Consider the following 70,346-nt stretch of genomic DNA (forward strand, 5'->3'; position numbering starts at 1 on the left):
CCACATTTGCAGCTTGCAGAGGAGGAAACCGAGGGAGCCAAGGTGGTGGCACGTGTACCAGGTTGGACAACAGTATCTGACCTCAACTAAGTCAGTTCTCTATAATACCCATACTAAATAATCCAAACCCAGGCTATCAGAAGAGAAAGGCAGGGAGCGGAAAGGTGGGTGGGGGGCTGGATACTACAGGTCTATCTTACTAAGACACCGACATTGGTCCCACCCCTATGACTTGTTCAAACCTACTTTCCTCCTTAAAAGTCTTGTCTTCTAACAGTTTGCGGCGGGGGGGGGGGGGGGGGGGGGGGGAGGAGCATAAATTAGGGCATCAGCACAACTCAGTCCTGGATAAACACTAGGTTTTTCTAGAATGTTTTAACTGCCCTAAACAGAACCATGAGCCTGTGAAGCATTCATCTTTCCATTCTCCTCCCCCGTGCCTGCCAATCAGAAATCTGCTGTCTTTCTGGATTTATCTGATCTAGATGCCTCACACAGCATCATATAATCATGTAGTGCATGCAGTATATGGCCTTCTCTGTCTGGCATTGTTCACACAGCTCAAGGTTCACACAGCCAAATTGGTTTCTTCCATGCTAGGGATTGAACCCAGGACTCTGGGCATGCTAGGCCCAACGAGCTACATCTTCGGTCCTCACACCCATTGTACTGACACCCCCATCTCCTGCCCTCTCCCTTTCCCTCCCCCCCCCTCATAATTGGGGTCGCAAAGAACCAGGACCCCTGGGACCTTGTGCAAGGTCAGACTTCTGCTATTGTGTGGAGTGCTCTCCTGCAAGTGTCCATTGACCAAGTAAGTACGGAACATCCGACTGAAAGTGTCCATTGGCCAAGTAAGTATGGAGCATCCGAAGTGCCAGGCACATTCCCAGTCTGAGTTGTCTATGAGGGAATCCCCAGTGTGGATTCTAGACCCAATAAGCTTGAAAAATAACTGAGCAAGTGATTTCCCTTTCGGGGTGAGAGCAGGAGTGGTATCTCCCCACAAACTTGCAAGAGGGCTTGAGGAGGCTAAGGTATGAATGTGCTTGGGTTTTTTTGGGGGGGAGAGAACCACCAAGGATGCCACAGAGCCCTGACAGTACAGCCACCCATAAGCCTTAGCACTTGCTACCAGGCCAGGCCATGTTTCTGAGGTTGAGTGGTCATGCTGCCATCTGCTGGCAAATGAAAACCTGCACAAAGTAGCAAGGGCAGAGGATAGGACCATCAAGCTGAAAGGACATTGGATCAAGGTGTTACACAGGCATTCAGGGCGCTGGTGCCAAGAGACGTTTTTGATTCATTTTTCATAGTTCATTTTTTTCTAGATTCATTTACACATCATAAAACTTACACATGGCAGGTATACAATTAGTGATTTTTAAAAATAAATGTATAATTTTGCAGTGATGGCAAAGAGAGTATGGTATACCCCCAAGTCTCACCTCTGGCACACATGTCCTTTCACAGATGTTTTTGATAAGGGACAATGTCAGTGAAAATTTATGACAGAATAAGGTCATTGTGTACCACTTAGAAAAACATGTCTAAGTGCATTTGCATCTGAGCAAAGTATCTGGAAGGAGCTAAACCCATGAACAGAAACAGTGCTGCCTTGCTGGGCGTGTTGGAGGAGTTGATGAGATGATACAGGGCACAGCAGAGGATCTTGCCAAGTCTTACCTACTGTTTGTTTTGTTTTGTTTTGTTTTTTGAGACAGGGTTTCTCTATGCAGCCCTGGAACTCACAGAGATCTGCCTGCCTCTGTCTCCCAAGTGCTGGGATTAAAGGTGTGCGCCACTGCCAACCTACTACTGCTCTTTTACTGAACTTAAGTTTTCTATATTATCTGTATGTATGCAAGTGAGTGCAGTGCCTGTGGAGGCCAGAAGAGGGTGGTAGACACCACTTGGAGCTAGAGGTAACAGGTGTTTTTTAGCATCCCAATACAGAACTGAGCTGAACTGGGGTCCTCTGCAAGAGCAGCAAGCATTCATATAACTCTAGAGGTCTGAGAGGTCCAGGTAAGAGGTCTTATGCTTACTGAGTTGTGGTCCGAAGTCTTGAGATCTAGAGAGTGGGCAGGGAAAAAGGGGTGGGGGGCGGGGAATCCAGGGCCTAGGCTCTGGGACACTTGATGTTCAGATGTGGACTGGAGTGAGCAAGGATAGATTCTGAGACTGAGCTGGTCACTGGAGAAAGGAGTATCCCTAGAAATAAAGGTAGACGTACTGCTCAGGTCTACCTGAGAGCCACCTGAGCTGGAGGGTTGAGAATCCATTTGTGAATTGCAATGAAGAGGCCACTGGTCACCTGAGGGAAAGCATCTCAGCAGAATAATGGCTAGGGCTCATGGGAAAGTCAGATGGTCAATCTAGGGGCAATATTCCAATGAAAAAGTCTTCTAAAGTATGCACTGGCCAAGTTAAGTACTGGGTGTCTGAAGGGCTAGGCACTTCATGGAACATTCTCCAGGCTTATGAACCCTGCAGGGAAACCAAAGGCCTGCACAGGGGCTTACTGCATTCTACAGTGATGAAGTGGGCTGGGGAGGGGGCTGCTGATCACCTCGGTATAGTCAATAGGTGTAGACACAGGGTAGTAGGAGTTGGAAGAAAGTTCCTGTTTGCTTCTGCATTCTCAGAACCATAGCAAGGCCACAGGTGGGATGCACAAATAGGTGTCAGAGCCCAAGGAGCTGGAGGAGACTGCAAATGATGGCTGTGAAAAAAATGGGTTAATGGCTCAGTGCAAGTGCTTCTAGAAAGCAAAGGGTCACTTCTTACCAGCTGGGTACACAGAAGGCAGAGATGGATTGTCCCATCAGTGTGATGGATGACCTGGTTGGAGAGCTGTGAGGACTATGGCGTGTAGCCTGGCTAAGAGGGATATGTAAGGATGAGGTGAGGGACCAAGGTGAGAGCTACTGGAGTGAGAAGCAGTGGGAGATGGGAGAAAAGGGAAGGGTGTAAGGGGCGAATATTCGCCAACAACCATCACATTCCAAGTTCAACCCAGACACGGGCTATTCAAGGCACCCACACTCAGGCATGCTCTTGGGCAGGATGCTCAACCCCCACGAAGCTCTGGTTCTGCCTTCTGTGCCAGTCTTAGGGGACCATGGTGTAGTAAGTGGCTAGGAAATTCGGAGGGGAACTGGATGTCACTCAGAGCTGACAGTTCTCTGGGCCTAGCTGTTCTCTGTGGAATCCTCCTGTCCTTGGCAGGCTGTCAGGTACATCGCTTTTCTGAGCTGGAGTTGCCAGAGGTTGTTCTCAAAGATTCTGGTAGGCAATCCACAGTGATACAAGGAAGCCATTCCCATGTCTGCTTACACATCCCTGAGACAGTAGTGTGGACATGTCAATCACAGAGGCCCTCGGGCCTGAGGGATGGAGAAAACTCAGGGCCAGGGAGTTTCATTAGGACAGAAGCTGACGGGAACTTCCACGTGGGTGCTAGACTACTTCAGCCTATCAAAAGCTTATCTCACCCTGAAGCCAGCCAGTCTAAAGAAGACCCTGCTCAGTTCTACCCAGAAGTGGCTGCTGGGTCAGGCTGTTCAGAGGACTCTGAGGCCCCTGCGCCATGCTGGTAACACCATTCAACTCAGGGCTTACAGCCAAGTAAGTCAGTAACACTTACTTCATTTTTGGGTGGTGCTGAGGTTCAAAGCCAGGATCTTTGGCATTGATATGTAATTTTATAGTACTAAGGCCTTCAGGTTAACACAAAGGCTTGAGAACTGGGCATGGTGGCAAATTCCTTTAATTCCAGCACTTGAGAGGTGCACAAAGAGGTGGATCTCTGTGAGTTCAAGGTCAGACTAGTCAGGTAGACAGTTCAAAGCTAGCTAGAGATACATGGTGAGACTTTGAATTAAAAAAAAAAAAATAAATACTGGAAAAATTGGAAAATATAAAACATTATATAGAAAAGCAAGTTCATTTATTCAAATTAAATTACAAGTTCCATATACAAATAGAATCTGTATAAATATTTAAAAATATAAGATACTAAAATCTTCTATCATAAAAACGTAAAAATATCTGTACTTTTATGTATACACATGTCACTTAACAGGACGAAAATGTACAGTTGCTGATGAGAGGTACACTGTCACTGTGATATGCATCAACTGTTCTCATGCCTTAGGCTGCCCTGGAAATAGGCCTAGGTGGTCAGTCTGCCTTCCTGGAACCAGAGGGGGCGAGCAGGCCTTTCTCCCAATTCCTGGACTCAAAGTGCTAGAGCTCCCAGCAATCACTGCGAGGGAAATTATCTGTTTTCCAGAGCTGAAAGGGAGCAAACCTGGCCAAGAAGGATGCTTCCCTCCAACGCTGAGACGGCACATCACTGCTCCAGCTCATGCTCATTCTGCAGCGTCTTCATTGCCAACCCCCACAGAGTCATGCTGGAGAAAAACTGTCCCTCAGAGCTCCTGTAAGTCACTGAAGGTGTTCTGCTGCCTAGTGGCTCACTGCAGTGGTTGTCCAAAGTGGCCAGGGAAGAGCGGGACACAGCCATGCTATCAGTCTGTGGCTGCTCAGTACCTACTGAGGTGTCCACATCTGAGTAAGCATAGGCCTGTGGCTGGCTCTGCAGCACCTGAGGCTTGGCCAGCTTAGCAGGATCCAGGTCCAGTTTGTCCTGGTCACTCATGCTGGGAGGATGGAGCATGGAGCGCACCTTACTGTAGGAGCCACTACAGTGACCATCAAATCCTGCCACAGAACTTTCCACCGGGTGCACAGGGAGCTTGACAGACACAGGCATCATCGTGACGGACACATCCTGGGAGAAGGAGTCAGAGCTCTGGGACCTGTCCAGGTCAGAGGTCTCCATGGCCTGGCTCAGCTCATCCAGCTCGGCTGGGCTCCTGGCATCAGCTCTGCCATGCATCTTCTTGTGCCGCCGCAGCACTGCAGACCGTGTGAAACACTTGCTGCAGATCTCACAGCTATACGGCTTCTCCCCAGTGTGAGTGCGGACATGCCTGCGCAGGTCTCCTGAGCCCCCAAAGCACTTCCCTGCAGAGAAGGCGTACTTCAGAATGGGAAGGATCCCCTCCTTCTGAACAACTGATCTACGGGAAGCTGGTGGGCCATGGCACCCTCACTTTGGATGAGGTCCCTCTCCGATGGGCCCTTGCAGTTTGAGGCTCAGCACAAGTCCTCTAGGCCTCGGGACTACTGCCCAGGCAGCCATGGCCGCTCCCACACTGGGCTGAAAAAGGCCCTCCTCAGAAGTGTTCCTCCTGTGCAGCAGTGCTGTCATTTGAGCCTGCAGTGTCCTTGATGCTTCCCAAGTGAGGATGCTACTTAGGGAGGATGAGGAAGCTTTATGAGAGGGGCCCAGCTAGTTAAAGTGAGTCACTCGAGCTAGACCTCTGAAGGGAGCCTTGAGCCATGGTGGCAGCAGGCAGGCAGGAGCAGCTGCTACTACAGTAATGCAGTAAGGCCAGCCTGGGCCCTAGCAACAGCCCTTTCCTGACGTCTGTGCAGGCGGCTTGTCATTCGGCCTGCTTCCTTGTGAGAAGTGGGACCTCAGTAGGTAACTGCAAAGGCCCTGATGTGTATGTACAGAGCTCCTTAGCTCCTTGAACTGGACAGACTGAGACCTTCTCCCTTAGTGAATGCGAATGCCACTGTCTTTGATTCCTCACTGTGTAGGCCTTATAAAGCAACAGCAGCATGTGGGGTGGGGTACAAAGCAGAATGCCCTTGAAAAATCAAACTAGATAGGACTCTCCAGGCAAGAAAACCCTGAATACCTCCATAAAAACCTGAATCAGCACACACCAATAGCTCACCATGTTTTGCCTAGTGCCAGGTTCACAGTTTTCACATAACATCAGGCATCTTCGCAGCTTTACACGTGTTGTCCTGGTAATGTTTGTGGTAGTCTACAGCTTGGCAGTTTCCTGGCTCTTCCTTTACTACTGTGTGTCCTAGCTGCTTTTTGCTCCCTGCCATCTCTGGCCATAAAGCAGATGCTTTGCCTTTTGTTGACCCACTACCTTAACTAGGAAGTTGCCGCCACCACCCGTAGGGTACCTAGTATGTGAGTTAGCATGAAGAGTGGAGTAACCCTGACCTCACAGTTATTAGGGCACAATAGAGAGTTGGCTACATCTGTCAAAACAAAGACAGGAATGAAACCCTGGCTGCATTCCCAAAGCTCTGTGCTGTCAGATGCCAACTGCAGCCCCAGCCCTCTGGAACCTAATCCAGGTGCACTCTGAGCAAACCCCAACTGCTCTGAACAGACCATTATATGGATCGGTCACTCAGTCACCACAGCTCCATCAGCATTGTCAATCTGACACATACAACGCTACATGGGCACATGGCCTCCTCGGGTGCTTGGGGGTGTATGAGTCTAGATTCCATGCAGTGGTCACAAGCTACAGGGGCAGCTGTTGTCTTAATCTGTGCAGCAAGGCAGCTGAGGTGGAGAGCTACCTGCTCTCCATCTATTATCAATACCCACAATACCCAAAGGGCCTAGACAGGCCCTTTGCCTTCTAATTTGTGACTCCAAGAAGCAAGCTCTTTGCTCCCAGACTCCATTCCTTCCCATTAGGGCTGCCAGCTCTTGGAGCTGCTTTATATCTGGAGCATCAGGGTCAGTTCCTGATGCTTTAAAGATGCAGAGTCTGGTATGTGGCATCATTCCTGTGAGGAGGCAAAGGAACTACCACTTTCACACTCTATGAGAACAGCGACTTGCGGCAGCCACCTTACTATGCAGGGTGGGCAACTCCACCTCACATAGGATGAGGCCAGCTTTCCGGATGGCCAGTATCACTCACCGCAGGCAGGGCAGCTGTAGGGCCGCTCTCCCGTGTGCCGCACACGATGCTTAACCAGCTTCCTCTGCATGTTGAAGGACTTCCCACACTCATCACAGGTGAACACCTTGTCAGCCGTGTGTGTCTTTTTGTGTTCCTTCAAATTGCTGAAATTGCTGAACCCTAGGCAGACCACAACAAGGGTTAGGCTGATAGACAGGAACCCGCAGCAGTGACCCTGAGCACCAAGGGACTCGCTCACTCAGCAATACCTCGGCCACATGTGTCACACAAGTGTGGCTTCTCTCCAGAGTGAATGATGATGTGGCGCTGGACATCACCAGAGGCCGCAAACCTGCAAGGAAGTGCAAAGTCCTATGAGAAGCCTGGTGACACCAGTGATGAGCCGCTGACAACTGGGGCCATTCAGAGGAGATAGGCTGCGCCACCAGCTTTGAATAGCGTGGGATATGGCCTGCCTTGTGTATAAAACATTTCCATTTCTCTGCTTCAGGGGAAGCAGAAAATGATGCCAGCATTTTGGTTTTAGGATACTTCCTGTTTGCTTCATCACACTTTCCAGTTTCCAACAGCACAAGACCAGAAAGCCAACAGTTAAATGAAACAGAGTCTCACAGTTCATTTTCTTACTTTAAAAAAAAAAATTGCATTTATTTATTTAGTGTATTTACACTGCAGCATGCAAGTGGAGGCTGGGGGTAATTAGTGCTCTCCTTCCACTGATGGATCCTTGGAACTAATTCAGGTCACCAGGCTAGGTTGCAAGAGCCTTCATTCTCTGAGCCATCTTGCTGGCAAGTCTCACGGTTCAAATGAACATGAAACCCTGTGGTGCTGACATCCTGGTGGGATTATTGGGCTTATGGGAAAACACCCCTTGTGGTGTGCCAGCTCAAGGCACACGTTGAGGAGCACAGGGTGAGCTCTGCATGGTCTTGGCCATGAAACCATCTCTGCTCATTCTAGAGTGAAACAAGACTTCAGGTTTCAGGCCAGGGACAGTTTGGCTCCCCTGCACCCATCCTACAAAATGAACTTGCTTACCTTGAGCCCAAACTGGAGACTCAGACACACTCATCCTAAGACAGAGCGGCAGAGATGGGGATGAAGAAGGAAGCTACCCCCAGCCCAGGACATGCTGAGTGCCTGAGGGTCCATTATTGTCTCCACACACAGGAAGCCCTTTCACCCTACCATAACCTGTGTTTCGGGATGGGAAACAGGGAGCACAGTTGCTCACTCTCTTCGGCAGGCAGCAAGTACCTCCTCACCCATGAGGTTAAGTCTACTCTTTCCTGGTTGGCCCCCACCCCCACCTGTGATAGCTGGTGGGTTGTTCCAAGGCAGGTGAAGCACAGAGAAGATTTTACATAGAATTCCCAAGATCCTAATTTTCAACACTTCAAAATACACTCAGGAGCCTATAGGAAGCAACAGTACATGAGGCAGTTCTGTCTGTGCTGCTGGCTACCTGCCTTGACCAGATGATTGCCACCCAGAGCTTGGCTTTATGTTCAGGCGGCTGCAACAGAAGGGAGCTGTGGTCAGCCAGGCAGCCTTTGCTCTATTCCATTTTCCTCCAGTGCAGAGGTAGGCCATGTTCCCAAAACCCATTTGAGGCTGACTTCTCCGTCTGCTGTGCTCAGTGTGTGCTGTGGGGTATGTTGGAGGGCTCTGGCTTCTGAATGATACTGTGTCCATCTCTAAGCTCCAGACATTGCAAGGGAGACTTGTGAAGGGCACAGAACATGAGCTACTGACGTTTATGCTACCCTACAGCACAGAACAGATGGTGGGAGTAACAGACGCTGGGCAAATGAGTTACCCAGACATGGAGCAGTGGGGATGCCTTGGCTTGCGAGACTTCTGGTTGAGGCCTGATGTTCTAGCACAGTTGCAGGAGAGAGGAGTAAAAAGCCCCTGGCCTACTATCAAGCAAAGGGATGGAGGGCTGAGGCTGTGATCTCCATACAGGAGGGATGGGCAAGCTCTTCATTTACCCTATGCCTTGTGAAAGGAGTCACTGCAAAGGTGTCAACCCACTCAAAAAGGACGATTCTTTGTTGCTATGCCAACACTCAGTTTTCAGGTCAAAACTCACCTGCTAAGGCTGAGTGTTATTGATTCTGTCCTAAAGCCAAGAGCTTAGTTTGATAGCACAGCTTAGGTGCCGTCTTTTATCTTCTCTCTGGAGGTCTAGTCTCAGGCTGCAGACACTGTTTCCCCTGACTAGACAGTCTCCTCTTTCGGGATGTTTTCAGAATGATCATTTCAGCATAAACTAGTTCGTTTCCTGTAGAGCTGCATCCTTCCTGAGGCCCTGGCCTAGATTTTCATGCTTTCTTCTTATTCTCCCCTGTGTTGAAGAGTGAATGCACTTGTGCTCTGCCATGGCTGTGTGGCTGTGTGTGAGCCCTGGTGACCAATGACGTGCACTGGACAAAGACACTTGGACCACCCACAGTCCCTTACATGTGGCACCTTGAGCCCAGCACTGACCTCTTTCCACAGATTTCACAGATGTATGGCTTCTCCCCAGAGTGCCGGCGTAAGTGAGTCTGAAGATTGCCTGCCTATAAGAGGACAAGAAACACACCAATAATGAAGGACCAAAAAAGTTACACAAGCTCAAAAGGGAACTGACAGATTTAGCAGATCCTACCACACTTCTAATAGAGGGCAGCCAGGAAGCTGTGCGCAAGGCCAAGGGCAGCTACCTGCTGCACAAGGAGCCCCAGCTGTGGCCTCAACACTGGTGTCCACTTTGTGATGCTTCCTGTGTAAAAGGGGAGGAACTTGGGCTCCCAGGACTAATTTTAGGCAGACCTTGATATACTTAATTAGGACCACCCATGTGCAGGGTCATCTGGAGATTTAGCAATCAGGGGGCTTATCTCAATGCTCATGACTTCTTTCTAAAACCCAGGCATTTGTTTGAAAGAATCAAATGACCTTTCCAGAAAGTGTGTCTTCTCACAATAAGACTGGCTCTGCCTGGCTGGCTTTGCATTTTTCACCTCTATGTGAGAGTGCATCTCAGGAGAACGTAGCAGCACTGGGGCTCTTTGCATCCCTAGTGAAGCTGGCAGGGTTTTGCACATAGATTTCCATACACTCATCAGAGTGAAATCAGAAAATTACCTAATAAGAGAGAGCAAAACTGCAAATGCTTCCCGTGTCACAAATGACCCCTGGAAATGTTCCAAATTAGGGTTGAGAGGCAAAGCCTTCCCTTTCTTTACCTGAACAGCTTAAGCTGTGCCCTGCTGACAAACAAGCCCACAATGACAAAGATGCCTGTGGGCCATACTGCAGTGCACAACAGAGCCAGAAGGGAGAGTGCGCAAAAGCCAGCTGATAAGTTCTCTCTTTACCTCTGCAAGCAGCCTCCAGCAAAATGTAAGGACAGTTCTGGTTACAGTCCATCTGTGAGTCAAAGCTCACAGATACAAAAGATGCTGCCTGAACAATGTCATGGGAAGCCCCAGTTAGACACGACACTCAAGACCGATAAACACAGCTGAGAGAAAACAATAACCAGAGGGGTTTTGGCAGAACATTGGTAAACAGACTGTTTTTAATATAGGGACTATTAATAACAAGACCATGGCAAACGTCAACAGCAAAACCCTCACGCTGAAATCCTAACTACGCTTTTATACCCACTGGCAACTGGTATTCTATTTTCCAGCTGAGAAGCTGACATTAGGCAAATAGAACAGCTGCTCAGAGCCATGGCTGGGCTGGTTAGTACTGGTCTTAAGAGTGCAAGTCTTCTCTGCTTTTGCAAATCACAAGAAACTGACATGTCCTGAACAGTCAACAAGACACCCACTTTGCACCTGGGACACTGCCTCTTGGAGAGCGGGATTTCAAATACTAATTGCTTTAGCCAGCAGCATGCAAACTTCAGAAAAACCAATGTCATGCACTAACACAACCACCAACACAGCATCTGCTCCACTGCCGGGCGGAACCCTCTGTCTCACTCAAGTTCTTCAGTAAGTATGTATTGTGATGAAACACAGTCTGAGCCATTTATAGCAAGAACACCACACACACACAACACTGTACAAGCTCAGAGGATGACTTTTTTCAAAGCAACTATACCCCAACACTCTTCTTATGTACAGTGTGACAAGCAGTAGTAGATGAATGTAGTAATATAGGCCTGTAGTCCCAGCACTCAGAAGGCTGAGGCAGGAAGACTACCATGAGTTTGAGGTGAGCCAGTGATACCATCAAGTACCAGGACAGCCAGGACGACATAAAGAGACTGTCTCAACAAAACAAAAACAAAACAAAACCCAAAAAAACAAAAACAAAAAACAAACAAACAAAAAACCCACAAAAGCCAAACCAAACAAAACCCACAAAAAACCCAAGCAAATTAAAACAAACAACAAAAGAAAGCATCAGCAACAAAAACCTTCACATAGCACATGGAAATACATACCAAAATCAGCATCTTTCCCTAGATACAGTAGCACATAACTAGGGTGACAAACTATACAAACACATATTAAATAAAACTGATATAATGACTTGGGAAAATAACCCTCCCCCAAAAAAAACCAACAACCAATCTATAGTGCACTTAGGTAATTTGTACAGATGACCCAGGAGACCTGGCCCTGTTATTTTAGGCATTAATCCATACTTTTTCTTTTTAGTAGACTGTAGCCATGCTATTGGTATCCAAAGTGCACAGAGTACATCTTAAAAACAAACAAACAAAACAAAACAAACAAAAAACAACTCATCTGCAGTTGTGTTTACAGAAACTGTGCCACAGTGATAACTATGTTATGAACAGAGAGCTCTGCTCAGTAGCTGCACGCATCGCTAGACTCAAGGCTCATAAAGCTGTACTGTATTTTACAGACAGGTCAGCTGAAGCTCTTGAGAGGCCTTGGGTCACAACACTGGAGCTGGGAGAGCTAATTCCCCTGGTCTTCATGCTGTTGTTTGTCTCCTGAGACTGGGTCTCACTATGTTACCCTGGCTGGACTGGAACTTATTATGTAGACCAAGCTGGCCTCAAACTCACAGAGATCTGCCTGCTTTGAGAGCTGGGATTAAAGATGTGCATCACCACGCTTGGCTACTTTTGATTTATCTGCTGACTCTAAATGAGAGACGCATGGGAGAACAGCAAAATAAAAGGATCCAGAGGGTCCTAGAAATCTACAAGTAGAACAATATGATAGGCAGATTTGGGCCCAGGGGTCCCGCTCAAACTAAGGCACCAGCCAAGACAATACAGGAGGTAACTTTAAACCCCTTCCCAGATCTAGCCAATGGTCAGAATATTCTCCACAGTTGAGTGGAGAGTGTGATACGACTTTCTCACATACTCTGGTGCCTCACATTTGACCATGTCCCCTGGAGGGGGAGACCTGGTGGCACTCAGAGGAAGGACAGCAAGTAGCCAAGAAGAGACTTGATACCCTATGAGAATATATAGGGGGACGTAATCCCCCTCAGGAACAGTCATAGGGGAGGGGAATAATGGGAAAAGGGGGGGGGAGGAATGGGAGGATACAAGGGATGGGATAAACATTGAGATGTAACAAGAATAAATTAATAAAAAAAAATAAAAATAAAAAAAAAAAAAAAAAAAAAAAAAAAAAAAAAAGCTGAAGATATTAGCAAAAAAGAATTTTCTTTTTAATAACGTGTAAGTTAAGACAGAGTAAATAACAGAAAAAATCCCACCAGAAAAAAAGAAGTAACGTCCAAGCGCATGAGTTGGCTCAGCAGGTAGATACTTGCCTCCAAGACAGATGTACTCAATTCAATCCCCAGGACCCACATTCATGCTGGATGTATTCAACCATAAAGAAACCTGGCCTCACTTTCCCATAGCTGGTAGCTGAGTAAGAGTGAGGGGCTCACAAACTCAGATGGAAAACATCTCAGACATTAGCCATCTAGCTGAGTTCCAAGTCTTTAGGATTTCAGAAAATGCTAACATTAAAAAGACACTAAGGACAAACATACACTCCCCTGTTAATGTTATGAAATGATGTGATTAGACCCACAGAAGCCCCAGATGAGCGCTGCAGGACATGGTCATTAAGGTGTCCCTGTTTCTTGCACTTTCACCAAGGATGGGGTGAATGGTTGCTCTGAAGTCAGCCCAGCACTCAGGACCCTGCCTCTGAACTGTCCCAGAAGGCTTCCTTGACATACTATGTTTGACAAGGGAAGGCACCCCCATCTAGATAGCACTACAAGAAAACATGGACTCTCACCCAAGACTGCCCTCGGCCTCTTGGAATGTGGTACCAGCTGATCAAAGCTTTTCTTCCTGCCTCCCTGGGGAGAAAGAACAGCTCTGATTTTCTCCAAAGATAGGCTTTTCCTCTCCCGAACTGTCTTGGAAGTACTGGTATCCTTGTGTACCACACAGGAAGCACAGAACACAAGACATAGCCATTCTCTAAGAGCATGGGATGCTATGAACAGCTGAGTGTATCACCACCACAATCCAAGATGATGCTGGCTAATATGCCACAGTGCCTGCTGGCTCATAAGCAAAGCTGTGGTTAAGGGCAGGCAGGCTAACTCTTCTAGACAGCCAATCATTAGGAAACAGGATCAGAGATTCTTACTAGTAAATGCTTTCAAACTTTCCAATTCTCTGAAGAAAAAGCTCTTAGGACCTCAGTACTCCAGCACATCCTGGCGGACCAAAAGGGGTATCCCAAGGAATGGTGACCGCCACTGTTCACTCTAGTCCTTTCCAGAAGAATGTATAGTGGAGATGGGATGGCAGGGCGTTATCTTCTGGGTATCTTAGGCAACAGCACCCTGTCCCCCACCCCGAGTCCTAGCTGTCTCCAAGGCTCATCCAAAGACAGCCAAGTGCTGCCCTTAGCCTTCCACGCATGCCACGCCTGTCAGGCAGCCATGACTGCTCTCTTCTCTCTGTCTGCACTGCTTCTACATGTATTCTGGCATCGCTGTCCCGAGTCTCCTTGTCATTGACAGTCTGAACACTTATTTCTTTCTTTGAACAGCAAGCTCTGTAGTCTTGCTCGTGTCTGTAGCATCCTAGCATGTGGCAGAGCTAGGGATAGCTTAGTGACAAATAACTCTTACTAAATCAGGCTTTTAAAACAGTCCTTTTTCAAAAGTTTCATCCCTGTGCTATGAAAATAAAGCAGCAAGACTCATCTGAAAACTACAGCCAGAGACACTCATAAAAACCTGACAGAGCAGACACAATCCAGAAGAAAGGGGCTTTCCAGACAGCCGTCCTGGGTAGCATGCAGAAGTTGGACCCAGATCAATGTCTAAAGCATGGTTCTTACACTTGGCTGTACATCAAAATCACTCTTTAAAAAGATGACAGAGACCCACTCAAAGCAAGAACAGGGTGTTTCTGAGGGACAGTATAGCAGCAGTGCTGGGGGAGGGGGAGCATGTAAAAACTACATTTGAAGACCAAAGGACAACTTGCAGTAGCTGCCTCTTTTCCTTCCACTGTGTGGAAGAAAAAGTTGTCAGGCTTGGCAGCAACACTCCTACCTGCTAAGCTATCTCACTGGCCCTAGTCCTATGCAGCTATGATGAAAATGGTGGTGCGGAGGACCACAGAAGAACCGAGTGCAGAGCCATGAGGGAGGGTACATGTTGTTTTAGGAACCTCTTCTCATCAACGTCTTACTCCTGCACATGCTCTAGGGCAGGTGTTCCTTCATTCTTGTCTAACAGATCAAGACAGTGTCTCACCGAAGGTCACAAGTGAGTAACTCTGACAGAGGAAGGTTCAACTCCAGACCCTTAAGCTTCAGAGGCCAAGCTCTGCACTCCAGTGCCCAGGCGAAAGGCAGCGAATGCCTCGGGGATGGTGATAGAGGGATGATAATAGAGGGACGACTCAACACCTGTCCAAAGCTGGGGAACTCATGATGACACGCGACATGATATTATCCTCAAGTCATCACCCTGGGAAGGCAGGGCCAACCACAAGAAGATGCAGGGAGTCATGGAGAGGTAAGAGTGAACTGTGCAGACTAGCCAGGTGCATAGGAATGGGGAAGCAACCCCTCAAAGGATGCTGGAAGAGGCAGGAAGGGTGTGTAACAAAATGGCACTGCATCCATGCTCCATGGGCCTTCCTTCCCAATCCCTGCCACATCACAGTCTGCCGCCCTATGGTAGAACCAGCCCAAAGCCACTTTGTGGCTGAGCAGAATTTCACACAGCAGCACTATGGAGCTACTACACTGAATGGGACAGCAGTGCTGGCTATTCCCCCTGCAGAGTCCCACTCTGGATGCCTGGAGCCCTAAATGTGACCACAAACAGAAGGACACTCTATTTCAGAGAGAAAAGCAGCTGCCCTGAGCCAGACTATGACACTGGACACTTTCTGTGGAGGGGAAATCTCTGAATGCCTTTGAGTCCAGCCCCAACCCAGTACTTGCCATAGCAAGGCACAGTAAGTTTGTACAAAATTTCACCACGCCCAAATGACCTTCCTAGAGGTCAGCTCAAAAGCCTCAGTCAAAGTAGGGAATAAAATGGCTTGGTCTATTCTTGCCCAATATTCTGCCTATAAGTCCAGTGAGACCTAGCCCAGCACATTGTACAGCTCCAGGGAAGTTTAATGTGGACCACTGGAAACTTCAAGACACCCCAGAGCAGGACTCATCATCAGTGGAGAAAAAGAAAAGGTGTGGTGAGGGCTCTCACAACTGTGGTACCTTCCAATGCACGGGAAATGTGTGTTCTGACCCAGCCCCAAGTCTCTAAGCTACAGCTACCACCACAGGTTTCTCTTCCAAGGACAAAAGTGAGTCTTATGGGTAATGAAATAAGCAATGGGGTTTAGGCTTCCAATTATCAACAGTAAAATAAGAGTATTCCCACCTGAGAGAAGTGTTTCCCACAAATGTTACATTCAAAAGGTTTCTCACCTAAAACAAAGCAAAACACAACAATTTGTTGTCAGTACAAGATTTGTACAATAATTTTTGTTCAAAATATTTGATCTCCTGCGCAGCCCCTTTCCAAGCAAGCATTACATTCTTCTGTGTTTTATTTTAGAACAAAACCTCCCTCTGTAGCTCAGGCTGACCTGGAACTCTCAGCAGTTCCTGCCTCTGCCTCCTGAGTGCTAGGATTACAGGTGAGAGCCACCACAACTGGCCCATGACATTCTTTACTCCCGAAGTGCGGCACAGGGCATCTCTACTTCCAAATACTTAACTCTCACTCTGAGATACTCCAGAAAGATGATAAAATCAAATCTATATACCTTCATCTAAAAGGCAAAATAAACTAACAGGCAAACCTATGGTGAAATAAAAAGACTGCCCAGTTTCCTATCAGCACAAAACCAAATAAGAGCTTTGTTATTGCATGTCTTTATTTGACCTCTGACTCCTAACAGAGTGGACAATCCCTTTATACCAGGGGGGGCTATGGACATAGGAGCCCAAAGAGTTGGGCACAGGTGGCCTGAGGCCCTCTGCATTACCTCCCTCCCTTTGCTGAGACACAGAGGTGGTCCTCCACAGCAGAGAGGGGTGTGGCCTGCTGCATTTTTCACTCTGGGTGCAGTCACTCAATTACTGCTTTCTGGGACACAATAGCCTGGAGGACACAGCACTGCTACAAGAAGCTGCAGCTGTTCTGGATGAAGGTCTGCTGGGAGGCGTACTTTAGTATGCATGAATATAATAAATGGACCTTGAACCCCCAAGAGCTGTCATTTCCCCCTCTCCCCAATTCAAGTGGCTACATTAAGATCCTCTTAAAAGTAACAACACTGGTTCCTGCATACAGGGCATGTGACCTTGGCAGTGCCAACTTGCAGCTTTCTGGGCTTGTACTGAGCTTGTCTTCAGCACTGGATGATCATGACCATGTAGGCCTGTGTTCTGCACTCTTTCTGTAATTACTAGTGTAACAGATAACAGCAAGGTCAGGCCCCCAAAAAGAGATAAATCTGAAAAAAGAGAAGTCATCAGTCACAAGAATTTTAGCAACTCTATTCCAGTGGGTCTTGGGAGCCCTTTCTACTGTTAAAATTGAGGATCTATAGAGCTTTAGTCCTACTGGCTGTGACTATTAACACATACACATTGGAAATGAAACAGGAGGCATTCTGAAGAGAGAGAAACACACATCTCATTGGCCACGAGTGGGACACCATCACACACCATGTGGCCACTGGCATCTTCCATGGCACACCGAGAGGAAGGAAGTGGCATCTGCACCATTCTGAAACAGCTCTGGCCTCACAGATCCCTGGCGTCCAGGCCACGCTCTGCTGCCTTCTCAATGCAGCACTTATGTCCAAGGAAGTGTCTCTGCCCTATGGACTGTATCACAGGTGCTCTCCAGCATTAGTGATTTAATTTTGCTTCTTTAAAGCTACAACAGGTAAGTTTCTAAAAGAAAAATGAAATAAAACTGACAGTATTCCTCAAGCTGTAGGAAATTAACCACACAGAATGACTTTAATCAAGTTGTTTTCACAGCAAGACTGAGTGAGGGTTGCCTTTACCTGGTCTCATTTTGAACTACTAGTAATGAAATAATGACAGCCTTTACATTCAATACACTGACATTTATAAAGGACTTCTATAAATAGTGAAGATGTCTCCATTGAGGCATGAAGTGGAAATCACCTGAGCAAACCAGAAGCCCAAAGTGCTAAGAGAACAGCCTGTCAGGGAAGGCAGCTGGCAGCTTACAAGCAGGGCAATCTGGAAGCCTGCTGCTGTGTGTCGCTGCTGTTCATGGCTATGCTTTTGGAGAGGAGAGGCATATTCTTAGGACAAGGTCTCACTCTGTAGCTCTGGCTGTCCTGGAATTCACTATGTAGACCAGGCTGTCCTCAGACTCCCAAGGGGTCTGCCTTCCTGCCTGCCAAGCGCTGGGATTAAAGGTGTGCACCACTACCCCCGGCTCATGGTATGACTTAGCTGTTACTAATTCATGATGACTAATAATTCTTCTCAGTTATCCAGAGGGGAGTGAGGCGTAGCTATTACACAGTGTGATGTTTATTATATAATACCTTTAAAAACTTGTGGGAAAGACAATGGGATGAATTAAGATAATAAACATTTGGAAGTTCAATATCTCAGGTGGCAAGATTTTCATTTGAAAGCATTAGGTGGGGAGTGGGGCTGGGGGCCAGACATAGCTCAGTGGCAGAGTAGCTGCCCAGCAAGCATCCTTGTACCACTAAAACAACAAACAAACAAACAAAAATCAAGGAGTTAACGTTTCTTATTTAGTTTATTTCTTGCCTCCAAAATCCTAAGTTTTCAAAATTAAAATTACTTCTGAGAGAAGTTTGAGAATGGTTCAAATCTAATCACTACAGTTCACTATCCGACTACACTCTGCTGAGAAAAGACACTTAAGAGCCCTAAAGAGACAACTGACTACCAGCGTGTCTGTTTTACAGTTAGAAACCAGTGCATCAAAGCAGCTGACTGCAGCAGGCCGAGGGAACGGATCGTGAAAGGCCGCCATCTTTTTACAGCAGCTTCATGATGCTCTGCACAGAACATATGCACACGTCATCAAGAAGTGCAGCAGATGGTAACCAGCACCCTGGAGCCTCACTGCAGACATCAGTGGCTCCACCGAGGAGTCAGGTGTCCTATAGACAAGGCCTGGCAGGGGGATGGGCACGCTGCTTCCTTCTCCGTGCCTGGGGCTCAGGGCAGTGTACCTGTATGAGACCGTTTGTGCAGCTCCAGATTGCTTGGGTGTTTAAAAGGCTTCCCACACAATTCACACGCATATTGTCTCTGGGACTGCAGGGCCTGGGATGGGTCTTCCCATGTGGCTGGGGCTTCCGGGATCTCCACCTCGTGGCTGCTCTCTGGACCCAGCTCTTCCTTCCCTTTTTCTACAGTGGTTTGACTTCTGTCTCTCTCGCCTGCATCTTCCTTAGCAGCAGATTCCTCCCTCCTGACCAACCCATTATCTGACTCGGGATGCGGAGTTTGCTCAGCTGACTGCTGTGACTTGAGGAAGTTTAGTTTTTTCAGGTGCATGGCCTTCTTCAGCCTCATCTGTTTGGCAGGTGGCTGGCAAAGGGAGTCTGCCTCAGAGTCAGTGCCTGAGTTCCTGATGGGTGGACCCAGGAAGGTGGAAGGCAAGTGCTCTGGAGACTCTAGAACAGCTGGACGGCTCTCCACAGAAGGCTGTGAGTCTGCTGCAGCGAGGTCTGAGGAGGAACTGGGAGTGAGCACCTGCTCTGAAGCAGGCTCCCGGCTGGGGCAGGCAGTTTGCTTGTAGTACTGCTTGCTGTACAACGCTCTGAATTTGTAATAGTAGTTCGGCTGTTTGCAGGGAAGCTCTGGGCAGCTGCCACCTACAACATCTGGTTTCGACCCTTCTGTGGGCCGACTGAAACCTGCTGATGGAGCATGAGGATTCAGTTCAGCCAGGACTTTAGAATGCGGGCCTTCTGAAGAGCACTCCTGCAAGGAGGGAGGGTAGTGCTCACTTACCGCACAGGGGCTATTGAGAGGCACGCTCTGCAGGGAGAAGGCACCTGTACAGGGCACGCCTGGCAGCTGCACTGCAGAGGCCGACTTCAGAAATGTGTGGCACAGATTCAGAACATTCTGCACTTGCAAACACTGCGCTGTGTCCAGCATCACCTGAATGTTGTCCTGGTTAAGGTCGAGGTGTGACGTGTACATGAAGTCCAGGATCTGCCCTATGCCGCTGACGTTTTTAACGTCCAGGTGAAAAACGTCGTTCTTCTGGCTTGAAGAGCTCTGAAAGAGGCTTCTAACAAAAGAAAGTGTTAGCTACTTTCACATTCTGCTAGCTTGTTCTCTTAAAGTTTTTACATAAATATTAAAAATATTACGTCTATGAATACTAATGCTTTTGTCACAACTATTTTTAATGTTCTATTTCTAAAGTATTTCATGTCTATTGATTTTGTTCTAGGGTTTTTGTGTTTAAGTGTGCTGTGTGTGCACACATACATGTGCGCATAAGTGAAGGCCAGAGAAGCTTTAGGTGCTGTTCCTCAAGCACCACCACCCTGTTTTAGAGGAACAGAGTCTCTAAGTGTCCTGGAGCTTACAAAGAAGCCTTGGCTGGCTGGCCACTGAGCCCCAGGGATTCACTCGTCTCTGTCTCCCCAGTTCTAGAATTACAAGCATGTACCACCATGCCTGGATTTTCTCATGTGGGTCTTGGAGATCAAACTCAGGTCTTCCTGCAGTAACTCTATGGAACATGATCCATTCTGCTCAAAATACAATTAACTACATGCAGCAATTACACACTGACATAGAACTGGAAAAAAAATTACATACTTCAGTATTTGAAGTTTAGTTTAACATGAAACACTTCACACAATATAACATACATGCATGTGTGTGTGTGTGTGTGTGTGTGCGCGCGCGCGCGCGCGCCTTAAAACTTCTAAAGATAAAGACAGACACCATAACCAAGTCTCAGTATATACTCACTATGTAACCTGTAATTTGTCTGTTGGTTTGGTTTGGTTTTTATTTCTTTGAAACAGGTCTTACTAGGTAGACTTAGGTGGCCTGGGACTTGCTGTATAGACCAGACTGGCCTAGAACCCACAGAGACTCCTGCCTCTGCTTCCCCAGTGTTGGTGTGCCCGCCACCAGGCCTTTTTGGCTGCTTTGCAGAGACTCAAAGGTCCATAAGTCAACAGGATGAACTGCACCTTGACTTAATGGGGGAAAAGAAAGAAAGAAAGAAAGAAAGAGAGAGAGAGAGAGAGAGAAAGAAAGAAAGAAAGAAAGAAAGAAAGAAAGAAAGAAAAGGCGCACGAAGCCCAGGCGCCTTGTTCCAGAGTGGGCTGAGTTCACAGGGAGGGACCTGGCATCAAGTACAACCTCAGAAGGTAATTTGAGAAAGCTAGCTGTCTCACAGACCTGCTGTGGACATTTTTCGACAGTCACCTGCTTCCTCAGCAGCCTTCGGTTTCTATGCTAGCTCAGAACAGTCAACATAGCACACCTGCAAGAGATAACTATCTTGGGAAAACAAAAGAAACTGTAGACAGCAAAGCACAAGAATATGAGATCATTCTGCACAGGGACAAAAACTGCCACCCACCCTACTGCGCACAAGGCTTAATGCCACCATAGGGTTATTAGGGCAACAGGAGGCCACTTTCCACACACTGCTGACCAGAGCAGGTAGATGTGCACTAAAGAGTAGCGTCTGAAGAGAGAGACTTACTAACCAGAGAATTCACTTCTAAAGAACAGGCAACTGTACAAAGGTTTAGCTACACTGAAACACAACTGCTTGGTGTTATTCAGTACATATAAATCACATAAGCCAAAACTATGGCAGGAGTAACTAAGCTGAAGTTAAACCAAAGATTTTCTTACAACATCCACATAGAGACATAAACTGAGCTGCTTTAATTTGGGAAAGGAGGGAGGTAGGAAGGAGGGAGGAGAGAGAGGAGGAAAGCATACAGAACCCTTTCCCCACGCTGATTTCTTTCTTTTTCTGGACAGAATTACCCCTCTGCGGCCTTGGCTGGCCTGGCACTCTATCCTCTTGCCATGGTCTCCCATGTGCTGGGATGACAGACGTACACGACAGGCAACATTCTTTACCCTCATTTCTTACTGTAGTGAGATTCCTACCGCAGATTCAATTCCTTACTCATTTAATTCAGAAAGGAAGTGAAACACAGAGAGAATTCTGAAATTAATTCTTTTCAATCATCCCCAATATACTTGAGAGTCTCTTTTCTTTTCGGGTTATTCTAAATACAAAATGATACTAATTCAAGAAATAAGAAAACCCAAAACTCTCCTTTTGTTTAAACTCCAAAGACAAAGAGAAAATCCCGAAGAAGGTGAAATGTAGCCCCAGTACTTTCCTGCCAGAGTCTCCTTGGCAGTGGAGGGCACAGTGTGGGGCACTCACCTGAAATACTGGCTGAAGGCTGCCAGCACGTTCTTGTGGGCTTTGAAGCAGACTCCCCTCACCACCAGCATGCAGTCACAGAGCAGGCCTTGGATCCGCTGCTCTCGCAGCTGCTGGAGAAGGTGGCAGCTGTGAACAGCAGCAGGGTCCATACTAGATCCTGAGACCTACAGCAAAGAATGTAGGTGAGAGACTCTCAAGGACACCACTGGGACAAGGAGCCCCAAACGCACAAACTGCCCTTGGCTTTCATCACGTGCATCAAGGTTGCCCACTGAACTGTTTGGGCAACATCTAGCTCAGAGCTGTTCAGCCCAACTCTCTGCAATATGGAAATGCCTCCCCTCAGTGGTTCATTATGGGAGCCATTAGCTATGTGAAACCCAAAGCATGTGAGTGTGCTAATCTAGAACATGGCTATGATAATACTGTATGCATTTCTTTTATGGCCAACTGTGAACATGCTACATTAAAAAAAAATAATAATACATATACACAAACAATCATAAAAAAAGTCAACCAGCTAAGATCAAACCGTATTTATTAAACACCTGGTGATGCTTAATCTTGACCTTCAACTTAATGGGATCAAGTACCCAGGAACGCATCTCTCTCAGTGTCTGAGGGCACTTACAGAAAGGCTAAAATGAGCAGGAAGACCCACTGGAATGTAGGTGACATCATCCCATGACTGGGGTGCCACACTGAATAAGCAGTATGCACCTCCCAGCTTCCTGGCTGCAGCAGATGTACTGGGACCCCCTGCTTCTTGCTCCTGCCACCAAGCCTCCCCTGCCATGATGGACTGCACCCTCAGATTGTGAGCCAAATTCAACTCCTCCTTAAGTTGCCAGTGTCAGACATTTTGTTATAGCAGCAGTGAAAGTGACAAATATACACCTACACAAAGGTCAGTGAAGTCAAAGCTGGAGAAAATCAGGAGCCCCTTTGGGAAGGTAAGGTGCAAGTTAAGATAACTACCATCACCAGACAGAGAGTAAAGCATATCACAAAGCACTGCGACGGTCTAGGTGTCCAGGAAGCTTCGATTCTAGTGAGGGCAGCACACACACACCCAATTAAAGAATCATAGCTAGACATGGGGGCACACAGCTGAGTCAGGTGCAGCCTCTGGGATCCAAACTAGTGAAAGAGGAAAGGAAGAACACTGAGGATCTAAATAGCAATCTGGTACACTAAACTACAGAGGACAAAAAGGGCCTTATGCACAGTTAAGCACTGGAGGCTAGGAGTTAAACACACGGCTTGTCTCTTCAATGGAATGAGGTGCTTAGCTGTTTTTCTGGAATGCTGGAGGAAATGTAGTTTATAACCTGGTGATCCTTTGCTACCTGTTGAGCCAGGCCCTGCCCAGAATTGATGTATTACTTATCTTAAACCCTTTCCCCTTAAAACTTTGAGCATTAGGCCATGAAACTCATCCTTCTGAGAGATGTCATTTGCACAATGGCCTAAGTGACTTCTCTGTTATCTTAAGGCTAGGACAATCCTGACACCCACAGGCCCTAGACCCTAAATCTTGGGCACTACCTCAAGTCAACAGTACCCACTCTTGTGAAAGAAGCCACAAGTACTCTGTAAAGAATCTCAATGTAAACTTGTCTTTAAATTGTTGTGCACTTGGGACTGAGTTAAATGTTATCAGAAAACCCTTTTTTCACCCCAAAATGGTGCTGTGCTTAAAGCAAAACGATCTGGGTCAGACTCTAGAAGTCCTGGCCTGGCCTAGCACCAGCTACAAAAATTGGGCTGATGGAATTTCATTCCTACCTCACCCTGATCATTTTTTTCCCTCCCTACTGTAAAGCCTACAGGGACCCTCTCACACTAAACTGTAATTTGGTTATGAACTATTTCCCAAAGATGGTAGTTAACTCTGAGTCCTCAGTGCAGCAGAGTTCACATGGGAGGTGGCTGGACCATGAGGGTGTGCATTTCCTCAGTGGGCTGATCCACTGATAAGTTCACAGCTGAGCAGACTATTGGGGGTGTGTGTGATCTAGCTGAGAGAAGCAACAGTCTCAATGAGGCAAAGACATGGCCCACATCATTGTAGCTCTGACACCTGCAGGTGTCTGGGACTTCACAGCTATTCAGTGTGTAGGCTGAGAAGGGAGTGACCCCCCCCCCCCCCCCCCCCCCCCCGTGGAACTAGAGAACCATCCGGTTCCTTCTAGTTCAGCAAACTAAAATCTAAGCCAAGAAGATGACAGCAGAAAGATCAGTGCGAAAGACATAAAACAATAGAAATACCAAGGAGGGAAAGCAAGGAGAAGGAGAAGAGCAAGCTTGGATGCTGTGAACGAAGAGGAGTGTCTTAAAGGAAGAGGAGTCTTCATGGAATTTTAACCTAGGAGGCTCCCACAGTAAAGGGCCTTGTTTGGTCAGGTGATTCTGCCAAGCAGTGAACAACACCAGAGGAATGATCTGTGGAAAGTTTTCCCTGGGGCTGTTTATATCAAGCTTTAGAGGAATCCTTAGTTAACTAACGTGCTCATCGTTTTTTCTCTTTCTGTCTGTATGTGCATGTTCTGTGTCATTGCTCCTTGGCAGCTGACCACATTGGGTATTTTTTAAGGCAGGGTCTCTGAGATGAGAGGCTCCAGGGATCCACCTATTTCCACCTCCCCAATGCTGGCATTACAAGTGCATGCCACCAAAATGGCCTCTTTATGCATTCTGTTGCATTCTCTAGAACTTCAGAATTTGATTACCTGCAGGGACCAGACCTTAACTAAGGCAACTGGGTTTAAAAAAAAAAAAAAAAAAAAGAGCCCATTAGGATGAGTCCTGTTCAATATATCTGATGACCTTACTTAAGGAGACGTGGATACAAGCAGAAATACCAGTGCTGCAGTAACACAGGGGGAAATGAAAGCTTGTGTGGGGATACAGCAACAGGGTGACCACAGTGGGTGGCCCTCTAAAGCAAACCAGATGACACCACGTTCATGACCGCCCATCCTCCAAAACTGTGAGAAAGTAAATCTCTCTCCATTCTGAACCACCCCACTGTTACCGACCAATGCCCACCCCAGGGTTGATGTTTCTCACAATATTGCTCATAGCCTGTTTGACTGTCATTTATTCATTCATTTAAACAACAGTGACCACAATCGTTTTCCAGATGCTATCTTACGGGCTGGGATGCCCGGGCTGGGATGCCCGCCCAGCACCTGACATGAACCAACTCATTTAGTCCTTCAAGGTCCCGAGGAGTAACGCTTAAGTAATAGCACTCTACAGATGGGACACCAAGGCACAGATGGTCACGGGGTGAATGAGGCCGGAAGTGGCTATGAGGCCTGGGGTCATAGGCGCCTTTCCTATCTTGGGGAGACGTAGTCACCAAGAGCCACGCAGACCGAAGCAAGGGTGAAGGCAGGGAGGTAAGGCTCCTACGCCCGGAGCCTAGCTTTGTGTTCAGCTGGGCCCGGCGACACTAAGCTGTCAACAGACCCGCGTGCACCCCAGCAACGCCGACTTGCAGCCTGCGCGAGGCCAGCGTTCCGGGCCGCCTTACCCACGGTGACCGCTGCCGCCCGGCCGCCTCCTTTTCACTAGTCCCCGTAAGACCCTTGTCGTCAACTGCAGAACTCCAACCGCTTCGGAACCATTCCGACAACGCCCCTCCACAGCTCGTCGGCGACTTCCGGCACCGTCACTTCCGTCCGGGGGTGTGACCACGCTGCGCGTGCGCATTGGAGCGCGCCGATCGGGTGCGAGTTCTACGCGGGGAAGCTGGGCGAGTCTGTGTCGGCTCCTCGCTGGGCGGCTACAGCTCCACGTGCTCCCAGCGGCCGGTTGAGACCGTTGGTGGAGTCGACTGAGAGGTAAGGGCAGCTTGGAGTCCTGGGCCTGGAGGGCGGGCGATGGCGGCATTGGCCACCTTCCTTGCTGACCCGCTCGCGGGCAAAACCTGGAGTTCTGAGCTCCGAGAGACATTCCGTCCGGATCTTTAGTTAGAGAGGCTCTGGGGGCCGTCCAGGATGGCGTGGTTGGTCCCCACCACACGGGGCTTTAGACCTTGTGCCTGATGGGGGCGCGGGGGGAGGGGGGGAGCTTTTCTCTGAGTCTCGTGAACTAGGTCCTGAGGAGAGGTCTGAGGTCTCCTGGAGCTCAGACACTAAAGACCTAAGAACTGAGTGCTAATCCCCAAATCTCCAACTAGGTGCAAGCTACTTAACTCTTGTACCCGGCTTTACGCCTGTCCAAAAGGGGTACTAGAAAACCTAACTTGGTGTGTATGTGAAGATCACAGGGGTAAAGGGGTTGTTGGCACATAGTAGTTGCTCAGCAAATGCCAGCATTTTCCTGCAGCACCTACCTCTTAGGAGATAATGTTAAGAGAGATGAGAGTAAGATGTGTACTTGCAAGCCTAGCTTCTGGCCATTGAGGGCCTAGGGCACCGGGCCTGCTCAAATTGTGTCAGGCGTCTAGTGTCTACCATAGTGCCTAACACATTTAGGTATTCAGGTGAGGCTGTGGTGGGGAGGCTCCGAATGCATGGCTTGGATTCTTTGAGCTTCAATGGAAACAGGTCCCCGGCTCATGGTCTTTTCCCAGGCCCCAAGAGGGTGGGGATGTGGGCTTGTCTTTTCCTCTCTTGCACTGCACCTGTGATTTTTCTGGGAATTCTCCTGGAAGGTGCTTGTGTCTAGTTTTGATGAGCTGACTCCTTATTTCATAGATGAGGAGAACGTGAAGTTTAAAGAAAACAGTGGTTTGTTCACTTGGGTCTCATGCTGGAGTTGCCGGCCTGGCCTTTAACATGTGCTGTTTTTAGGGCAGCCATAGTCAGTGTGCTAAGAATAGGGAGATAGTCCGGTCTGTAAAGTGCTTGCCACACAAGCATGCGGATCTGAATTCTCATGTCCAGAGTCCATTCAAAAGCAAGGGGTGCTGATGGATCCCTGCCACTCACTAGCCAGCTAGCCTGGTCTAATTAGCAAGCCCTCCAGCTCCCAGTGAGAGAGAAGGGAGGGGGTGGAGACATGGATCACCAATTAAAGAGTACTTGCTGGTCTTCCAGAGGACCCGAGTTCAATTCCCAGCCCCCAGAATCCAAGAGACCCAGTAACACCTTCTGACCTCTGTGAGTACTAGGCACATACATACATAGAGGCAAAGCACTTCAGACATAATAAATAAATCTCTAGAAAAGAGGAGGCGGGCGAGGCGAGGCGACTCCTGAGGTTGACCTCCGGCCTTCCCATGTCGCTCTTGGTTGTATGTAGTGTTTATCACGGCAATGGAAGCCTAACAGGGCATTGCTTGTCTTCACTTAGCCCAAGATTCTGTCTCGTAGTTTGTGGCCTTCACATTTGTGATGCTGGTAAGCCTGGACTAAGACTTGGACCCTGATGGATGGTCGTCAGTTGAGCTGGCTTTTGTGATTCTGAGCCTTACTGTTGTTTGTAGTATGTACTTACAAATGAAACGTATTTTCCCCAGGTTGGATGTGCTGCCCAGCCAAGGTGACCCTGGGGCTGGATTGTCCCTCCCTGGATCTGAATGAGCGCCTTACAAATCTTATCTCATTAGCCAAGCAGGTGGATACACCGTCCCATTTCATATCCAATAAGTAGATAGAAAGCCAGTTGAGCACGGCCCTAGACTGATGTTTCCGATTGCAACCTTCTCCTGGGTTGGTGTTCACACTGTGCCATGACCAGGGGGCCTGTTTTTCATAGATGCTGTGTGCATATTTTTGCCATACTACATCTGTCACTTCCTGTGTCGTATTTCCAATGACCTTTGGGGGCTTTAATTCTGGTCTTTCCCAACAACAGATCTATGGAGTACAAGGTTTGCTGAAGCCTGCCCTCCCCTCTGCTTGAGCAGAAACAGGGTGAAAGGCTCTAAGTCACGTCTAAGCTGAGGGTGTTTTCTTCATCATCTTCATTGTGGAAATGCTTTCTGTTGTGTCAATGGATCCTTCCACTAATCATAGCACTGTTGGCCGTGCTATGGTGGCAGCCCATTTCTTGGTATCTAACCAGTGACTTTTCTCTTGTTCTTACATAAATGTGTAAAGTGGCCAGACTAGGTAGTAGTTGGCTCTTGTTCCCGCCTTTCCTCATTTGGGCGGCAGAACTGCTGCCCTTGCTGCGTGGTGTTTATTTACCTCCACCTGCTTTGTGCAGAATGATAACATGTCGGAAGCCGGGCTGTGGTAAACATTAAGCATGGTCCCAGCTCCCTGAGGTGTGACATGTGTCTTTAAAAATAACACTGGGCTAGATGGCAGTACTTGCATGGCCTACACTGGTCCTGTCTGCCTCAGTCTCCCTTTGGTGCCAGGCTGTAGCTGCCCACACGCCTTCCCTTGCTAATGAGCTCTGTTCGCACGGACACTGGTGTCGGGGACCTGTGCTTTGTATCTAACACTGCCCAGCAGTGTCCCCACAGGCCAGGAGGCCTTTGTACACCAGAATGGACATTTCCATTCAGAGCCCTGTGGAAGAATACAGATCTTGCTTTGGCATGACCTCACTGGCATGTGTCAGGGAGAAATGGTGATTTATGCTCGAATTCACTGTAAACCAAGTGCAGCTCATCGGTGCTGAGGAGTTCTTACATGAAGCAGAGAAGCAAGTTCTGTGTGTTTCCTTGGTCCTCATCCTTCATACTGAGGAGGAGGAGGGTGCTGGGTTAAGCAGCTCTCAGTATTTGGGCTGAATGAAGCCCATTTTATAAGAACAGCACTGCTCTCTTGGAGTCTGGTGATTAAAAGGCCATGTTAGCATGGAAAGTTACCATGGTATTTGTAACACTTTAGGAATCTGTTTGCAGAGTACAGGTGCTCGCATGCAATGCGAAGTGGCTATGTGTGTGCAGATGCCCCTCCATGCTGGGTGCACCTGGGGAGGCTGGCACACCTGGGGAGGCTGGTACACCTGGGGAGGCTGGCACACCTGGGGAGGCTGGCACTCTCGGGTTTGCAAGCTCCTGTGATAGGTTCCTTCTCTTCCTCCCTGTTGTGCATAAGCCCTACTGAAACATTTATTTGCCCTTGTCCACTAAGGCCAAGGGATGTCTTTATCTTAACACTTGTGACTCCATCATTGTGCATGTAGGAATAGGGTTGTTTGTTTGCTTGCTTGTTTTTCTTCATTGGAATTGTTCTTTGGCTTTTCCTTGCTAAGCTCCGCTGCCTGTCCCCTTGCTTTGTGACTCTTGCAGTCACAGTAAGTCCGCAAAGCACACCTTCACTGTGATGCTGGTTACCACTTTGATTTTGTACATTTATGTGGGGGGTGGGGGGCATGCATGAGGGCATTAGGGAAAGTTTTATCAGTGCTGCCCATTTGTCAGGTTTAAATCCTTTCATACTGTCCTGGCTAAGTTCTCATTCTCTGTGCCTCTGTGCCTCATAGTAAAGGCAAATGACATTCTTCCTGAAAAAGCTCATTACAAGGGCTCAATAGGTTTTCATCTGAACATAGTTCCTGGCTTGTGCTAAGACCTCAGCCCGCTTTTCTGCCACTGGTGTTACGTTATTTCTCAGAGATTACTGATATGCTTGGAGCCTGCTCTTTTATTATGGAATTCATTTATTGGGAGGAGTTTCAGCTTCTTATAATTATCTTGTTTTGTTTTTTAGGGTAAGAGTTCAAACCTATCTCAGGGAATATTTAATCATTTAACCAAAAATGGTATTTTTTACATGCAATGCATGTGGTGAATCAGTGAAGAAAATACAGGTGGAAAAGCATGTGTCTGTCTGCAGAAACTGTGAATGTCTTTCCTGCATTGACTGTGGGAAAGATTTCTGGTAAGTTGTGATAATTCGTGAAGATCCAGGCACAGACGCCCTTACCCCCAAAGCTTGGGAAAATAGAGGAGCGAAATGAGGATAGAGACTAAGGCAGAACCTTATGGTCTGTTGACGGGACTTGGTGTAGCTCTTCAGGAGGTGCCATTTCATTTTAAGTACTTGTTAAAAGAGATGACCAGAGGGACGGGATCCTGTTGGTTAGAGAATTTGGAACCAGTGAGGTGGCTCAGTGGGTTTAAAGCATATGCCCATACTAGTGTGACCATCAAGTTCCATCCCCAGGACCCAAGGTGGAAGAGTGAACTGATGCCCCCAAATTATCCTTGGACCTCCATATGCATTCTCTGGGACTTAGCTCAAGTGCGTGCACGCGCGCGTGCGCGCGCACACACACACACACACACACACACACACAATTTTGGGGGGCTTGTAGTTGAAGAGAATATGGTTCAGTGGCAGAGCTCTTACCTGGTATGCATGAGGCCATAGGTTTAATTCCTAGTACCATCAAGAAATTTTTTTTCTTTTATAGAAAATTTGATCCTTCAGCTTCCTAGTTGGTATTTGCTCCCACTGTTATACGGTGCAAGGAAGTAAGCAGTCAGAGTAAGGGGGTGGGTACATTGTTACGGGTTTGTCAGAGCCCATTTCCTGAAGAAAGCAACAAAGAAACAGGAAAAAATAGGTTAAGAGTTAGGGTGTGTGCCCCGGTGGCCAGGTGTGGAGAGTCACAAACAGTAATCGGTGGGCTGTCTTTGAGAGGCACTAGTATGGTGTCAGCCCAGTGTTGAACCACGGGTCCCTCTGCAGGGGCGATGACTACAAAAGCCACGTGAAGTGCATCAGTGAAGGTCAGAAGTACGGGGGCAAAGACTATGAAGCCAAGACACACAAAGGTGACGCAAAACAGCAGGCGTGGATTCAGGTAAGGGTCTTTCTCATCCTGTTCCTCCCATGCCACTTTCCTTCTGGGGCTTCAGTGGTTAAGTGTGTCACCTTTGCACACCTTAGGATGGAGCAGAAGTATCAGAATATCTTGAGAAAGACAATTGTCTACATTTATCTTTGGCTCATGATTTTTACAGATTGAGGGTTCCTGCTAACTCTATTTTGCCTATAAAACAAAATCGAAGCGTGTATAGGTCCCAGTGGTAGAGGTCTTATAGCTAAAGCTGGCTCAGTCTGTCACATCTCAACAAAGTAGACATTTTCACAAATGTAAGGAATTTTCTAGTGAAGATCTGTACAACAGCAGTGAGCTCTGGTTTGAAAGAAGGTGAGCTGAGCGGACAGATGCCACCCTTGTGGAGACTGCATTTTCCTGAAAATCAGATTAGTTCCCAACTGAATGGCAGAGTGTGGGTGTGAATTTGGGGTGTTGTCTCTCTGAAGGTGCACATTCCTGGCACGGCCCTCAGGAAGGACTTGAGAAGCTATAGAAACCGTTATCTTTAAGATATGTGTGGCGCTGGTGAGACAGCTGGGCTAGGGTACAGTACTCTCACCTCCCCGCTGAGCCATCTCGCCAAACCTTAATGTTGTCTGACTGGTATGTAAGAAACCATTCCCAGATTAGATATCTTAAAGTTTTGTTCCCCCTGAGCTTTTATAGTTTAACTTTTTAAATTTAGATAGTTGATTAATTTTGAAGTATTTTTGGGGTAACATACAGTTGGGGTCCAGTTTTGTGTGAGGATCCACTATTCCTAGCATTATTTCTTGAACAGGGGGTCCATTCTTCTATGGACTGTTGATATCCTGGTCAAAAAGCCTTTGGCCATATTCTCGGGCCTTATTCCTCCATTTTTTGTTCTTTCCCAGTGATTTTTGTGACATTACCACACTCTGGATCATTGTAGCTTTGTAGTAAGTTTTGAAATAAAAGAAACTATTATTTTTCAAGATTGTTTCCTTGTTTGGAGTCCCTTAGGGGTCCATGCGCACTAGACCACTCCTACTGCTGGGCTTTGCCAGGGCTGTGAGGTTGACATCGTGGTGTTGCCTCAGTCCATGGGATTAATGTCCTCTCATTCTTGTGGCAGTGTTTAGTGCACAGCTCTTTCACCTCTTGGGTTATGGTTCCTTCTGTTGTTTTGCAAATGGGATGCTCCTAATGTTCATGTTGTGCCTTGCTTTTTAAGAGTTGATTGTGCATTCTGCCCCTTAATCAGTTGTTAGTTCTGTCAGCACTCTATGGAGCTTTCCACCTGTGAGGTCATGTTCCCTCAAAGCCTGCTTGTACACCTGTGGCCTGATTTTGTCCCTTCTGTTAAGGAGACTTTGGCTTCTTTTTCTTGCTTAACTGCTTTGGCCAGGACTTCAGTGCTGTGTTGAATAGGAGACTATTTCTCATTACACACAGCTGTGAATATAGAATCTTGGCTTAGAATGTAATTATGTCATTTATTTTTCTTCTTCTTTTAATAGAAAATTAATGAATTAATAAAGAAACCCAACATCAGCCCCAAGGTGCGAGAACTTTTACAGCAAATTAGTGCTTTTGACAATGTTCCCAGAAAAAAGGCAAAGTTTCAGGTATGGATTTAAATGACAAATCAGGGTTAAGTCCCAAATCAGGGGTGGTCCATCAGTGACCTATCAGAGGGAACAGTGGCTCTTTCTCTTGTGTCTGCAGAACTGGATGAAGAACAGCCTGAAAGTGCACAGCGACTCTGTTCTGGAGCAGGTGTGGAACATCTTCTCTGAAGCATCCAGCAGTGTGAGTCCACTCCACTTTGCGATTGCAGCGTGACAGTCAACTGGGAATAACAAAGTGGGGGTCGTGTATGAAGGTCAAAGGCATTATCAGAGAACCTCTGTGCTCTCTCCTTAATGGGCAGGAATGAGCTGGGAGCACCCGGTGTGCAGACTCGGTCACTCATCTGACATCCGTGGCAATAGAACCAGTTTTTGTAGCATGATTGGCACAGCAGTCAGGCTGAGTGCATGAGAGTGGTCTAGGATTTGATGCCTGGCTGGCCTCCTTCTGCTCCCTGTTGTACCTTGTGTGTGTTTGATCATGGCCACATTAGCTTGTCTCTGAGCCTCCGCCTCCTAGGCTAAAACATCTACTATACACTTGGTATTATTCCTTACTTATTGCAGACCTTAAGTATCTCAGGAGTGGCTTGGTGTTATGAAGAATGTTTAAACAGGCTTGGGGCATCGTAGCTTAGTGGTCTCCCAGCCAATAGTGAGGGTCCCCAGACCCCCTGCGTATTGTAGCGATGTGTGGATTTAGTGGTGCTCAGTCGGCCTGAATCTGCCCCCTGGGGTAGACCGGGAGCAGGACCCGGCTTGCTAGTCTTTACTCGAATTGTTGGCTCTGTTGTTAATGTACAACTATCCACTTAACGTCCTGTTGGGAACTTTGTTCATCCCTGTGAGGACAGAAGGATGTTCTGGCTGGTCTGAACCTAGTCAACATTCTAGAACTTACTGCTAATATGAAGCGCTTGCTGCATAAGCATGGGAACCTGAGTTTGGATCCCCAGTGCTCACATACAAGCTTGGCATGGCTGCGCTTTCTGTAACTGCAGCTGTGAGGAGGCCGAGACAAGTGGATCCTGGGGGCTTGTGAGCCAACCTGTCTGGCTTGAGTGAAAGCCCTAGGTTCTGTGAGAGACCCTGTCTCAAAAAATAAGGTGGAAAGCAACTGAAAAGACTCCTGATGTTGACTTCTGGCTTCCACACATGTACACACGAGCAAGTGTACCTATATACTTGCACACACAAAAAAGAAACCCAAAGTGAGATCAGGTATATCTTGTACTTGTCTCTCCACAATACACAGATTGGACTGTTGAACTCTTAAAACCATTTATCATTTAATTGACGTGACTGTTAAATATAATTTTAAGAGGAGATTTCTCTTATTTTCACAAAAATTCAAAGATTTGAAATTGCTTAGTTCAACTTCAGGATTTTGATTTTTGTATAGTTCTTTTGAATTTATGAACTCATTAAAACTAGAGGAAAATGAGCAGTCAGTAAAGAATAAATAAAAAGTGTATAGTAGCAGCCCCGGTGCCTCTGCCCAGGCACATCTACAGAGCAAACTGGCCTTTGGCTTGGGCATGTCATCCTGTAACTACAGGCATGGAGGGGCGAGGTGCTTTTCTATTTCTGATGTACAGCTTCTCCCCATGTCAGTCAGCAGGGGCACCATAGCTGTAGCCATCATCAGGTGATGCAGCTGAGTGTGGTGGGAACAGACAGGAGCGGATAAGGGGTTACATACGTGCCAGGTCTTACTGCTATGACGAACAAATGGCAGTGGACAGAGAGGAAAGGGGTTGCGCTGCTCCACAGGGCACGAGTCAGGCGAGGCACCACTTGGGAGCAGGGGAGGAGTGGGATGGAGGTGGGAAGAACTGATCCATCCTGCAGCCATGAGCCAGCTGGACACCAGTTAGAGACTGTGTCTGTGCCTAGAAGGGAAGTTAAAGGCTGGCTCTCAGTGGTCATGTGTTACTCTTAAGTATTAAATGTTCTCAAGGGCCCATGTATTGAAGGCTCATCATCAGCTTCTGGCACCTTTGGGAAGTGTGGAGCTACTAACAAGTGAGGCCTGGTCAGAGGATGTTCCCTTGAGGGGGCATTGAGACCTCAGCCCCTTCCTTGTTTGTTCTCTTTGTTTCTGATTCATGACATGAGTGTTTACTCTGCCACACCCTTGCCTGAGACCCAAAGCATGGGAACCTTCAGAAGCATCAGCCGAGATCAGTGTTCTCTAATCTAGTCACCTCGTGTATTCATCACAGCAATGGGAACTGGCTAGTAGTGGTAATAACTACCAGAAAAAGCTAGTCATAGGAAAAGGGTGAAGGGTGCCTCCCACTTAGCGTCCTTGGCCTGTTTCTGGATTTGCACCTCTTCCCCGGGAGCCTTGTCAGCTTCTCAGAAATCCTCAGCAGTTTGCCTGCTCCTCAGTGCTGCTCTCTGGGTACTGAGCGGTAAGGGCTGAGTGAGTGTGCCAAGTGAAGGCTGCTTTGTATTCATTTGACATTGCAGAGAGGAACACTTGTTCCATGTCTTCTGGAAACCAAGGAGTGGAACTTGCTGTCAAGCTTGTGGATGCCTCAACCCAGGCTTCCCAGGACCTGGGCTGCCTCATTGCTCCCTCTGCAGAGGCCCATGACTCACAGGCAGTTCAGTACCCTGTTCTGACATGTTGAGAAATCAGTACAGTAAGAACATAGCAGAGAGGGGAACTGTCTGCATGGGGCCTGGGGCCCATGTCACTAAGTACAGAAGTAGGCAGAAAGAAAGCTTCAGCACAGTGTATGCTGTGGGGGCCCCCTCCCCCCCTCCCATTTTCTGTGGCTACAACAATCTCAGGCTGAGTACTTTCTAAAAGGCTTGGGTGGCTCATGCCTTCGAGGGTGGAAAGTCTAAGATCAGGTGGTCACATTTGTTCAGCTTCTGCCGGACACAGGTAATGTGATGGCAGCATTTTGGGAAGTGGTAACATGGCTGTCAGGAAGCTAACAAGGTTTGGGATGGGTTTGGTCTCAACTCACCAGGGGCAGCATCCCTGATGATGTAACCCTCACAGGCCTTCCATCATGGAGGTTCTGCCACTTCTGGACCCTTCTCATCGGGAGCCATCCTGCTGCGCCTGCCCTGAGGGAGGCACTCAACCTATCAGATTCTCCTGCCCATTCTTTACACTGGCAGCTGTCCATCACTGTTCTGAGGGTGGCCATCCTATCCAGACACTGGCAGCTGTCCGTCACTGTTTGAGGGCGGCCATCTCATCTGGAGAAGGACCATGTGACAGTCCCTTTGTCTGCACTCAGTCATCTACATCATCTGCACCGTGTCCACTGTCCTACCCAGAGGGCATACTTTCTCATGTTGCCATATGTCAGCTGTGCATGGAGGTTGCACATGCCTTGTCCTACAGAGGAAGCGCTAGCTCCCAAGTACCTGCCTGCAGTGGAACTGGACCTTGAGCCCAGCTCTGCAGACCCGCAGCTTCCTGGCTTACCCACACCTGGCTGCTCTTTCCTCATCCAGATTAAGGATGACTAGGAGCCAGCTTCATTTCACCCTTTAATACCATGAAAACAGGTTCTAAAATGGGGTATGAGCTTGGGGGTGTTTTCGTTGTTGCTGGTGGTGTTTTGCATGTGTAATGCTAAACTTTAGCTGTGAGGTATCACGATCATAACCAGTGTAGTGTAGACAATAGGTGTGGCCAGACCAAGTGCTTAGATGATTCTTGTTTACTTCATAAGGAGCAAGATCAGCAGCCACCCAGCAATATGGCCAAGCCGCATGTAGAAATCCCCTCTAAGGTTCCGTCTGCAAAAACAAATGGCACCACAGAGGAGCAAACAGAGGCAAAGAAGAATAAAAGAGAAAGGAAGGAAGAGCGGCAGAAGAGCAGGAAGAAAGAGAAGAAAGAGCTGAAATTAGAAAACCACCAGGAAAACCTGAAGGGCCAGAAGCCAAAGAAGCGCAGAAAGGGCCGGGAGGCTGGACATGAGGCTGCCGGGGAGGAGACCACCGAGGCCGACGGCCCGCCGCCGCAGAGGAAGAGAGCCCGGGATGGGCCTGCCTCAGAAGACGGAGCAGACCAAAACGGGGGCCCCGGGGAGGATGTTGATGAGGGGCAGACCAAGACGGCAGCAGGAAAACGGAAGCGCCAGAAGCACTTGGAAGGTGTGTGCCCAGCCTGAGCATTGGGTTCTTATTGGGGCTGTGCATTTCAGGTACAGGGAAATGTGTTAGGCCTCACATGATGGACCAAACAGGGAGAAGCGCAGAAGCTCGGGGGGGGGGGGGGGGGGGGGGGGGAGTGGGGGGTCCAGCTGACCTCACCTCTTAGCTTTCTGCTGCTCATCGTCAGCAAGCACGATACCAGCTCCTTCAGTGAGGTGTGGGAGGGAGCTGGTGTGCTGACGAAGCCTGGCTTCTGTGAGTGGTAGCCCCTAAACCTTCTTGCTTCTCTAACAGTTGAGTCCGATTCCAAGAAGAAAAAGATGAAGGTGTCAGGACAGCCTGAGGAGGGAGAGCCCGAGGACCGTGAGGCTCCATCCAAAGGTACCACTGCCTGTGTTTACTCCAAATGGGTAGGGAAGAGATACTCCTTGCCAGAGATGGGCCAGGTACTTCCTTGCAGAGTCATGCCCATCAGAGACACAGCTAAGAATTTTAAAGTTAATCCAGTGCTCAAGGCCTGTGAGTTGGTGCCACAATGCCTTTATTCTCTTAAGGAAAAGCGGGAGGGGCTCTGGATTGAAAGTACATAGAGATGTTAGCTAGCATTTCACTACTAAGAGGATCAAACTATAAACTGATTTTGGCTCATGGTCATTGGGCCCTGTTGATCTTGGGCCTGTGGTAAGGCCCTGCTATTCAGAGGCCAGGAAGAAAGAGAAGAGACCCAAGTCCCACAGCCTCATAGAGGTCATATCTGCAATGATTCGAATACCTACTGGTGTTACACATTGTCAAGGTTTCTATGCTTCTTAAGTGGCACTGTCCCCTTTCTGTCTCTGGGTCTGTTCCTAGAATCTCCTTGCATGAAGCCCCATGGCCACCTCCCAACCCCGTAAGGCATACGTACTGTCAGACTCCAAGACCTTGGGGCAGGAGGCTCTTCTTAAATACCGCCTCTCACACGGCTCCTATGTCAAGAAGCTGCAAGTTCTCTTGTGAAGTGGCAGACCCGGACTCTGTGGACTCCCACCCTGTCCTGCCAGCAGAAATAAGCCAAGATGGCAGTTATGGCCATGGGTGAAGGCTCAGTGACTGGCCAAGCTTAGTCAGATCTCCTGAAGCCTCTCTCCGACTCTGTAGACCAAAGGGTTCTACAGATTAAGTTGTTTTCTTGGCCCTTTGTCCCTTTTCTGGTTGGATTTGGGGTTTTTGTTTTCTCGTTGTGATTTGAGACTCCTCTCTCTCTCTCTCTCTCTCTCTCTCTCTCTCTCTCTCTCTCTCTCTCTCTCTCTCTCTCTCCCCCTCCCTCTCTCTCTCTCCCCCTCCCTCTCTCTCTCCCTCTCTCTCTCTCTCTCTCTCTCTCTCTGTGTATGTTATACATAAAATTTTTAAAACATTTAAAAAATATTTATTTCTATGAGTGTTCTATTTGCGTGTGTGAAAGAAGAGGCCATCAAATCCCACTCCAGATGGTCATGAGCCACCATGTGATTGCTGTGAATTGAACTCAGGACCTCTGGAAGAATAGACAGTGCTCTTAACCACTGAGCCATCTCTCCAGTCCATACATACATTTTTTAATTTTCAAGAGTTTCTCTGTGTATCCCTGGCTGTCTAGGACTCTGTAGACTAGGCTAGCCTTGAATTTGGAGACCCACCTACCTCTGCCTTCTGAATGCAGGATTAAAAGTGTGTGCCATCACATATAGCTACTTCGCTCCCCACCCCCCAGTAAGGATTGAAAGGAGCCTTGCCTGTGCTAAGCGAATAATCCATCACCGAGCTTTGTCCACAGCCTCTTTTACTATTTTGTGGCAAAAGTATCACTAAGGTTGTCTGGGTTGGCGTTGACTTTACTCTGTACACCGGGCTTGCTGGCCTTGAATTTGTGATCCTCCTGCCTAGATTCCCAGTAGGTAAGATTACAGGCCTGTGCCCCACAACCTGCTTTTTGCTTACCTGGCTTTCTCTCCAGACCTTAAGGTGGTGGGTGTTCTTGCTGCCAGGTAGACATGAAGGAAGTCCAAGTTCCCTGTTTGTTGCTGCTGGAGTGTGGGGGTGGGGGAGGGTGTCCCCTTTGTGGACTCTGCTGTCACCTCAGCCAGGCAGCTTCTTACTCATTACCCCCAGCATGGAAGAAAGCTCAGATTTCTTGTTTATCTTTGATACTCCCTGCCACAGCCCTAGGAAAGCAGGATTCTAATCCCAACTTGACCCCTGCCAATAATGTTCACTGGTTGAACCCAGGCTGTGGCACTAGCCTGGAGTTAATGGTTGTGCTGTCAGTGTTGGTTGCTGGTCAGACATCCCTCTTTGCTCCTTTGCTGAATCTGCAGGTGCGGGCTGCCCTGGCTTGTACCTGTTGGCCTTCCAGGTCACTGGCTTGCTCAGCTTCAAGTCTAGACTTGAGCAGAAGAGCTTGCCCTTGGCAGGCCTGAGACACTACCAGTCGGTGTCTCACCACCTTCCACGTTGTCTTAGGATTGTGGAGCCTTCAGTTAGAATTGGGCCTAGCAGGAAAAGCAGGAGCAGGCTGAGCTGCTCAGGTGCATCTTTTGTGCCCCCACAATCTCTGTGGATGCCCAGCTCTGTGTGTCTGTTGGTCTTTTCTCCTTTGAGGCTGTGTCAACCATGATGCTTGTGAGGCCCATATCCCTTCACTGAGCACCGTGCCTTTAAGGATCTTTGGTGCATGGAAGCCCCTATTACTGGGTTAGTGAAGGCCTTGGCATCTTGTTCATGGGAGAGTCATGTCACTTTCCAGGAAGCAGACAACTGTACAGACATTTTCCTTTGGCTTTGGGGTGACAAGACAAAACAAAAGGCTGTATGCATCATTCTTTGCATTGTAGGTAAATTCAACTGGAAGGGGACCATTAAAGCTGTTCTGAAACAGGCTCCAGACAATGAGATATCAATCAAGAAGTTAAAGAAAAAGGTACGTCCTGCAATAAATCAGGCGTGGAACAGCTGGGGGGGGGGGGTTGCTTTTATATATGTATGTGTTGTTTAACCCGAGACACTGGGTCAGACAGACATGTTCCAGAGCTGCTCACATGGCCTTTAGGGGTGTGCAACTAGAACAAGTCCCACTTGTCAACCCAGGGTGGCTTTCCAGCTCTGGAGCTGTCTACAGACTGTTGGCTACAGTTGACTATATTGGAAATGAGAAGAAGTGATCTTCCCAGGCACTTTGCTTTGCTGATGTAAATAGTTGCTGGTGGTTGTTTTTTCTTTTTTCTTTTTCTTTTTTTCCTTAAGATTTATTATTATGTATACAACGCTCTGCCTGCAAATATACCTGCAATCCAGAAGAAGGCATCAGGTCACATTATAGAGGGCTGTGAGCCACCAGGCAGTTGCTGGGAATTGAACTCAGGACCTCTGGAAGAACAGTGCTTTTAACCACTGAGCCATCTCTCCAGCTGCCCTGCTGATGCTTTTTCCAAAAAAGTTTTGTGTTTATTTACTTGTGTGTATGTGTGCACACACTTGCATATGTGTGCATGTGCATATACACATGGAAGTCAGAGAACAGCTTTAGGAGTTGGTTCTCTCCTTCCACCATGTGGACTCTAGGGATTGATCGTAAGTCATCAAGCTTGCAAGTCCCTTCACCAAGTGAGTCATCTTGCCAGCCCTCTCTCTTTTTGATGCTGTAACTCTGTGTGACGTGCAGCTATGTACACACCTGGGCAACTACGTGTCTTCACAAGCAGAGCATGTGACCAGCATCTGGGTTGGCCCACATCTGGGTCTTTTCCATGTATTTTATCCCTAAGGAAGCCTCGACAGATAGATCTGGTACATCTACAACATGGCCTCCTCACCTGACATCTGTTTCTCTTTGTAAAGGTTATAGCTCAGTATCACGCAGTGACAAGTAACAATCACATGTCGGAGGAGGAGCTCCTGGCCATTTTCAACAAGAAGATCAGCAAGAACCCCACCTTTAAGGTGCTGAAGGACAGAGTCAAGCTCCTGAAGTGAGCACTCTTGCGTCACACTCTCCTGACCACTTCCCTCTACTGTTTGTAAAATGTGTAATGATTATAATGACCTGAATTTTTTGCTTTCTGAAACTGTGTTTTTAAGTTAAGGAATAAATATATTTTTGTTAAAGACTTTTATGAAAAAAATAAAATTTATTCTTGTCGAATTCTGTATCTGTGGTAACAAATTCTTATACTTTAAGGAAATACTGTTGGAAACTCTAGAACATTTTGTAATGACAAACGCAGATGGATTTCCCCATTTGATGAGGTGGGGGGTGTTAGTTAGGCATGTCCACCTGTTTGCCTTCAGCCAGACGTTACCTGATGGAACTGCGGTGGTGACTGGGATTTTACCTGTGATGATCCTTGTTTAGTTAGGGGTGACAGTCTGTAGAGGAGGCGTCTCTGTGACAGGTTAGGTTAGCCTATGCAGCCAGGTTATCAGGACGACACTGAGAAGTGTGGCCTGTGAAGGGTGGTTGTAAGCACAAGAAAGCCTGCATCTAATCTCTTCGGCAGCTCCTGCTCCAGTGTTGGCCCAGTACATCCTGGTGGCTGTGCCAGTGGAGCCCTGTGCCACCTCCTACTGAGAGTTGGCATTTTGCCCACAAATCCCTTAAGCCTTCAGCAAACTAGGTGGTGGTGACACACGCTTTTAATCCCAGCACTCAGGAGGCAGAGGCCGGTGGATTGCTATGAGTTTGAGGCCAGCCTGGTCTATAAAGTGAGTCCAGGATAGCCAAAGCTACACAGAGAAACCCTGTCTCGAAAAACTTAAAAAAAAAAAAAAAAAAAAGAATTACCCTTTGGCCAGTGTCATTCACTCATCCTTGAAAGCAAGGTGGGGACAGGACAAGTTTGCAAGGATAAGATGTGTGGCCTGAGGGAAGAAACAAGGCAGGGACTTAGTGACTTAGTAAGGTGTCCACTTGTTTGTTGGGGACATGCCATTGAATAGGGATGATTTGAGTGGCTCTGTGTCCTGGCTTGTTCCCTTACCAGTAACCCTTGGACCTCCCCTCCCTCAACTGGTCCTTTTAGGGTAGTACCTCATGCTATACTTAAATTTGATGACTACTTTAATTATTCTTGTAAGCAACTACATAGGAGCTGGGAGAATCCTAATCTGGGAAGCATAGAGGAAAGTGGCAATTGTCCCAGACTACACACCTACTGAAGGACAAAAACCCTATGACTGCTGAGGTCAGCCTGAGACACCCTCCATTCCAATACCTAGGGAGGAGAAGTGTACCCCGTTATCCACATCTGATGGGCTTACCCAAAGCAGCCCTCGAGGATTCCCATAAAAATGCCCACATGCTCGTTATGATGGTATGCAGTCTCATTCTTTCAGCCGTCTAGTTCACTGTGATGTCTTCAAGGTAGTCTGTCAAATGTGATAAAACTAAACTATGCTATGCTCCAGTGGACTTAAAGGGGGAACAGCTATCCCAGGGCCCAGGGGAGGTTGGAACTCCACAGTGGGGAAGAAGCAAGGCTGCTGGATGTCACTTCTGGCCATCGGTATCATGGTGGGTGCTGGTCAGTGCAGCCAGTGGAGAAGGGCTGGCAATGCAAATACCCCCAGATACCCCTGGCGCGACAACACATCATTCCATGGTCCTTGCACAGAAGTTGTCCCAGGTATGGCAGTTGCCTACCTGACTCAGAATCTTAACACATGTCCAACTTTGCAGGGGCTTTAGAAACTGGAGCAGCCTTCCTATAAAGGCTCCTGTCCCCAAGTCACTGTCCAGTGCTGCCACCTGCTGCCCATGCTCAGGCTTAATCTGTGGGGTCTGATGCCCACGTGTCCCCCCAACCTGACAAAGACCTATTTTGACAAACAATGGTCTTAGCTTGATGCCTTATGACTTGTACATGTTTACTGGATGTGCATGGGTTCTTTGCCTGCATGTCAGTCTGCACCACATAGCATGTCTGGTTTCTGTGAAGGCAGAAGAATGTTTGGGATCTTCCAGAACTGGAAATGGTTGTGAGCTGCCAAAATGTTGGGAGTTAAACTTTTGTTCTCTGGATGAGTAGCCAGTGTGTGTGTGTTTGTGTGTGTGTGTGTGTGTGTGTGTGTGTGTGTGTGTGTGTGTGTGTGTGTGTGTGTGTGTATAGAGCCCTGGCTTTCCTGGAATTCACTCTATAGACCAGAATGACTTCAAACTCAGAGACATTCCTGCCTCTGCCTCCCAAGTGCTGGGAGCAACCAGTGCTCTTAACCACGGAGCTATCTCTCGAGTCTACCTCATGACATATTCCGGGGAATCAGTAAACTGGATACTGCTAATTTTCTATGATGCCACTTAAGAAGGCTTTGGGGGCAGATGGGCTCTGTCAACCCGCAAGAGATGAAGATGTGTGGATGTTTCATGCTGGGGCCTCTTCATTATTGAGCACATTGTGAACTCAGGTGAGAAACAGGTTAGAACACAGGAGTGGGGACTGCTGAGGGTCATGCTGCCTTTGCCTCTATGACTGGACTACAATATGCAGGCCAAGGCTGATGCAGGAATCAGAACACAAACGGTGGACAGCAGAGGGCCATTTATATGGCAGCAGACAGCTCTCCCAGAGCCTTGCCCCTCACTCTCCACTTAAACTCTTCCTCCAGGGTAGTCACTAGAGCGAGCTACTGTCTGGATGAATAGCAACTTTGCAGGCCTATGCCCTTTATCAACACCTTTGTAAAGCTCCTTTATTGTCTGGTCAGCATTTCACTTTCAAAGCTAAAACTTGAGTTAACCTGGTCCTAAATGGTTTCCTTCAATATTTTCACTAGCCTGGCTATCTTTGCCAAAATAGATATCCAGGAACACGGTTTTTGTTGTTGTTGTTGTTTTGTATTTTAAGATATAGATAGTACATGTTACTATATATTATTAAGATGATTTTTTAAAACATTTTTGGCATTGGGGTGTGGGAGGGTGTCAAACCGAGGACTGTCTACATGCCTTCTTTTTACTATTACTTAAAAGATTCATGGTTATGTGTTTGAGTGTTTGTGTGCATGTGTATTAAATGTGTGTGTGGTATCCAAGAAGATCATAAGAGGGCATCAGATGCCCTCGAACTGGGGTTACAGACTGTTGTGAGCTTCCATATGGCTTCTGGATATTGAAGCCAGGACTTCTGGAAGAGTAGCAAGTGCTCTTAACAACTGAGTCATCTCCTGCAGCCGCCCCTCTCCCCACACATACACAAAATTTCTTAAAGATTTTATTTTCGTGTGTGTGTGTGTGTGTGTGTGTGTGTGTGTGTGTGTGTTTGGTATGTGCAGTGAATGCAGTACTCGTTGAGACCAGGAAAAGGGTCAGGTCTGCCTGTGAGCTGCCCAATGTAGGTACTGGAAATCAAACTCAAGTCATTTGGAAGAGCAGCCAGTGATCTTAACCACAGAGCCATCTCTTCAACACCTATATATTTTCTTTTTTAAAGTGTATTTTATTATTTTATGTGTATGAGTGTTTTTTCCTACGTGTGTCTGAGCACTCCCTACATGCAGTGGCCTTTGGGACCAGAAGAGGGCATCAGATTCCCTGGAACTGGAGTTACATATAGATGCTTGTGAACTGCCATGTGGTTGCTGAGATTTGAACTTTGGTCCTCAGGAAGAGCAGCCAGTGTTACTAACCACTGAGCCATATCTCTAGCCCTATCTTTTTTTTTTTTTTAATTATGTGTATGTGTGTGGGTATTACACAGGAATACATGTGCCTGTGGCAGCCAGAAAAAGAGTGTCAGTTCCTAGAGTTGAGTAATAGGCAGTTGTGAGCACTGAACATGGGTGTTGGGAACGGAATTTCAATCCCCTGTGAGAGCAGCAGGCACTCTTAAGGACAGAGCCATCTTCCTGCTCACATGCACATATTATATATATTGAAGCAAACACTTTGACAGCTGAGTAAAGAGAGGTATAAAAGACCAGTGTTGTATTCAATTCACTTCCATAGTGACAGCGGTGGATAGTGTGTCTTGGCAAGTCCACCCTCCTCACTGGCTTTGTGCTCCTTTGTCTCCGTGATGAATATGGACTCCAGCACAGATAATTACATGTTGCTGATTTCTACCTGGATGCAGCCATGACAATGGCAGAGCCCATTGTAGCTCCTTCCCTTGCAGAAGGAAACTGGAGAGAAATTACTGCCTTCGGTAAGGTAAGAAGAAAGGCATGATCTGGGTGCCTCCCATCACCTGAAACTTCAGCCTTGACCAACCCTTCTTCCAATTTGCTTTCAAGAAATGGCTGGACTAAGCCTTCTGAGGAAGTGCTTGCTCACCAAGGAGAGCATTTTATACTTTCCACCCACTAGAAAGAGCAGGAAGTATTATTTTGTAGTGATTCCTAAGTCGTGTATGTCAAGGGGTTGGTGGTACAGTTAGTCCTTGGAGTTTGGCAACAGACTTGGTCTCTATGCGAACACGCCCTTTCTCCATTTTAGAGCACCAGAGCATGCAGGGGCCATGATGGAGCCTCTGCTGTCATGTGCTCCCAGATGTACCTTCTTTAACTTTAATGCTGAGTCCTTGGGTACCCTTTGGGGAAGCCTCTCATCATTGAGAACACCCTAAGTCACGTGGCTTGCTGCAGCATTCCAGATGGCTTACCCTGGGCAGAGAGCTGTGTGCTAGGTCCTAGGTCATGGAGGTTTCAGGGAGGGGAAAGAAACAGCAAGTCTAACTTGGGGAAAGCCGTGTGTTATGATGCACTTCTGCCAGGTCAAGATGGATGGCACTAATTTAGTAGTGCTCCTTGGACTCCCCCTCCCGCCTTTATTGCAGCACTAGGGATGAAACCCAGGGCCTTTATATTCTAGGCAAGTCCTCTTCCACTGAACCACGTCGTCGGCTTCCACTGCTTTCTAGAGTGGTGTCTTGTTGTCTTATTTGAGGTTTCTGTTGCTGTGACAAAACACCATGACCAAAAGGCAGCCTACACTTTCACGGCACTTGTTCATCGTTAAAGGAAGTCGGGACAGGAACTCAAACAGGGCAGAATGCCAGAGACAGGAGCTGATGCAGAGGCCCTAAGGGGTGCTTCCTCTGGCTTGCTCAGCCTGCTTTCTTATAGAACCCAGGACCACCAGGCCAGGGATGGCACCACCCACAATGGCCTGGGCCCTCCCCCATCAATCACTAATCAAAAAATTTTCTTTCAGCTGGATCTTATATGGAGGCTTTTTCTCAATTGGGATTTCCTCCTTTCAGAGAACTCTAGGTAGCCAGCACAGCAGTTGTTGGCGACCTGATATATGAAGCCATCTTTTTCACACCCCTACCTCATCATCTACTCCTTGTGCAGGATGTAGTAGCAGTCTCCACGCAGATGAGACTCGAATCTGAGTCTTGTGTCTTGCTAGAGCAGGCTGATGAGCATCTCTGAACCCTGGACTTTCATCTCTCATGACTGCCCAGGACAGATAGAGTGAAGGGAATGCCATACACGCAATGCCTGGGGCACATTAGGTGTCTGGGGAGAAGGCTCAGTGGTTAGAGTGCTAGGAACTCCAGCAAGGGGACCAAGGTTCAGATCTCCGGAACGCATGTCAATGCAAATGGGTGTGATGGTAACGCTGTAACTCCAGCCTGGGGAGGCAGGGATGAGTCTCCTACCAAGCTCACTAAGGAGATTAGTTGTATTGGCAATCTCTGAGTGACTGAGAGAGAACCCACCCCAAAGAGTAAGGTGGAAGAGAAATGATTGCCAACATCAGCCTTGGGCATGCACATGTACAAACACACACGCACGCATGCATGCACATTAGACAAGAAAAAAATCCTAAGCGATTTGCTATCCTTCTTGTGCCGGGTCTGCCACTTACTAAGGCCCTGGCCCAAGGCAATTGCAGACACCTAGCTTCTCCCTGCATGAAACCCTACTAAGGATGCTGACTACAGCAGACAGGACCATGTTGCAGTGTGGACACTGTGTCTGAGTGAGAATGGGTAGAGTCTGGAATGACACTCCATTTTACAGACAAGGGACAGGCTACCATTTTAATACAAACTTCCATTTGAGCTATTTGCATCAAAACAGAACAGCTGCTGGGGTCATGTGCTGCCCAGTGAATTTTGCACAGTGTATACATCTGTGTCATGTACTGTGAAAGAATTCCTGTAGCCCAAGTGCACCCTCGGCCTTACTTCCATCCACCTGGATTGGGTTTGCCTGGCTTTAAATTTGATGTAAATGGAATGGCTCAGTAGGCATGCACTCTGTCATCTTTCACCCAGCTCTGTGTGTACCCCATCCCTGTGGCTCTGTAGCTGGAGCTCACACTTGCTGTACTGCTGTCCAGCATGGATCCCCTCTGCTATAGATGAGACGTCTCTTCCCATGTTGCCTGTGGCTGAGTATGACCAGGCAATGGGTCCGTTCCACCTTTACCAACTATGGGGTTGTCCGAGCAGCTGTCCAGCTTACTCTGCCACTTCCAGGACAGGAGGGGACTTTGCCCCCAAATGTAGTATTTCTCAAATTTCTGTCTCTGTCTCTATCCTCAAAATGGTCCTCTCTGTTCTTAAATGTACAGTCAGTAGGGAGGGGAGTCACCATCACACTGTAAAACTGAAGACAGGAAGGGCATCTGTGGCTTCATAGCATAGTTGTCTTGAGTGATATTGAAAAGAAAGAAAGGAAAGGGGTCGGGTTGGTAAAGTGCTGGCCTTGCAGGCCTGAGAGCCAAGTTCCATTGCTCCTATCTATGGGTCTGGATTGGGATTGTTTTCTCTGTCAGTTAATTGAAAGACAGGGAAAACTCTCCTCAAGTGCAACAAGTGGCAGCAGGAACCACAGACAGAGTGAACTGGTGACGAAAGGCTTTATTAGAGGTGAGGAAGCACATATACACATGCGCGCGCGCGCGCGCGCGCGCGCGCGCGCGCGTGTGCACACACACACACAGGGAGAGGAAGAGGGAGAGGGAGAGGGAGGGGGAGAGAGACCCTCTGTAGATCAGGGTAGGGGGATTGGGAAGCTGAAGGTGAGGGTTTTAAGACTCTTTGAGGGGTTCTTCATCCCCTAAATTAGAGTTGATCTCTTTGAACAAAGACAGGCAGGATGATAGGCCCATTAACTTTGGTGTAAATGTGTTCTGAGCCTCTGTCTCTGCTTGGGATATGAGGAAGAAGCCAGGCATTTTGGAAGATCAGCATCTTTACTTACCTAATCGTGGTGCCTGTCCTTACATGCCTTGTCTGCCAGGATGTGCCTACTCCTAGTCCCTCGCCATGTTAATGAAAAACAAAAGCGGAACATGGTGATGCTCATTGTAATCTAAGTGTTGAGGAGGTTGGGGTTGGGGGGGAGGGGAGCAGAGAGGCAGATCGCTGAGTTCCAGGCCAGTGGGAGACTCTGTCTAAAAAGACAGGAAGGCTGAAGGAAGGAAGTAGTGGGTGGTGACTGATTAACAACACTTGGGCTTGTCCTTTATATGTGCACACTTGTGCACGTTCACCTAACACACCTGCAGACATGTACACACACAACACGAAGCCAGAAGTAATCTCTTGCTTAAAAAATTGCATTAACCACATGTCCTCAGTCTTCCTCATTAAAAATCCTCCCATCTCACTCGGGTTTCTTAGCCTGGGTTCTCAGCTTTTGTTATACAGGGTTGAGCTGGACTTTTGTTTGTCTTAGTCACAAAACAGACAAGAGTTCTGAGGGAAAGTATGTGCTGGAGAAGAGCCCCCTATGTTTTCTCAGGAGTGCCGGTGTTGTTCTGCCCTCTTTGTTAAGGGATCCTTGCAAGCTTTAATTTATTCCTTTGATACAAGGGTTTACACAGCCCCTTTGGTGGTTTAGATGGTAATTGCTGAGCAAATACATATGTTTGTGGGAGTTTAAAGGTCAGACATCATTCAGGAGGGCAGGCCTTTGTTGGACCACAGAGTGGCCATTGTGAGTTGCTCAAACAGCTTACTGCCCCTCTCTATCCTTCCCAGTGACCTCAGGCTGACTTCTGTCTGAGGCCCCCAGGCACCCACATATTAGATTTCCCCCACAGCAGATCAAAGGGAGGTAAGATACAGTTTTAACAGCGTTGTTCTGGGGATTTGCCAGTGAACTTGAATCGGGAGACGAATAGTCCTGTCAGGGGACCTCCCCTCACAGGCTCCTTGCACGGAGCGGGGTTGGGGGTTGGGGGTTGGGGGTGGAGGTTGGGGGTGTTAAACAGCTGAACATGAATCAGCAATCTCTTGAAGGATTCAGGAATATGTTAAGGTTGTAAGATGTTCACAGTATCTCTCTCTCTCTCTCTCTGTCTCTCTCTCTCTAAATGTGAAAGGAGGCCTGTTCATGTGGGTTCACAGTGTATATGTATGCATGTGTGTGCACACAGAGGCCTCACATGCTCCTTAGGAGCCGTCTGCCTTGTTTTCTGAGACAGGGTCTCCTCTGCGGTCTGGTGAGGTTGAGCTAGTTGGCCGGAAAGCCCAAGCATCCTGTGTCTGCCTTGCACAGCTGAGTTACCCATCGTCACTGCATCCAGTTTCCTTACATGGTTTCTGTAGGCTGAACTTCGGTCCTCATGCTTACCCAGAAAGTACTTTACTGAGTTATTTCCCTGGTCCGGTAGGTTTTATTTTCTTAATTTTTAAGGTTAGGACATGTGGTGGTTTAAAATGCAATGTCAGGGCTGGAGAGGTGGTGCAGTGGTTAAGAGCACTGTCTGCTCTTCCAAAGGTCCCGGATTCAATTCCCAGCACCTACATGGCATCTCACAACTGTCTGTAAGTCCAAGATCTGACACCCTCACACTAATGCACATAAATTAAAAATTAAATATTTTTTAAAATGCAATGTCCCCAATGTTCTTGGACATTGAAATACTTGGTGCCCAGTTAGTGACACTGTCTAGGGGCAGCTTAGGAGGTGTGGCCTTTCTGGAAGAAGAACTACATATGGGGGTGGGGTTAAAGACTCCCTTTTGAGTTTGCTCCCTCTGCTCCCTGTTTGGGGCTTAAGCTGTAAGCTCAGCGGCTTTCATTTCCAGCCACTGTGCTTCCCCACTCTGATGATGATGAATTCTAATCCTTCTAGAACCATAAGCCCTAAATAAGTCCTTCCTTCTGTAAGGAATTGCCTTAGCCTTGGTGTTTTATCACAGCAATTGCAAAGTAAATAAAGGCGAGGCATGGTGGCACACAACTTTAGTCCCAGAGGCAGAGGCAGACAGATCTATTTGAGTTCGAGATGAGCCTACAAAGTTCCAGGACAGCCAGGGCTACACAGAGAAACCTTGTCTCAAAAAACAAAAAACAAACAAACAAACAACAACAACAACAACAAAACCCTAAAAAACAAAAAACAGAAGCAAAGCGAAGCAAAACAAGAGAAAAACAAAACAAAAACCCAAACAAAACAAAAAAACCAAAACCAAAACCAGAAGGAGGAGGAGGAGGAGGCCGGGCCGTGGTGGCGCATGCCTTTAATCCCAGCACTCAGGAGGCAGAGGAAGGTGGATCCCTGCGAGTTCAAGGCCAGCCTGGTCTACAAAGTGAGTCCAGGACAGCCAAGGTTACACAGAGAAACCTTCTCTCAAAAAACCAAAAAGAAGAAGAAGAAGGAGAAGAAAAGAAAGCTAAGACAGAACTTAAAAATTGTTTATATTCCATTGAACTCCAGGGATCTTATTTACATTGTTTTGTGACTATAAGCACCTGAGCATCAGCTTATACAAGGAAGGTTTGTGGGAGGAGCTCATAGGTACATAGGGTCTCAGGCCATCATGGCTGGGAAGCACAGCTAAGCTATTGCCGTCAAAGGCCCTGCACTAGTGACTTACTGTGCCAAGTAAACCCTTTTTCCACGGCCTCAAGACAGTGCCACATACTGGGGAGCAAGTGCTTAAACATGCATTTTGTCGGGGACACTCTGGATTTAACCTGTAACAGGGAGAATCAGAATTGATCTGACTTCTGTGGGCAGGGGGACTCATCCTCAGTGTCAACGTGGACCACTTGCGTTTCCTGTGCTTGGTGGGAGATCTTCTTTTCAAAACCCATTTATGTATTCAACCCTTGTGGATTTTGGTACCCATGAAAAGCAGGTGTCAAGGGTGTGGGGAATGATGCCCAGATTCTCACTGGTGTAGATGCTATCTTATATGCATCTCTCAGACCAGCAAAGCAAACCAATTCCCTCTGACTTACCGATTCCCACCAGTTTAGAGTAATGCTTGATGCTTTTCAGGACTCTGAGGCCCTGACTGGGTTCCAGAAAGGAAATGCTATGCCTGGTGTGTGTCACGCTCCATTGGCATGAGTGAGAAGGCAGTGACAGGGCTGCCAGACACAGCTGGCCCCCAGGATCTGGCAGCTTTCAATATGGGATTGAAATTATTATTTTAAATGTGCACTGTATTGAGAATGTATAAACAGTTTCCTGATCGCGGTTCCCCAAACAATCTAGTAGAAGAGGCGACCACAGAGTTTATACTGGAAGTGGTCCTGAGGTGATTCAGAGAGCAGAGGAGAGAGAGCTGGATGGTTTAGTGGGTAAAACAGTTGTTGTGAGCGCAGGAAGATCTGAGTTTGATTCCTAGAACTCACATGAAGGCAGAAGGAGAAAATCAACTCCACAGAGCTACCCTTTCACCACTGGCCTCCACATACGTGGAATGGCATATGCAAATTTACACACCATATGCCAATAATAATAGTAATAATAACAATAGTAATAATGAATAATTGCTTTAATGGTTACAGGAGAATGTGCCCGGACTGTGTTCAAATACTGTTCTGTGTTGCATCAGAGACTTGAGCCTTTGTGTGTGTGTGTGTGAGGCAGAGTTTCATTGTGTGGCCCTGGCTGTCCTGGAACTAGCTCTGTAGACCAGGCTGGCCTGGAATTCAGATCGACCTGCCTCTGCCTCCAGAGTGTTGGGATTAAAGGCACGTGTCACCACCTCCTGTCTTGAGACTTGAGAATTGTAACCCCCCCAGGGGCCCACCATGGTGTTTGTGGGGCCCCTGGAGTCAGTGCCTAGTGGATCTCAGTTGTACTTCCTTTTTGTCTTCTAATCTGATGTCACTAGCCCCTGACGATGCTGGCATGGGGTGCCGACATTCAGCGAGGATGAGCCCAGCCTTTCCAGCTTTCTTGAAATTCGTTCCCTGCAGTCTTAGGAATGGCGCTTTCCCTACCCAGGCTTGTTAACTGAGACTTACACCTGTTATTTACTTGAAACAGACAGCAAGGGGGAGGGGGGTTCCCTGTTCTCTCCTTTGGGATGTATGACCTTCGGAGTTAACGAGGCTATCTATCACTGCAGTTGGTGCCCACCAGGCTAATGGTGACTCTCTCCTCCACCACTGATGTCAGGCTCACCCAGAGACACCACACACACACACACACACACACACACACACTCCTGCAAGGCTGTTGAGGACTGAGATAGGCACAGAGGAAGAAGATAGTGGCCACAAACATACCATGCTTTCTCAGGATGACCTTGCTGCCCCTGAAGCAGGCATAAGGGCTGGAGGACACTCACTCCAGCCTGATTGAAGCTATTTTTTCTTCCAACCTCATGGAATTCTCCAGAGAAACTCCAGTGTTCCTTTTAAAAGTTACATATGGATTTTGTGATCATGATGTCTGTTACAGCTGTGAATCTTGCTACTTTTCTGGTTGGAGTTTGCTTTATTTGTTAGTCAAAGGATGTCTCCCAGGATAGCTAAGTGACTGACTATTTGGAAGTAATAGCCAGGCTCATGGATGTGTGTGCTCAAGTGATGTTTACGATGTGGTAGGTCCCCTGAGCGACAGGGTGAAGGACTTTCTGATCTGTGTGTGACGTTCTAAGAACCCAGCAATACCTGAAGCTACAGTGGCATTGAAACCCACAGACATTCTTCTTTCCAATGAATGTGTGGCCATGTTAGCATTCAATTTATATGTTAGGCACAGTGGGGTGTTAGCAACAATAACTACGATTAAAACAGAACAATCATAATGAATATATTGTAATGAAAGTTGTATAAATCTGTCTCTTTGTGTGCTCCTGGCTGGTTAGCTATTCCCTCCCCCACAGGGAGGCTAGTGCATACAACACAGGTATTCTAGACAAAGGGAGTGATTCATTTGTCCCTTGAAGGAGAAAGTGGGATGGTGCAAAGCCACACTACTCAGAAGGACAATTTCAAACTTATGGATTATTTAGTATTGGAATTGTCTGTTAATATGGTTGGGTTGCTGTTGTCAATGGCACGAGACATCTCAGAAAGCACGGCCCTTGCACCGCCTTTTCCCACTTAGACCCTTGTTGTGGTCAAAACCCTCAAAAAGATGTTCATCACAGATGTAAGAAGTAAAGCACAGGATGAGACATATGGTGTGAAGATGGTAGAACGAAAAGTTAAAACAAATCAGAAAAATAGATCTGATGTTCACAAATAGCCATGGTGAAAATAAACAAGAAAAAAATGCTCCCCAAAAGATTATGTATTTCATTAAATTTTTCCGAGTGAGGGCATTATTTTTTTAATCAAGCTTTCTTCTTAGAATGAATGACTTTGCAATTATACATATTAACACCTATTGGGGACTTTCCAGGACACGGGCAATTCACTAAGAGCTGTGCATGTATTAGTTTTCTTGTGTGTATAAACAATTAGCATGTGAAAAAATATGTAGACAAAGAAAAGCATATTAAAATCACAATTTTCCCCAAATATGTATTGGGAAACATCAAATTGATCAAGTTCATTGTTGGCGAAAATGCTGAAGATAGATGGCTTCTTCTGCCCCCTGCTGGTGGGAATGTAAAGTAGGTCCCTCTTATTGATAACATTAGAAAATAGTGTGTGATGTTAATATCTGACCTTGCTATTCCATGGTAATGCTATTGCTTTTGTTGTGGAAATAGCCAGACATATTTATGAAGAGCCACATATTTCATTATAGTTTTATGAATGATGACATTTCTCATCAAGCTTTCTTCTTCAAATGAAAGCGGTATATGTTAAAACTTATTGGGCAGTTTCCAGGTGACTGGCTGTGTGTGTATTAGTTTCCTAGAGATTCTCATAGTTTCTTTGTTGGTCTATAGGGCAGCTATGGGGCACATCGAAAGAAGAGAGTTGTGCCAGTGTGACCACAGGGTTGTAAGAACAGGAAACCACTTATGTTAGTTATTCGTCCCCTGCTGTGACAGAGTGGCTGGCAAAAACTTAAGGGAAGACAACTTGGTTTTGGCTGGTGTTTGCAGTCCATCCTAGCAGGGAGACCATGCTGAAGTTCCCAGCAGTGAGACTGTGCATCAGGGTTCCTTACATCAGAGCAGCCGCAGGAAATGGGAAATGGGACCAGACCTACAGTAGGGCAGGGCCACAATCCACAAAGGGTCTGCTCCCTCCCCTCCACCCCCCAGTGATACTCACCCACTAGTCACACCTCTCATCACCAGGGTGGTACAACCTTTCCGGCAGCATCATCACCCGGGGGACCTGGTGCTAAGCTTGATGAGCCTGCTGGGGGAACACTTTTATACCCAAACCACACCACTCAGAATAGCATTGGGATGCGGCGGGGGAGCTGACCCAGTTGGTATAGTGCTTGTCTCACAAGCCCAAGGACCTGAGTTTGATCCCCAGACCCCACAGGGAAACGGCAGGCATGGCGGTGCATGCCCGTAACCCCAGCACTGGGGAAATGGAAACAAGGTGACCTCTGTCATTCATTGGCCAGCTAGCCTACCTTACTTGATAAGTTCCAGTCCAATGACAGACTCTGTCTCAAAGAAGTGCCCACTGTTCCTAAGAATGGTACATGAGGTTTTCCTCTGGCTTCCATGTGTACCTGTACACAGATGTATACCCACTGACATACAAACACATGCATATACATACATTCATAAAACTAACACGTGTATGTTTTGGGGGGTGGGGCTTAAAATATATAAACTCTTGGCAATGGATAATGACAGCCACACCTAGTCCAATAGAGCCAAACCCTCCTAATTCTTCTCAAATAGAGCCACTCCCTGGTGACTAAGAATTCAAATAGTCTATAGGGTTCATTCTTCTTCAAATCACTACAGCCAGGAATGATGGCCAGTGAGGCTACTGGCTCATATTGAGAAATTTGGTTTTAGTTGTGTATGTATGTGTATGTGTGTGTGTGTGTGTGTGTGTGTGTGTGTGTGTGTGGTGGGGGAGTAGTGGGGGTAGTTCACGTGTGTGCAAGGACCTGTGGAGGTCAGAGGCACTATGCACCTTGGAGTTTGAATTGTGTCAGACTGCCTGGCGTGGGTGCTGAAAATGGAACTTGGGTCTTCTGCAAGTACAGAAAGTGCTCTTAACCACTGTGCTATCTCCACTGTCTCATGGGGTTCACATTATTTACTGGGTTACCTAGGGCTCAGGAGGGTCCGTGAGTTGGAGCAATGCTCTTAGTTAGCCTTTCAGGGCTCCCCCTTCCTAGATGGGCCCCTCATGTTTCCAGTCCACACTGGAAATCAACAGAGAAGATCTTCTCAATAGCTCAGCATCAGTTCTATTGATATTTATCAGACAATGAGGACATGGCTGTCCCCACTCCAGCCCAACTGAGGAGAATTTTGGTATGTGGAGAATGTCAATCAAGCTTGATAATTCTTGGAAGAATGCTATTAACAGTGAGTATCTGGACTCCAAGCACAAGAAAAATGATGAAGAAACGTGTGAGACCCTGCTGTTAAGGTCGAAATCTTACGTTTCTGGATGGCCTCTCAGCTTGGTATAAGATGACAGACTTCCTTTCTCAGCTGGGTTCCCTCTTCTCCTGATCTGGGGAACTCCGGATCTTCTAAGAAGCATCACATAGTCCTCAGGGAAATTACAAACCCTTTTCTGGTAAGAAACCTCTTCAGGAAGCACCTGGAGATTCCTGGAAACACTCATCCTATGCTAATGAGATGTCTTGGTGTCTTGGCTTTCAACCATTGACCTTTAACCATACCTGGAGTTTCTCCCCCCCCCCCACCCATAGGATAATTAAGTACTATGTTCCCCCTTCTTATGATAGGGCTGTGCTATTGCACATAATCCCTAGTGCCCTTAGCCTCAGAGAACCAAACAATTCACCCTCAAAACCTCTCCCACGGCCCAAAGTTTATAAATCCATGTATCACAATGAAATAAACGGGCCAGCATCATCTGTTTTATCAAAGGTCGTCTGATACTAGTAATTTATTCTGGGGAAGGAAGGGCATCTCTTCCCCCCAGAGAATTCATCACTGAACCCTGGGGACTTGCTGGCCAGGGGGGCCACATGCCGCTGCCCACTGCGAGCTTCCGCTATTCTCTGGCATGTTAGCAACGATCACTGCTGCCATCTTTCTAGAGCCATTCCACCCACCCCAGTGCCCATCTGCGGAGCGAGCCTGTTACCAGTTTGCTCACAAAGCAGCCATCACCGACTCACCTAGGCCAGGCTTTTGTTGCTGCCTCGCATAGTTTTGGGAGCCCTGAGCTCCTTTGACCTTGCACTTCACCCTTTTCTGCCCCAGAGTGTGCTCTTCTGGTTTCTTGCTTGACCAACCTGAGCTTCCTGGGAGAGTACCTGACAAAGCCCAGGCTTTTGCTGGAAGCAGAAAGACAGAAATGAGCAAGTGGATCAGGGCTACAAATCTAGCTTAGTGGTTAGAACACTTCCCTGGCAAATGCACAACCATAGGTCCAACCCTCAGCATGTTCACACACACACACACACACACACGTACACACACACACACACACACACACACACACACACACAGAGAGAGAGAGACAGAGACAGACAGACAGAGGGAGGGAGGCATACAAAGCAAATGTCAGATGTCAGGTCTTGCAGCCTGAGAAGCCAGGTCTAGGTGTAGAGAACATTGGGCACCATTGTCTGAATGCACAGCCCACAAACGACTTGGAGTGATGCTATCAGAATGGTGTTATCTCCCCTTGAGTACATGCAGCTTTATGGATGAATGGATTGGTATTTATCACATTAAAGTCACTTGCCCAAGAGCCCACAGAAATGGAGCAGGATTCAATAGTGTATAAACACGTGGACTTAACTAGACAGCTAAGGGGGCAAAGGTCACAGTCAAATTCATTTTCTCCCACAGGTAATCAACATTGAAAATGAAATTTTCTTTGTTGGCTGCAGCCTGTATCACATATCTATAATTAAGGTGTCACAATGAATACACTGAAGAACCTAGGATATGGGCCTCAGCAAAGAAGATGTCATTAAACATTGGACTGGTTCCAATCAGCTTTTAACTATCATCAATATAGTGTAAAAGCAGTACCGTTAAGAATACCAGGGGGAAATACCTGGAAGGATTTCAGATCTAAATACAAAGTCTTCGGAGACACCAGAGGAGAAATTTGACCTGACCCAAATATACCACATATGGAAACTCCAGGACGCCTGTGATTCTCTTGGGACTATCCAGTTTCAAGGGAGACCCAGCAATGACCCTTCTTAGTTGATGGGACCAGCTGACTTTGCTGTTAACAACACTTCTAACCTTGTACAAGAGAAAGAAAGGGAGAGCAAAGAGGAGCTGACTTTGGTTCTTTAGGATCCTGGAAAGAAACGAAAACCAGAAGGGACTTATTGTTTAGAAAGGCCATACGATCTGCTCTGCTGTTACTCTTTGCCTCAAAGGATGCAAAAAGCCCAAAGTAACAACAGAAACAAACTCAGAGAAACTCGACTCTTTTCTTGACAATTTCTTCACCAATCCCCACAACATATAGAAGACTGTCCACTGACTAATTCAGATTTTCCTTCTGGGATGTGATGCTGTAGTCAGTTCACTTCCCTAGCTTCCTCACACCTGGCAGAACACATCACCTGTCTTCCATACTCCACAAATCCCACATACAGATTTCTATTATGGCACTGTACTGACATTGTCTTTTCCACCACATTTCTATCTCTGTCCTCATCCTGTAAGTGGCCGGTCAGAAAATATTGGTTGGGTTAGAAACCCTCTGGACATTTCTAGTAGCACTGTACTATCTTCTATATATCAGGCCATTTTTGAACCAGGGGCATCTTAAAAGCAAGGTCAGTTCTTACTCATCTCTGTCTCTGTAGCCTGGCCACATGCGTGACAGTCCCTAGTAAACAGCAGGTGCAATAAACGCTTGAATGGTTAAGCACAAAATTTCTCAGATCATGACTCACTAGGGAAAGAGTAGGAGAATAAACAATAGGATTATTGATAGAGGGAAAAGTTGGGATCTAGTGAAATGCAGATTACAGGCATTGGGTGGTGGGGGCAATTGGTTGGAAAAGCAGGCTGGTTCCCACAGTCCAGAAAGGGCCATTTTTCACAGCTGGGATAGAGGGTTCACAGGAGGCACAAACCAGTGGTCTTCTCTTAAGTTCAACAAATCAGATAAGAGAGGTGGATATAATGTCTTTCAGGCAGAAAAGGCAAACAGTCTCAGAGAGGTTCCTTTCTTGCCCAAGGCTACCCAGCTTGACAGTATCACCAGACTCAAAATGGGTCCACTTCTTGATGGGAGTAAAAAAATGAACAGGACATCAAAGTAGTTATCACAGGAAAAAACAAAGCAAAACAAAAGCAAAACAAAACAACCCACAAAAAACTTGTTCGCTGCAAATGGGAACATGGGGAATTGCTCCCAGAAACTGCCGACAACTCCGAGTTATTTATAAGAGAAATGCAGACTCTGGAGGCAAAAGGGGTCATCACATGCCTAGGAGGGGGCACCCTGCAGAGTCACAGTGCGACTCCCCTTTCATAATTCCATGCTGTGAATAAACGAGAACTTGAGGGTCTTGAGGCGGCACCATCTGCTGCTGAGTCACAGGTGCACGCTATGCAAGGAGGCTTGTGGAATGTTATACTTCCGAACAACTTTAAAGGTTTTAGGAAACACACACACACACACACACACACACACACACACACACACACACACACACACACTTTTATTTGGGGAGCAGAATACTGAATGGAACCTTGTCACCATCCTGCTTTACAGTAAGCTAGGGGACGATTCATTTTAACCTCAAAGGTCACTTCTTCCGGACCTGGCGCTTTGCTCTTCATAGGACTGCCTACCAGCCTATCCTAGACTAGCAGAGCAATCCCTACAGAGCAGGAGTTGCCAGGAGACTGGGGTTTGTAGACTCACTGCTCCTGAGATCAGAGATCAATACTTTAGGTTCAAATCCTTCTTGTTAAATTAACGCGTATTCTACTGGGCCAACCATAAACCGCTAAGGTAATACAACAGTTCCAATCCCGACGGGGATCCCGCCCTTCAAGCTGGCGCCGGAAGTACTGCATGCCGTCACTTCCGTCGCACTGACCAGCGCCGAGATGGATGCTCCGTGGGCTCGGGAGCAGCTCCGGCGGCGTTACCTGTTTCCTCCTGAAGCGGGGCGGGACGGTGAGGACGACGCCAGACCAGGTGAAACTCCCGGGCTCTAGGTTCCAGGGCTTGCCAAGCAGGGCTGCAAGTCGATGTCCAGGGTCCCCACCGGTCTTGCAACTCTCGCGTCTTCCCCTGTGCTGCATTTCCGCATTCCACGGCGAGCCGACTCATCAGGGGTTTGGAAACACGCTTTAAAATGAAAATCAACCGTAGTTTCTTAGTCTTAAGAATTAACCCAAGAACCGATCGATACAAAGCGGTGTGCTGAGTATTTAACTTCAGTTTTGCCTGTAAAACAATACGGAAGGAAATACCTAGCTGCCTGCCTGCAGAAAGCTAGCTAAATAAATTTGGATTAGATGTATCTCTGCCTGGTAAATCAGATAGAGTTTTCTATATCCTGCGGGCGGTTTTCAAGGGGGTGGGGGAGATCAGAACAGTGTATGACATGCCAACCGTGTGGGTACAAACTACAACCCACGATGTATCCTGGGCTTGTAGATGCACAGGATGAAGAACAGTTCCATAGGAGCTGGTAATGTTGGTTGCCTATAGGCTGTAGAACTGCAAGGATGATTGACAGTTCATTTTAGAGCTCTTTGACCTGGATGCTATAAAACGTTTGTTCTTAATTAGCTTTTCAAAATGAACACTGGCAACACTGTGCCAAGGCATGACAGTGTACGCATTTTGAGACTATCTGCTAGTACTAAACTCTCCAGAGATTCTGATAGGCATCTGAACCTCACTTGAAGACCAGTGGTCCTCATGTGCCAATACAGAGAAGGCATACCAGAATCCCTTCAGTCTCGTTTGCAGAGAGATAAAAGGCTTGCCTGTCACCTGTGCAGTTCATGCTGTGTTCTGGGGCTAGAGCTCTGGTGTGCCATTCCATGTTTGGGCTACTTCAGAAGTTCATGTCTGTTTAAAATAGTTGGCTTTTGTTGTATTTGGCATTTTCCTCTCTTATTAGTACATGCGCATGCATTTATTGGTACAAGCGCTTTTGGAGGCCAGAGATTGGCACTGGGTGTCTTTCCTCTGTTGGTTTCCAATTTGTTTGTTTTTTTTTTATTTTGTTTTTGTTTTGTTTTGTTTTGTTTTGAGACCAGGACCCCCTCAGCCCCAGGATCTGTTTCTGTCTAAGCATTGGGGTTACAGGTATCCACTGTCATGTTCAGTTTTATGTGAGTGTTGGGGGTTACCTCGGGTTCTCATGTTTTTGTGCAAGTGCTTTTACCCACTGGAACCTCCTTGTTCCCCTACAGCTGACATTTTTCTTTAGCATGCCTAATTACCTTCCTAGAGGAGTTGTGAGATAAATTCCCATACTTGTGGATGGCATCGTTGCCATGGCATCCAGAAGATTATGAAAGCATAAATGTGATTCCAAGATTCGTTTTGAAGGGATAATTAATATATTGAGCATATTGTCTAGTGAGCTTCTAGTAACTATTTCAGCTAATGTCAATTTACCGTTTGTGGTGTTTGCTCGTTTGGTTCTTGGTGTAGACCGCAGGACCTCATGCATGCCAGACATGTGCTCTACCGTTGGGCTCTGTCTCTGCCCCTATGCCCCTACATAGAGACTTCCCTTGGTGGTCTTGTGGGAGGAGCTGGCACTGTGGTGGGTGGGATGAAGCTCCAAGGGATGATGTCATCCGGCCTAGGACACTGGATAAGTTCATAAGTCAAACTCTCCCCTGTTTTGCAGAAACCTCCACAGCTGTTGAGAAAAAGGAGCGACCTCTTCCAAGACTTAACATTCATTCTGGATTCTGGATTTTGGCATCCATCGTGGTGACCTATTACGTTGATTTCTTTAAGACCTTTAAAGAAAATTTTCACACCAACAGGTAAGAAGACCTTCTTGTGCCAGGTGTAGGGTTGCATGTCCTCAATCCCGGCACTTGGGAGACAGATGGAGGTGCATCTCTGAACTCCAGGCCAACCTGGTCTCCATAGGGAGTTCCAGGACAGCTAAAGCTACAGAGTGAGACCCTATCTCAAAAAAAAAAAAAAAAAAAAAAAAAAAAAAAAAAAAAAAAGAACAGCAATAAAAACCTTGTTGCTTCATGTTTTTGCATGTTATAGTTTGCCAGTTGAGTTCTCAGAACAGCCAGGAGATGGCGAGATGGCTCAGTTGGTAAAGCACTTGCCGTCCAAGCATGTTGACCTGAATTTGATCCTCAGAACCTACTTTTTTTAAAAAGAAAAGAAAAATAAAAAGGCAATTTGGTAGTGTCTGCCTATAATCCCAGCTCTGAGCAGGCGGAGATGGGGATCCCTGACCTTATTGGTCAGTTAGTCTAGCTGAATCAGCGAGCTCCAAGTCTGCTCCACAGTCAGTTACTGTCTTAAGAACAAGATGGAAACAGTACTCGGGAGGCAGAGGCAGGTGGATCTCTGTGAGTTCAAGGCCAGCCTGGCCTACAAAGAGAGTTTCAGGGCAGCCAGGGCTATCACAGAGAAACCTTGTCTTGGGAGGAAAAAAAAATCAAGGTAGAAAGTGACTGAGAGAGACACCCAGTGCTGACTTCTGGGAGACACACACACACACACACACACGAATACAACAAAGTGCAATTACTTGTTAGTCACTGTCAGACATGATGTTGAAGCACGTATTGATACAGAGAAGGGTAAGATATGTTATCCAAAGAGTCCAGCTTTTAACACATAAGCCTAACAAATTCTGGGGATACAGCCTATGTAAGTTCTTAATTGACTTTTTCCTATCTTATGTGATCCTCTCATGTTACCCCCACCCTAGTATCCCCACATATACAGTATTAGCTGTGTGATATGCTGGGTATGTCTGTTAGCTGATTCTAGTAGTCATTTTACAATGCTGCATACAGCAGAGCGTTTCATTGTACCTTGAATATGTGCAATTTAAAATTGTCACTTGGGCCTCCAGAAGGCCTGAGATAGAGGAGGAGTGAGAACTGTGGCCCAAGAAAGGTGTGTTTCAGGGTAGTTGGAGAAAGGAGGCTGCTTGTGTAGCCCTGGCTGTTCTGAACTCATTTTGTAGACCAGGCTAGCCTCAGATTCACAGAGATCCGTCTGCCTCTGCCTAGTGCTGGGATTATAGGCTGTGTGTCCTTTTATTGGGCTTTCTAGTACTTTAATGCGAGAGAAGTAACCGTTAGAAATGATTCCCCACACGTGATGCCTTGGGACCACATACCCTCCTGTGACAGAGACATTATACGCATTACACACTGGGCTAGGGCTGTGGGGATGAGAAAGAGTTGAACCGCTCTCAACAGTGTGCTCTTAAGGGCAGAAGGCATGACCGCACACCCAAGGACTGGGGCCAGAGGCGTCTCTGCTGCTTCCAGTGCTGTCAGCACTTACTTCTTTGTCTCTACAGTTGGTTCCTCTTTGGCGGCGCCTTGCTGCTTGTCAGCCTGTCCATTGCGTCTTACTGCGTTGTGTATCTGGAGTGGTATCGCGGGGTTGAAGAGTATGATGTCAAGTACCCAGCGCTGGTGCCCATCACAACTGCGACTTTCATTGCGGCGGGGATTTGGTGAGTGGGTGCTGAAACGCTGAGTGTGAGTGGAAAGCAATTGTTTTGTGGTCAGGTGATGATGAATGTGACCAAGAACCGAAATTAAGCCGCAGGATGTACCAGGGAATAGGGGTTCCCAAGCACTCTCTTCTTTGTGGTCACCTCTCAATTTCTTTCTCTCTTAATATACCTTAGTCATTTAAGACACAGATGGGTGACCTCTGCACATACTCTGTCTTTCTTTGTGATGGATAAGACACACGGCAGGAGAACCAGGTGATAATCCTGAGTGGATGAATCATGAACTGAGTGGCCCAGGAGGAGCAGAACCATCGGCCTGGTGACCACTCCTGGCAGTGTGCTCTCCTGCCACGTGCAAGTGCTGCCCCATCTTTGTGGCTATTACTTGTTCATCCCATAAACACAGTTTTGTTTGTCTGTGTTTTGAACTTTAGTCACTTTGAACTTTAACGTTTAGCTGCATGTGTGAAGTGTATGCTGTTCACTTGCGGTTTTCTCCTGGCAGTTGCTCATTGCCACTTGTCACTTCACTGTGTACTGAACCACAGTGTATGCTATGCTGCCACACAGTCAGACTGCTTTTAGTTGGTGCTGTTTTGAAGGATGCCTTTAAGAACACTGCTGCTCTCTGTTGGGCTTGTATGTGTATACATATACCCAGAAAGGGGAGGTCAGTGTGTCCTCCAAGTGTACACACCACCGGATTTTCTTCCCAAGTAGTTGAGCTGTCTCACCAGCCACTGTCCCCCAAAGTGAATGTCATCTGTGTTGAACATTTGCGGTCCTTTTCTCTTAGCTGCTCTCAACAACACAGCAGTGCCTTGGGTAGCAGCTTGCAGTCTGTGGCACTGTAAGGATTCTAGAGGTGTGATATAAGGGCGTGAGGGAAGGTCAGGTGATCTGCAGATGCAGTGCTGTTCTCCACAAGACCCCTGAGCACTTGACATTGGTTTGGAGCTAATGACCCCCTGGTATGAAGAGACACCTGTCATCTTTTCCCTGTGTGTCTAGTGGCACAGTGTAGCCTGTGGTTCTTCCATAGTGGAAGTGGCTGTGCCATTTAAAGGTTGCATGTCTTTCACAGTGTGCACATGCCAGGACTGCTCATCCCGTTCCCTGTTGCACACACAGCAAGTGTTATGCTCACACAGTACCAAGTAAATATTATTATTGTTGTTATTATTATTATTATTATTATTATTATTACTCTTCACTGAAGGAGAAACTTGTAAATAACAGAATAATATCTCCCCATTAGAGAAAACCAAACTTCAGCTCTTTGGCTTTTTTTATTTTTATTATTATTATTATTATTATTATTATTATTATTATTATTGTTATTATTATTATTATTATTATTACTACTACTACTACTATCGCTCCTCACTGAAGGAGAAACTTGTAAATAAAGGAGAAACTTGTAAATAACAGAATAATATCTCCCAATTAGAAAAAAACCAAGCTTCAGCCCTTTGGCTTTTCTTCTTCTTCTTCTTCTTCATCATCATCATCATCATCATCATTATTATCATTATTATTTTATTCCTTCACATATGTCTGTTTGAGTGTGTTGATCCCTTGGAACTGGAATTACAGAGTTTTGTGAGTTGCCACATGGGTGCTAGGATTTGAACCTGGTCCTTTATAAGAGCAGCCAGTACTCTTTTTTTTTTTCTTTCTTTTAGATTTTACTTATTTTATGTATATGAGTGCTCTATCTGCATGCCCACCTATCCACTGGAAGAAGGCTTTAGAGGGTATAGATGGTTGTGAGCCACCATGTGGTTGCTGGGAATTGAACTCAGGACCTCTGGAAGAGCAGACAGTGCTCTTAACCGCTGAGCCATCTCTCCAGCCCCCAGCCAGTACTCTTAACTGCTGATTCATCTCTCCAGCCCCTGGCTTTTCTTTCTATTCATCTCTCCAGCCCCTGGCTTTTCTTTCTATAAATTGGATTTTGATTTTTGGAAAAGTCTTAAAGCTTTATGTATATTCTGCTTAAATGCAGTTTCTCTGACACAGTTTCAGCTGTAGCTGGGCCACTTGTCACTGTTAGGTCAGTATTCCATGGTGAGGGTAGACCAAGGAGCCTGGTTTACTTTGCCTCCTGTAGTGGGAGCATCCTAAGAAATGTCAAATTAGTTTTAGACGTGTGGCTTATAGCTGTTTGGCATCTATATTTATCCAGGATTACATATTAAAACACACAGCTGTCTGGAGGTCTTATTTAATTTTTTAAGGTTTCCCCTGGTAGTCTCTGCTTCTATCAGTTTAGTCATTGAAAATTGTTTGCCTTTAGAAAGTATTTTATTTTATTTGGTGACAGGAATACTGTTTTTGGCAATGGAGACTTTATAGCAATTGTGTACAACCATTGCTTTTTCATTTTGTTTTAAGGGTCGTTTGGTCTTTTTCCCATGATAATGCCTGAGATGATAAAGCAGGCTGCAGCCATTTCCATGGGTGGTCTATCACACATGCTGACAAAGAGATGTAACATCTATTGAGCTATGCCGGCCCTTTCAGAGGTCCATGTCACCTTATGTCCCAGTGCTGCTTCTGTGGGTACAGGCAGAAATGTCCTTCTGTCGGGCCATGGTGTTGATCTAAAGAGCTGCCTAGTGACAGTCTCTAGTCAAGCTCCTTAACTGCAGACTTGAGTGAATACATTTGTGCCAGCCCAGTTCCTGTTGTGAGCTGTTTGTTTTTGGTTTCCTTCAGCTTCAACCTGGCTCTGTGGAACGTGTGGTCATTCTTCACTCCCTTGCTGCTGTTCACCCAGTTTATGGGGGTCGTGATGTTCATCTCGCTCCTTGGATAAGCTCAAGGTACGATCCTGTTTCTAGCCGTGAGCTGTGCCTTGCAGTCACTTCATGAGGGCACTCCAGCAGACTGCCTGGGAATCACTTCCTGGTTTGTGCCAAAGCACTTCACCACTGAGCACAGCTGTAAGGACCGAGGCCGCCTTCACAAGGTGCAGTTATAAGTTTTCTGAGACGGCACCTGCCTTTCAAACAATTCATGAGGACAGTGCATGCGTCTTTATGTGGATGAGTTCACACTAGGCTATTTTATATTGTGTGAATGGTGTTAGCTGGATTGGGATAATAGGTGATCTTACCCAGTGTGGAACAAATTCTGCCATTTTCTATTGGGATAGGATAGTAGGTATCCTAGCTCTCTTTAAAACATTCTTTTCAGGGGCTGGAGAGATAGTTCACTGCTTAAAATCACTGGTTGCTCTTGCAGAGGACCTGGGTTCAATTCCTGGCATCCACGTTGCGGCTCACAACCATCTGTAACTCTAGTTTCAGGAGATCTAACACCTTGGCCTCCACAAACATCAGGCACACATGTGGGGTACATACATACACGCAGGCAAAACACACATGTGCATAAAATGAAAATAAATCTTAAAAAAAATTCTGTTCCAGCCACGTGGTTGTGGCACATACCTTTAATCCCAGCACGTGGGAGCAGAGACAGGTGGATCTCTGAGTTTGAGGCCAGTCTGGTCTACAGAGCAAGTTTCAGGACAACCAAGGCTACATAGAGAGACACTGTCTCCAAAACAAAACAAAAAAAATCTGTGCCTTTCATACTATTTAGAAGGAATGCTGATAAACATTTATTAAATACGTATATAGAGCATTGAGAAGGCCGTGCTGTGAGTAGGCTAGAAAAGACAGATAGTCCTTCCTTCATGCCGCTCACATCTGAACTTGGAGAAAATCAACTTGACAGGGCCGTTGGCAGACAGGGGAAGTGAGGCTCAGGGAAGTGGAGGTCCGAGTGATGGGTGGTGCTCAGGACAAGGGTGTCCCGGTTGATGGAGTGTGTGTACCCTGTGTCCCTCAGGGCAGAGTGTGACAGGAAAGAAGAGGTGCATGTGATCCTCCTGTTGCTAGTCGTTGGGGAGTTGCTGGTCATCACCGCTCTGACACAGACATTGTCCTCCACAATTGCACTATATCCAGAGACTGCTGAGACTCATGGGACCCCTTGGTCCTGTGCACTTACCACTTTGAGAAGTTCAGAGTCCTTGTATCATGCTGTTCCCACAGGTTTGATTGTTCCTCATTCCCAGATTGTCCTTTTTTAAATCTTTATATTTCTATGTATGCATGTATGTGTGTATATGCATCACATGTGTGTCCAGTGCCCACGGAGGCCAGAAGAAGGCATCAGCTCCCTTAGAATGGAGTTAAAGAGGTTGGGAACTAGAAGTGCGTGCTAGAAGTTGAACAGCCCTTAACCACTACACCATCTCTCCAGCCACATACACTTTTTTTTTTTAATGGAAACTCATGAACTTAGGAAGTTTCACTTGGTGCATAAATGTTGTTTTCTTCCAGATTTAAGAACATGACCGGTTAGCCAGATGTGGTGGCGCACGCCTTTAATTCCAGCACTCGGGAGGCAGAGGCAGGTGGATTGCTGTGAGTTCAAGGCCAGCCTGGTCTATAAAGCGAGTCTAGGACAGCCAAGGCTACACAGAGAAACCTTGCCTCAAAAATAAATAAGTAAATAAATAAATAAATAAACAAACAAGTGCCATATTTAAAGAGAAGAAAGCGTCCAGCGTGTGCCACTGATCTAAGCATGCACTAGTGTGTCTAAAGTGAGTTGTTTCCATGAAAAAATTGTGACTTTCTAAATCTGCTGTTGACATCAGAATAAATGATCTTTCTCTCAGGTGTTCTCAAACAAGTGATTGATTGTCAGCCGTTTGTGTTAGACCAAACTAGCGAGTGTTAATCTGTCAGATTTTGAAGACAGTAGTGGCTCATTACAGGAGCACAGCACCCAGTTTTACAGAGCCTGGCCTTTTCACTGGAGGGTTAGCTGCCCTTGTATTAAGGTGACTGGATGCAAGCCTGAAGGAATTGTTTTGTCACCTTTAGTACTCATATTTGTCACAGCTTTTAGGTGAGAGGACCAAACAGAAGCATTTTATAGTTTCCTGTTACTTTGGATTTTACCGTTATGTAAGTTATTGGGTTTTTAATGCTTTTCAACACAATGTACTTTCAATAATGTTTAAGTATATATTTTTTTCTGTAACATCAATAAAATATTTTTATAACTTTCTTGTGCATTTGGTTAATACAAATTTGGGGCTAGCCTCTGGTTCTTGCTGTTTGCATTCATGGCTAATAGCAATAATGAAGCCTATTTTTAGAATAGGCTACCCTTTTCTTAAGTGACCCCCACAGCAACCAGTGTTTGTGCTCTGTAGGCTCCCATGATGCCTGTTGCACAAGTTCTTGTGAATTTGTTTCCCTGTGAAATGACTGGTGCAATCACCACTGAGATTTGTGCACACCACACTCTTAACTGGAAGACTTCCAAGTTTTAAACTGCAAACTGGGAATAATGCTTGTCCTTAGGGTTAAAAAATAGAAATAATATTTGTAAGGCACCTGTTCTAGTCTCTGGCACATAGTAGAGGCTCAGTCAGTGACAAGAGTGAGGAGGGAAGAGAAACAGGTGTCTGAGGGGTCAGACATAATCAGTAGAGTCAAGCCAGTTTGTATCCTCGTGTGTGAGGACGTGTGTGGATACTGTCACTTAGAATAGAGTGTCATCTGGGCAGAGGTCAGAGTCGGTGAGACAGGAGTGTCAGCAATGAGGGCCCAGGACAGGCTGGAGACTGCTGACCTACCAGGGAGAAGGGCTGTAGCACAGGTTCTGATAGTCATTCCCATAAACTGGCCTGGTTTGAATTTTTACAATTGAATCTATGTTTTTAAAACCTGGTTGGCCAAGAGACAAATGCTATGGCCAACTAAGATGGTAAGGAGAAGACTGTGTTATGGCACTACTTGAAGCTACTCTGGACCTAATATGGGAGGACCTCAAGTTCAAGGCCAGCCTGGATAACTTAGAGAGTCCCTATCTCAGAAAGCAAAAAGCCTGGGCTTTTAGAGTATTTGCTGGGCATGCGTGAAGCCCTAGTTTCAATCTCTAGTACATTAAATAAACACACACACACACATGCACAGAAAGGATCATGCCTGGTACTTGCCATTGCTAAACTTCTCGGCTTTTAAAAAGTACTTACTTTTACTTGTAATTATGTGTATGGTGTATGTGTGTATCAAGGGGTTATTCTGACCACAGAGGTCAGAATAGGGTCTTGAATCCTCTGGAACTGAATTTCAGGCATTTGTGAACTGCTCTATGGGGGTGACTAGTGACTGAACTGTGGTACTCTGCAAGAGCGGTATGTACTCTTCACTGATGGGCCGTCCTTCCAGCCCCCAACTTTTGTTTTTATTGTAACCACTAAAGAAATGAGTGATGTCACACCATCTCACCACATCTAAACAAGCCAAGGGGAGGAGGAGTAACCCTCTTGTGAGTGATGAATATTGACGTTAACAGTCACAAGGTCTGGCGTCAAGGTTGAGAGTGACAGAATCAAGCATGTGCTCTGACTTTGACAGTCACCGTGAAGACCAGATTTTGAGCCTGGCTTCTGGCACTCAGGCTCTGATTCAAGCCTGGTTGTTTTGCCTGAGGCACCCCTGGGTGGTTCCACTGAGACAGCCCTGCAGAAGCCAGGGTGCTAGCATGGGTCGGGACATACCCAGGTAACAATGCCACTTGGTTGGCAGGAGTGGACAGCAAATGAGGATTTCCTCAAGTCTGCTGGGACCTGGCTTGGGAGGCATTGGTTTTTCCAGGAAACCAGAAGCAAGATTGGAAGTTCTTGACTGGATCTGCATTATGTAGAGGGGAAAAAAAAGTCTCTTGGGACTGGAAAGATGGCTCAATGGGTAAAGCACTTGCTGTGTAAACATCAGGGCTGGAATTAGGATCAACCAGAACCCACACAAGAGCCACAGGTAGGTAGAAGCCCACCGGTAATCCCAGCACTCAGGTGTCAGACAGAGTCCCTGGAACAAGCTGGTTAGCCAGACTGCCCTACATGACAAACTGTAGGTTCAGTAGAGAGTCCCTCCCTGCCTTAACATATGAGCTAGAGTGATAGCAGAAGACCCCCATGTTAACCTCAAGCCTTCACACACATACGCATACACACTCCATATATGTGTGCTTCCACACATGAGCATGCATGCACACACACACACACACACACACACACACACACACACGTATGTACACTACTCATACTGAACTTAAAAAAAAGCTTGGATCCCCTTAATCAAAAGAAATTCATCAAGCACAATGGAGGTGCCACTGTGAACCAGGTCTTGCTGAGGATGCTAGGCAGGATCACTTCGGGAGAGGGGCTGGGGATGGCTTCTGTGGCCGAGATTAAAGTAAATGCTTTTGGAAATTAGGCAGCGCTGGAGATGGACTCAGGGCCTTGCTCATTCTATGTGAGTACTCTAGCACTGAGCTACATTGCCTGTCTATTTTTACAATTGCTTGGAGTCTTAGCCCCAGCATTCCTCGAAGGTAAAGAGTAATAGGCTCTCATCTGCTGTCTCCAGATACTTTAAAACTGAGATTGCAGTGTGCGTTGATTTGTGCACGCAAGGGAAGTGGTGTTGAAGGAGAGAAGTGCAGCCATTGCAGGTCAGGGAAAATTGAGAAGATGGGGAAGTCCAGGAGTAGACTATTCCAGAAAGGGAGGAGAGTCCACAAAAGGCTTGCAGGTTCTGGAGGTCAGTGCTCACTCCCTGTATCCTTGGAGTGTGAGAATTCAGTTCTAAACCACCCGAGCCCCGAGCCTTACGGATAGCTGTGCTTTTCTTCTTCTTCTTCTTCTTCTTCTTCTTCTTCTTCTTCTTCTTCTTCTTCTTCTTCTTCTTCTTCTTCTTCTTCTTCCTTCTCCTCCTCCTCCTCCTCCTCCTCCCCCCCTCCTCCTCCTCCTCTTCCTTCTTCCATTCAGTTGTTCTGAGACTTGTATAGCTCAGGCCAGCCTTGACCTTCCAAACTTCCTACCTCAGCTTCCTCGATGCTAGGGTTGTAGGTCTTGCCCTCCATGGCCAGTTTCCAAAACTTTACATACTTCACTTTGAGTGTAGGCCTCATGCCATGGATGGGGCCATTCCTGTTGGTATGCAAAGATAAGATTTCCCACCTAGGGACAAACAACACATTAAACTTCCTCATGTCTCTCCAGCGAGGCTCACTTCCTTGATGCCCCATACGGCAAAACCACCGAAGAGTTTTCTTTCTCTGGAAAAATAAAGCACAGGGGGTATGGTGATAAATGCCCATGATC

General features: G+C 46.9%; 3 protein-coding genes across 4 annotated transcripts; 2 read left to right on the plus strand and 1 right to left on the minus strand.

Annotated features, from left to right (window-relative positions):
• Positions 1 to 4,221: 4,221 nt before the first annotated feature.
• Zbtb49 (zinc finger and BTB domain containing 49) lies at positions 4,222 to 22,315 on the minus strand. Of its 2 annotated transcripts, none has more exons than XM_051164746.1 (7): positions 21,747 to 22,315; positions 18,526 to 19,595; positions 15,702 to 15,748; positions 9,318 to 9,391; positions 7,070 to 7,152; positions 6,819 to 6,980; positions 4,222 to 5,034 (listed from the first exon to the last, which is right to left on the minus strand). In XM_051164746.1, exons 1-7 carry the CDS (start codon positions 21,896 to 21,898, stop codon positions 4,358 to 4,360), a joined length of 2,265 nt encoding a protein of 754 aa, XP_051020703.1. In that variant the 5' UTR covers positions 21,899 to 22,315; the 3' UTR covers positions 4,222 to 4,357. The 2 variants fall into 2 exon arrangements, with proteins under 2 accessions (XP_051020703.1, XP_051020702.1); XM_051164745.1 differs by having other exon boundaries at positions 18,526 to 19,598; positions 21,747 to 22,312.
• Positions 22,316 to 25,441: 3,126 nt separating this feature from the next.
• Lyar (Ly1 antibody reactive) lies at positions 25,442 to 40,364 on the plus strand. Its single transcript, XM_051164989.1, has 9 exons — positions 25,442 to 25,600; positions 29,375 to 29,545; positions 30,359 to 30,473; positions 31,976 to 32,083; positions 32,184 to 32,267; positions 35,791 to 36,217; positions 36,512 to 36,598; positions 39,070 to 39,155; positions 40,073 to 40,364. Exons 2-9 carry the CDS (start codon positions 29,424 to 29,426, stop codon positions 40,205 to 40,207), a joined length of 1,164 nt encoding a protein of 387 aa, XP_051020946.1. The 5' UTR covers positions 25,442 to 25,600; positions 29,375 to 29,423; the 3' UTR covers positions 40,208 to 40,364.
• An 18,153-nt stretch (positions 40,365 to 58,517) lies between these two features.
• Tmem128 (transmembrane protein 128) lies at positions 58,518 to 66,576 on the plus strand. The gene is made up of 5 exons (XM_051165056.1): positions 58,518 to 58,644; positions 60,323 to 60,464; positions 61,985 to 62,143; positions 64,868 to 64,974; positions 66,502 to 66,576. The coding sequence occupies exons 1-4, from the start codon at positions 58,554 to 58,556 to the stop codon at positions 64,965 to 64,967; spliced, it is 492 nt and encodes a 163-aa protein (XP_051021013.1). The 5' UTR covers positions 58,518 to 58,553; the 3' UTR covers positions 64,968 to 64,974; positions 66,502 to 66,576.
• Positions 66,577 to 70,346: the final 3,770 nt, after the last annotated feature.

This window comes from Acomys russatus, chromosome 22 (assembly GCF_903995435.1).
Source record: "Acomys russatus chromosome 22, mAcoRus1.1, whole genome shotgun sequence".
Classification (NCBI taxonomy): domain Eukaryota; kingdom Metazoa; phylum Chordata; class Mammalia; order Rodentia; family Muridae; genus Acomys; species Acomys russatus.

Excerpts from the sequence above, each read along its gene's own strand:
- Lyar (XM_051164989.1), top strand. The coding sequence starts at position 29,424 with ATGGTATTTTTTACATGCAATGCATGTGGTGAATCAGTGAAGAAAATA. Across the intron at positions 32,084-32,183 it reads GAAAAAAGGCAAAGTTTCAG|AACTGGATGAAGAACAGCCT; the intron begins GTATGGATTTAA and ends TTGTGTCTGCAG. Across the intron at positions 36,218-36,511 it reads GCGCCAGAAGCACTTGGAAG|TTGAGTCCGATTCCAAGAAG; the intron begins GTGTGTGCCCAG and ends CTTCTCTAACAG.
- Zbtb49 (XM_051164745.1), bottom strand. The coding sequence starts at position 21,898 with ATGGACCCTGCTGCTGTTCACAGCTGCCACCTTCTCCAGCAGCTGCGA. Across the intron at positions 15,749-18,525 it reads GCACAAACGGTCTCATACAG|GTGAGAAACCTTTTGAATGT; the intron begins GTACACTGCCCT and ends GCTTTGTTTTAG. Across the intron at positions 5,035-6,818 it reads CTACAGCTGCCCTGCCTGCG|GGAAGTGCTTTGGGGGCTCA; the intron begins GTGAGTGATACT and ends CCTTCTCTGCAG.
- Tmem128 (XM_051165056.1), top strand. The coding sequence starts at position 58,554 with ATGGATGCTCCGTGGGCTCGGGAGCAGCTCCGGCGGCGTTACCTGTTT. Across the intron at positions 58,645-60,322 it reads TGAGGACGACGCCAGACCAG|AAACCTCCACAGCTGTTGAG; the intron begins GTGAAACTCCCG and ends CCTGTTTTGCAG. Across the intron at positions 60,465-61,984 it reads GAAAATTTTCACACCAACAG|TTGGTTCCTCTTTGGCGGCG; the intron begins GTAAGAAGACCT and ends TTGTCTCTACAG.